Source organism: Bidens hawaiensis, unplaced genomic scaffold, assembly GCF_021521415.1.
Source record: "Bidens hawaiensis isolate Kalapana, Puna unplaced genomic scaffold, B.hawaiensis_p1.1 tig00002866_1, whole genome shotgun sequence".
In the NCBI taxonomy this organism is placed as follows: Eukaryota; Viridiplantae; Streptophyta; class Magnoliopsida; order Asterales; family Asteraceae; genus Bidens; species Bidens hawaiensis.
In genome coordinates, this window is record NW_027491154.1 from 2,293,820 (window position 1) to 2,365,908 (window position 72,089).

The 72,089-nt window shown below is 34.3% G+C and overlaps 3 protein-coding genes, 1 non-coding gene and 1 pseudogene across 4 annotated transcripts; 3 read left to right on the forward strand and 2 right to left on the reverse strand.

Moving 5' to 3' along the window:
- The first annotated feature begins 23,038 nt into the window (after nt 1-23,038).
- LOC143621476 (heavy metal-associated isoprenylated plant protein 47-like) lies at nt 23,039-23,894 on the forward strand. The gene is made up of 3 exons (XM_077092889.1): nt 23,039-23,356; nt 23,465-23,543; nt 23,650-23,894. The coding sequence occupies exons 1-3, from the start codon at nt 23,351-23,353 to the stop codon at nt 23,787-23,789; spliced, it is 225 nt and encodes a 74-aa protein (XP_076949004.1). The 5' UTR covers nt 23,039-23,350; the 3' UTR covers nt 23,790-23,894.
- A 6,596-nt stretch (nt 23,895-30,490) lies between these two features.
- Nucleotides 30,491-31,775, reverse strand: LOC143621477 (uncharacterized). Its single transcript, XM_077092890.1, has 2 exons — nt 31,503-31,775; nt 30,491-31,115 (listed from the first exon to the last, which is right to left on the reverse strand). Exons 1-2 carry the CDS (start codon nt 31,726-31,728, stop codon nt 30,529-30,531), a joined length of 813 nt encoding a protein of 270 aa, XP_076949005.1. The 5' UTR covers nt 31,729-31,775; the 3' UTR covers nt 30,491-30,528.
- Nucleotides 31,776-32,563: 788 nt separating this feature from the next.
- LOC143621536 (putative WRKY transcription factor 20) lies at nt 32,564-38,315 on the reverse strand. Its single transcript, XM_077092939.1, has 6 exons — nt 37,894-38,315; nt 36,709-36,903; nt 35,713-36,208; nt 35,166-35,295; nt 34,921-35,079; nt 32,564-33,466 (listed from the first exon to the last, which is right to left on the reverse strand). The coding sequence occupies exons 1-6, from the start codon at nt 38,104-38,106 to the stop codon at nt 33,067-33,069; spliced, it is 1,593 nt and encodes a 530-aa protein (XP_076949054.1). The 5' UTR covers nt 38,107-38,315; the 3' UTR covers nt 32,564-33,066.
- A 2,501-nt stretch (nt 38,316-40,816) lies between these two features.
- Nucleotides 40,817-41,012, forward strand: LOC143621555 (U2 spliceosomal RNA). Its single transcript, XR_013151552.1, has one exon. It is a non-coding gene; the product is annotated as a U2 spliceosomal RNA (small nuclear RNA).
- Nucleotides 41,013-44,471: 3,459 nt separating this feature from the next.
- Nucleotides 44,472-44,653, forward strand: LOC143621567 (U2 spliceosomal RNA; annotated as a pseudogene).
- The last annotated feature ends 27,436 nt before the right edge of the window (nt 44,654-72,089 follow it).

A 72,089-nucleotide genomic window follows, 5' to 3' on the forward strand; every position in this document is an offset into this window, starting at 1 on the left:
GGATGGTCTTGGTTCTAAGCGTGATTAAAAGTTCGAGGGGAAATAACGTCAGATAAACTCCACATTTTTTACCGACAGATAAGAAATTACCTACGTCAAGAAACTTATTATAAATCTATGTTTTATAATGTTACAATAATATCCATTTTCAGAACACGATTTTGAAATACCATAAGATTTTGGTAAAAAAAATGAATTTTCACATCCTCAATACTTGGTTAACTCATATATACATGCAGATGTTAGAGGGATATCATGACCATTAAGTTTTGCTTTTACATTTGATGTCGTCCAAAATGGTATTCTAAAATGCAAAGTAGACGACAACCCTTCATGCATAATACATAGTCAGTTGTGTATATGAACAACCAAAATGAATTACAACATTTTCGGGTTATTTCCAACTTTTTACGCTCTCTAAGGATTTTAGCAGCCACACGAAGGTTAGGTCCCGCGACACAACCTGGGTAACTTCCTGATCAAGACCAATCTGGCAATGTTTCCGCTTATATGTGAATATCGAGTATGGTAGGCAAGATTTATGTTTTATTCAATAAATTTACAGGGGTACTCAATATAATCATGCTCTACAAACCAGTTAATTCGTTTGCCCTTAAAATTTACAAACCAAACTTCCCTTCTACAACTACTGGCTTCAATGTAGACGGATTTACTAAACGCCTTACCAAGCATAATGAATTTGGCCATAACCATAATATTGGTCATTAAACAAGTGAAAAATGCTTTTCGATTATGACTTACTTCTATATATCACATTACTAAAACTATATAACAACGTTTCAGGAAAACAATGTCATAAGTCCGGGTCCATGGAACAGATGAAGAAACCAAGCCCTCCGAAAATGGTTAGTACAAAGTTCCACTAGCTAAATACCTTCATCTATTCACATATTTAACAAGGTACCAATGAAAATACAAAACCCACACGATAAAAGCACTATGAGAAAAGGAAAACTCATATACCCCAAGCAACACAAACACGGTTTTTGCTCCAACAAAGGATTCAACGAGAAAACGTCCGAAAGGACCAACTCCTTGTACACCCGCGGCATATTTCACTATTGAAATGATTTAACTAAAAATTATACATTTTTTTTATTAACAATACCCACACTCACCAGCAACACAACTAATTAAGAAGACAATAACATTGCATGTATTGATGCACCGCCCGCACCCGTAACCATTATACCGGCCTGCCCAACTAACGACAACGATTGGGATGATGCATGGTGGGCAACCAATCTAGACGCTGTCTTCTAGGCGTACAGTACGAGACCAACTGATCCTCTTTTAAGATACTTAGGGAATTCTTAATGTTTAGTATCTATTTTGGCTTTACAATTGTAATAGACGGTATTATAAGTGCTTATATTTTCTTAAGGGTCAACTGTTGAAGCGTTTTTATAGCTAATATGGAATGAAGAAAAGTCAACTATGTAATCACCTTTTACAACAATGGAATGTCTAATCACATAGCAAACAAAACCCGTTAATGCCCCTCACAATGATATCACCTGTCTTCTCATTACATTTACCCCTAAAATTGTAACGATTCCGGCAAATCCAGGTATACCCTAGCCGGAATATACTATTTACGTGTCATTTAAATATTGATTATATGAGTTATAGTACATATATACGAGTATATATGATTCATAGTACGAATCATACTCGATTATATAGCGAATCGTATTGGAATTACAATTAACCAATGAACGATTATTGAAAACCCGAATGAATCGGGAATTACATTATAGACGAAGTATATAATGTTTAGTGGTATTTATGAGGTATTAATGCTTCGGGATAAGTAAATTATAGCACAGAAAAAGGATTTCGATTTAATGGTACGTCGGTACGCTAAACGAAACCTTTATCACCAAACCAAGCAAGAGACGATCAATCAAGCCGAAAAAGATGCGTAATTATTAATAATATGATGTCTTAATGTCATGGGTTAAGTTTTTAAAGTTTTTAAATCAGTTTTATATAAATTTTATTTTAACCCGAAAAACGACCATTTTATGCTCGTTTTAAGCCGAATTACGAGTATTAAACGAGAAACGAACTGAACCAGATTATCCACAACGTTATCCGGATTACACAATCCAATTTTGTGGCTATCATTGAAGATGTGGGACCCACCCCCACACCACAAAGGGGCCGGCCACCCTCCTTTGATATTATCTATCATTTTCTTTTTTTTTCTTCATACAAACACACACAAACTCTCTCAAAACTCTCTCCATCTCTCAAGCTTTTCATCACCCATCACAAACCCTTGATCCTCCATCCATTTCCATCATTTCTAATCAAGAACAAAGGTATAAACATGTTATAATACATGATCTTTGGTGTTCATTACTTAGTTTGAGTTGTTTTTGCAAGAACAAAAAGGTTCCAAATGAAATATGGGTGAAAACCCGAGATGGAACCGGTTCTTGTGTGATCAAAGGATGTATACAAGTTATACAAAGGATCTTGATCCAAGTAATTAGTTAAAAGTGTTTAGAACGAATTTTTACGGTTGAAATCGTTGTTTTGATGTTTTAACCGACTCTAGGAAAGAAATGGCTTGATTGTTGGTATAGTTTGCTTGGTGTGGTGTTGATGTGCTTGTAAGTGTTGTATCTAGCGGCTAGCAAAGGCTAGAAACCGAGATCCTTGCGATCTAAAGCTAGAAAACACAAAATAGTTCGGTTTTCGTGTGTTTATGAAAAATGGACAGATTTCCGTGTGCTTAGAGTTGGGTCACGAAATTTCACAGAGATGATCTACACATGAAAATATGAGATCTGTGAATTTTTGGTAATTTTTGGATAAAAGATGAATATTTGGTGAATTTAATGCTCGGTTTTGGCCAAAAATAGTGAAAAATAGCAAAACATGATGAAAAATTCCGGAAAATTTAAGATAAGCTTTTTATAACATATAAAAGTCACCCACAAAATTTGAGCTCAGTTGGAAAAGTCTAAGTAGGCTTTTCGGTGATACGAGTTCTAGGGCTTTCTAGCTCGGTTTTGGGTGAAAATGGCTTGAAAAATAAGTTTTAAATTCTGGAAAAATTCCAGAAAGTTATGAGGATGATAAAGATCATCCCAGAAAAATTTGGGATTTTTCTAAAGTGTTTTGGTATTTTTGATATATTTAGTGTTTTAACAAGATTTAAAAATAGATAAATAAATGTAAATGTAGGAAAATAAATCTGGGAAAATTCCAGAAAGTTATGAGGATGATAAAGATCATCCCAGAAAAACTTGGGATTTTTCTAAAGTGTTTTGGTATTTTTGATATATTTAGTATTTTAATAAGATTTGAAAATAGATAAATATATGTAAATTTACGAAAATAAATCTGGAAAAATTCCAGAGAGTTATGAGAATGACAAGGAACATCCCAGAAAAATTTGGTATTTTTCTAAAGTGTTTTGGTATTTTTGATATATTTAGTATTTTAATAAGATTTGAAAATAGATAAATATATGTAAATTTACGAAAATAAATCTGGAAAAATTTTATAAAATGTTCTTTCTGTCAAAATAAGTTTTGAGCAAAATTTCAAGACCCGAGACTAAACGGGTAATTATTTGTGCTAAAATGAACATAAAAACAATTAGTTAAAGCTTAAAACGTGTAAACCGGCAAAGTTCGCATAAGCGAGCTGACTGGTACACGAAAAACTCTAAAAATAGACTATTTCATAAATCTAAGTAAATTAAGTAAAAATAAATCATCCGAAAATAATCCGGATGATTTGGGTAATTTTACCCGATTGTACCGTTTCCGGCACCGAAATACCGGAAACGGGCCCCACGGCCAAACGGGGTGTCAAACCGAGCTATAATTTCATCACCTTAACTAAATTGACTATCAAGCTCTAAGCAATGTCAATCTGAGTCCTTAGAAGTGTCACGGGGTTAACATTGTCCCCGAATCGAGTACAGTACTGGGTTAACAATGTTCCCAGATGTACCGATTGATATGTATTTAAGTTATGGGAATTATATAGTAACGACTAGATATTATATTACAGATCCAGGCACGTAGCTGTTCCTTATATTACTCACCAACTCACGACAAGGTGAGTTTTCACGAGCCCCTTTTAATGAATTGTTTTAATTATATTTTCCCGGGGCGGAAAACATGTCTTATTTAAAGTATTTAAGTACATACCGATCGTATGGAAATACTTGTACATTTATATATATATGGGCTGATGCATAGAATATATAAAAGGTTTATAATGTGTTATTGTTCTGGGGTAACATAGTTCCCAGGGGTTATTATTGTTCTGGGGTAACATAGTTCCCAGGGGTTATTGTTGTTCTGGGGTAACATAGTTCCCAGGGGTTATTATTGTTCTGGGGTAACATAGTTCCCAGGGGTTATTGTTGTTCTGGGGTAACATAGTTCCCAGGGGTTATTATTATTCTGGGGTAACATAGTTCCCAGGGGTTATTATTGTTCTGGGGTAACATAGTTCCCAGGGGTATTTATTGTTCTGGGGTAACATAGTTCCCAGGGGTTATTATTATTCTGGGGTAACATAGTTCCCAGGGGTTATTATTGTTCTGGGGTAACATAGTTCCCAGGGGTTATTATTGTTCTGGGGTAACATAGTTCCCAGGGGTATTTATTGTTCTGGGGTAACATAGTTCCCAGAAAGTTATTGGAAATGTTCTGGGGTAACAAAGTTCCCAGCATGATTATATTGTTAATAAATGATTATTAAAATGATTCGTCAGTGTTTATTTAAATTAGTGAAACTCACCAACTATTCGTAGTTGACCCGTTTTCTTTACATGTTTTCTAGGTATGCCCAAGTTGGATTGATTGATGTTTGCTTAACTATCTGTGCTACCTGTTGGAAGCTTGCTGCTCTTTGTTTTGTAATGAATTTATTAATGTCTTATCGGTAAAATATGTGTGTAACACCTAGACAGTAATGAAACTCGCAACAATGTAATATATTATAAATTAATGTAGTGGTATTTTCTTTATAAGCAATGCTGTTGATATCAGATGTGTCTGTTGCATCCCGTGTACGTTTCCGCTGCGGTTACGGGGTGTTACAGAACTTGGTATCAGAGCCATTGGTTATAAAGAATTAGGATGTCTTTAAAAGATACCTAAAATATAACCAGTAGCTCAAGTATTATAGGATCTGAATATCAACTAATAATATATTGTGACGAGATCGGGATGAACTTGGATGGACAAGTGGGTTATTATGGTCCGGAACATAATAACAGACTTGTCTGCACGAGTGAATTCAGGGGAAGTCACGGGGGACTTAAATAGGTAAAACTGGCAACATATGTGTAAATGTATAATAATATTATTATGTGGCTAAATTGTATAAGTAGTGCATGATTTATTTAATTATGAATTACACTATGGAAAAGACTATATGTTTGTTAACTTGTGTGCAGGTAATAATGGAAAGAAACCCTAGTGTGTCGACGGAAGAGGACCCGGAAGAGGTCAGTTCCGGGGCCTCTGGAAGCCCAAGTGAAGTACCCAGCTCCGAGCCTTCAGAGGCTAGTCTTAGTGCCTCTAGGCAGACCACCCCAGCTAGGAGTGCTAGTATACCCTCCCCTGTTAGGGTTACCAGGTCTCCTACCCCGCCCACACCACAGACTGGCCCGATTCCCCTTAGGCGCGGTCCTCGCCTCACGGCGCGGATCAGTGCCCCATATATTCCGCCCACTGTTACCCCACCCCGATCCACTTACCATGTGGGCGAGTCTTCCCGCCCTCAGCCCGAGCCTGCAACCCTACCTGTGTGGGGTCTCCCAAGGCAGGAACGGGACTTGACGGGGTGGCTACGTGTTCTCACCGAGCAGGTGAACGAGCACTCTGCTGCCCTGGTCGTGGGGGTTCAGCGGCGGGCGTACCTAGGGGACAACATACTGGACCACCAGTATGCTATCAACCAGTTAAAGAGGGAGTGCTCATACTCCCACTGGTTGATCGAGCGGATGGAAACCCGAATGCGGGTTATGGTGGCGGTGTTGGTGGCGCTGGTGGCGGTGATGGTGGGGTTGGTTTACCACCATGTGTAGATGTGTTGATAGTAGAATCTTGAACCGCTTTTTGATACTCCATGTGAGCAGTTAGTGGTGATGCTAACATGGAGTGAATCTTGTTTAGTATGATACAACCACTGGCCCATAGGGGGTCTCTTGTAGGGCACATCATTATCGATACTTTTGGGTATCATTCAAGCACTGACCCATTGCGGGTTATGTCGAGGATGATACCAACATAGGCCCTTTGTATTAAAACCTAGTTATGTAATGTTGACTGAAAGTATGTAAATTGGTGTTGTGTAATATGTATCAATGTTTACTAATGAATGAAATATGTATTGTGTTTTATATTTTGAGATGGTATTGATTATATGTATTTCTTTGATGATTGTGTAGAATGGCACCGAAACGATCAACGAAAGTATCGGAAGTAGATGTGAGCCGTTTGATTGCTCAACAGTTGGAGGCGGCGATACCGGATATAGTATCGCGCATCGCCGCCAGTATTAATAACTCGACCAATCCAACCCCTCCGAGCAATCAAACGCCCATAAATAATGATGGGGAACATAATGCTAATCCTCCACCTACCGATAACACTATGCCGAGTACTGACGCACCGCCTACGGTGGTCGCTACCGACAGTAATGGCCCTATCCCTACTGTAGAGACCAACCGCACTGGACCATCCAGGGGTTGTTCAATCAAGGATTTCATGTTATGCAAGCCTTTAGAATTTAACGGGTCGAAAGGACCGAATGGGTTAGTGAAATGGTTAGAGAAAATAGAATCAGTGGTAAATATCAGCAACTGTCCCGAGGATTGTGTCGTTAAGTACGCCACCTGTACGTTCACAGACCATGCCTTGACATGGTGGAACACCATAGTACAGACTCGAGGTCAGGCGGCGACAAACCGCATGACCTGGGCAGAGCTTAAGGATCTTGTTTTGAAACATTTCTGCCCAAAGAATGAATTGCAGAAACTAGAACATGAGTTGTGGAACCTAGAGATGCATGGGGCGGACCACTTGGGATATACCAACCGGTTTAATGAACTGTCACGATTAGTGCCGTGGTTGGTCACCCCAGAGTCAAAAAGGGTGGAACGTTATATTTGGGGACTTACTCCAGTAGTGAGGAGCATAGTTAACGCGGGAGGGCACCAGACGTATGAGGGTGCGGTGACACAGGCTGGTATTGTCACGTATGATTTCTTGAGGAGCGGATCGATAAAGGCGACGGGAGAGTCGGCTGGGGGAAAGCGAGGTACGTATGACAATAGGATCCGAGAGAAGCAGCAAAACAAACGAGCTAGGCCCGCTGCCCAGAGCTATGCCATGACTAGTTCGGGCGGAAGGCAAGAACCGCAGAGGGGAACGTTTCCTAAATGCGGGAAATGTGGTTACCACCATAGTGGCGTGTGCAAGGAGGTGGTGTGCCACCGGTGTGGCAGGGTTGGACACTACGCACCAAATTGTAAGACAAATCTGAACAACCTGAACCGTCAACCACAACCTATTCGGGCGCAACCATTTAGAACTCAACCAGCCCGACAGCAGAACCCGCAAGGAAACCAGATGGTGACCACTAGCCGTGCTTGCTACGAATGCGGCAGCACGGATCACTTCAAAAGGAACTGCCCGAAACTGAATCAGGGAGGAAACGGGAGACAACTCGCGGGTCAGCCATCGACTTCCAATCCGGCGCGAGGCCGAGCATTTGTGATGGGAGCGAACGAGGCGCGCCAGGACCCCAGCGTAGTGACAGGTACCTTCCTCGTCTCTGATCATTACGCTTCTGTATTATTTGATACAGGCGCCGATAGAAGTTTTGTCTCCGTTAGGTTCCTTTCGATAGCAAACCTTCCTATTGGTGAAACCATAGAACCCTACACCGTAGAGGTCGCTAACGGTAAAACCATGATAGTTAATCGGATTGTTCGGAATTGCCCTTTTATTCTGAGCGAACAATCCTTCCTGATTGACTTGCTACCGGTAGAATTGGGTAGTTTTGACGTGATAGTGGGAATGGATTGGTTGGCTCGTAATAGGGTAGAAATAAACTGTGAAAAGAAAACCGTCAAGATCCGAGTGTCGGATGACGAGGAGGTATTAGTGCAGGGAGAAAAATCCGGCACCATGATACCATTTATATCCCACCTCAAGGTGTTGAAATATATACGTCAGGGATGTGTGGCGTATCTAGCGAGCCTGACGGCCGCTGATTCGGAGGAAAAACGGGTGGACGATATTCCCGTGGTACGCGAATTTCCACAAGTTTTTCCAGAGGAACTTCCTGGATTACCGCCAACCCGACAGGTCGAATTCAGAATCGATCTGTTACCTCAAGCCGGCCCTGTTGCTAAGGCCCCTTACAGACTTGCACCGTCCGAAATGCAAGAACTATCCAACCAATTGCAGGAATTGTTGGATAAGGGGTTTATACGTCCCAGTTATTCCCCGTGGGGTGCACCTGTATTATTTGTGAAAAAGAAGGACGGAAGCCTTCGAATGTGCATTGACTACAGGGAATTGAACAAATTAACCATCAAAAATAGGTATCCTCTTCCCCGAATCGATGATTTGTTCGACCAACTACAAGGTGCGAGCTATTTCTCAAAAATTGATCTTAGATCGGGATACCACCAAGTTAGAATTCAAGAGGAGGATATCCCAAAAAACCGCGTTTCGGACTCGCTACGGCCACTACGAATTTTTAGTTATGCCTTTTGGGCTAACAAATGCGCCAGCGGTGTTCATGGATCTCATGAACCGAGTCTGTAAACCCTATCTCGACAAGTTCGTCATTGTATTTATTGACGATATTTTGATATACTCGAAGAGTGAAGAGGAGCACGAGCAACACTTAAAGTTAGTTTTAGAGCTCCTGGATCAGGAGAAGTTATATGCAAAATTCTCCAAGTGTAACTTCTGGTTACAAGAGGTGCAATTCCTCGGTCATGTTATAAACCACCAAGGAATACACGTTGATCCGAGTAAGGTTGAAGCTATTAAGAATTGGCAAGCGCCTAAATCTCCAAAGGAAATCCGCCAATTCTTAGGCTTAGCTGGGTACTATCGTCGATTTATTGAGAATTTTTCCAGCATTGCCCAACCTTTAACCCTGCTGACCCAAAAGGATCGAAGGTATGATTGGGGTGAAGAGCAGGAAGCGGCGTTTCAAACGCTAAAGCAAAGATTGTGCCAAGCGCCAATCTTAAGTCTCCCCGACGGAGACGATGGATTTGTTGTATATTGTGACGCATCCCGTAGAGGGTTAGGATGCGTGTTAATGCAAAATAAAAAGGTCATAGCCTATGCGTCTCGACAGTTAAAAGTTCATGAGAAAAACTACACTACTCATGACCTGGAACTGGGAGCAGTCATCTTTGCACTTAAAATCTGGAGACACTATCTCTACGGTACAAAGTGCACCATATTCACTGATCATAAAAGTTTGCAACACATATTCGATCAGAAAGAACTGAATATGAGGCAACGAAGATGGGTCGAGTTGCTGAGTGACTATGACTGTGACATACGATATCACCCCGGCAAGGCTAACGTTGTAGCCGATGCCTTGAGTAGAAAGGATCGAGTCAAGCCACTACGTGTGCGAGCGTTGGGGATGATAGTCCAGTCGAACCTTTCAGATTTAATTCGAGTCGCTCAACGCGAGGCGTTGAAAGAGGGCCAAGTGGATAAAGAAGGACTTTACGAGAATGAGAAGAATTTCGAACAGCGTGTGGACGAAATTCTTTATTTCAAAAATCGGATTTGGATCCCGACCCTCCATGACCTTCGTGATTTGATCATGGATGAAGCACATAAATCGAAATATTCCATACATCCGGGATCAGATAAAATGTACAAGGATGTGAAAGAATTTTACTGGTGGCCAGGTATGAAAAAGGATATAGCCACATACGTCGGCAAGTGTACGACGTGTGCGAGAGTTAAGGCGGAACACCAGAAACCCTCGGGAATGCTACATCAGCCGGAAATTCCCGAATGGAAGTGGGAGCAGATCACAATGGATTTTGTGACACATCTCCCCAAGACACCCCGAGGTCATGATGCGATTTGGGTAATCGTGGATCGATTAACCAAATCGGCACATTTTATTCCAATTAGGAATACTTTTAACACTGAGAGACTTGCGCAAATTTATATAAATGAAATAGTGTCTCGTCATGGCATCCCCATCTCGATCATCTCTGATAGGGATAGCCATTTCACCTCCAAACTTTGGCAAGCTGTCCAAGAAGCATTGGGAACACGTATTGACCTAAGCACAGCTTACCACCCTCAGACCGATGGTCAGTCTGAGAGGACCATTCAAACTTTGGAGGATTTGCTTCGTGCCTGCGTACTGGACTTTAAGGGAAATTGGGATCAACATCTCCCACTCGTTGAATTTTCCTATAATAACAGTTATCACAGCAGTATAAAGGCAGCACCTTATGAAGCATTGTATGGGCGGAAGTGCCGATCACCACTTTGCTGGTCTGAAGTGGGAGACCCGCAGATCATTAGATCGGATCTGGTCCAGGAGACGACCAGCAAGATTCTTGAGATTAAGACCAACCTGAAAGCCGCGCGGGACCGGCAGAAGAGTTATGCCGATACCCGTCGAAAACCGTTGTCATTTGAGAAGGGTGAAAAAGTATATTTGAAAGTATCACCCTGGAAAGGAGTGGTCAGGTTTGGAAAGGCGGGGAAGTTGGCCCCTAGATATATTGGACCATTCATTATTACTGCAAAGATCGGTCCGGTAGCTTACCGACTAGAACTGCCTGAGGAACTAAGTGCAGTTCATAACGTGTTTCATGTGTCGAATTTGAAAAGATGTCTGTCGGATGAGACATCGGTGTTACCCTTAGAGGGTGTGCAAATAAGTGATAGGCTCAACTTCGTAGAGGAGCCCATCGAAATAGTAGACGGTAAAATCAAGCAACTTAGACACAATAAGATCTCGTTGGTCAAAGTTAGATGGAATTCGCAACGAGGCCCAGAATTTACTTGGGAACGAAAGGACGAATTTCGGAAGAAATACCCCCACCTGTTTCCTCAAAAGGAAGTAGTTGTCGCGTAAAATTTCGAGGACGAAATTTTTATAACGGGGGGAGAATGTAACGATTCCGGCAAATCCAGGTATACCCTAGCCGGAATATACTATTTACGTGTCATTTAAATATTGATTATATGAGTTATAGTACATATATACGAGTATATATGATTCATAGTACGAATCATACTCGATTATATAGCGAATCGTATTGGAATTACAATTAACCAATGAACGATTATTGAAAACCCGAATGAATCGGGAATTACATTATAGACGAAGTATATAATGTTTAGTGGTATTTATGAGGTATTAATGCTTCGGGATAAGTAAATTATAGCACAGAAAAAGGATTTCGATTTAATGGTACGTCGGTACGCTAAACGAAACCTTTATCACCAAACCAAGCAAGAGACGATCAATCAAGCCGAAAAAGATGCGTAATTATTAATAATATGATGTCTTAATGTCATGGGTTAAGTTTTTAAAGTTTTTAAATCAGTTTTATATAAATTTTATTTTAACCCGAAAAACGACCATTTTATGCTCGTTTTAAGCCGAATTACGAGTATTAAACGAGAAACGAACTGAACCAGATTATCCACAACGTTATCCGGATTACACAATCCAATTTTGTGGCTATCATTGAAGATGTGGGACCCACCCCCACACCACAAAGGGGCCGGCCACCCTCCTTTGATATTATCTATCATTTTCTTTTTTTTTCTTCATACAAACACACACAAACTCTCTCAAAACTCTCTCCATCTCTCAAGCTTTTCATCACCCATCACAAACCCTTGATCCTCCATCCATTTCCATCATTTCTAATCAAGAACAAAGGTATAAACATGTTATAATACATGATCTTTGGTGTTCATTACTTAGTTTGAGTTGTTTTTGCAAGAACAAAAAGGTTCCAAATGAAATATGGGTGAAAACCCGAGATGGAACCGGTTCTTGTGTGATCAAAGGATGTATACAAGTTATACAAAGGATCTTGATCCAAGTAATTAGTTAAAAGTGTTTAGAACGAATTTTTACGGTTGAAATCGTTGTTTTGATGTTTTAACCGACTCTAGGAAAGAAATGGCTTGATTGTTGGTATAGTTTGCTTGGTGTGGTGTTGATGTGCTTGTAAGTGTTGTATCTAGCGGCTAGCAAAGGCTAGAAACCGAGATCCTTGCGATCTAAAGCTAGAAAACACAAAATAGTTCGGTTTTCGTGTGTTTATGAAAAATGGACAGATTTCCGTGTGCTTAGAGTTGGGTCACGAAATTTCACAGAGATGATCTACACATGAAAATATGAGATCTGTGAATTTTTGGTAATTTTTGGATAAAAGATGAATATTTGGTGAATTTAATGCTCGGTTTTGGCCAAAAATAGTGAAAAATAGCAAAACATGATGAAAAATTCCGGAAAATTTAAGATAAGCTTTTTATAACATATAAAAGTCACCCACAAAATTTGAGCTCAGTTGGAAAAGTCTAAGTAGGCTTTTCGGTGATACGAGTTCTAGGGCTTTCTAGCTCGGTTTTGGGTGAAAATGGCTTGAAAAATAAGTTTTAAATTCTGGAAAAATTCCAGAAAGTTATGAGGATGATAAAGATCATCCCAGAAAAATTTGGGATTTTTCTAAAGTGTTTTGGTATTTTTGATATATTTAGTGTTTTAACAAGATTTAAAAATAGATAAATAAATGTAAATGTAGGAAAATAAATCTGGGAAAATTCCAGAAAGTTATGAGGATGATAAAGATCATCCCAGAAAAACTTGGGATTTTTCTAAAGTGTTTTGGTATTTTTGATATATTTAGTATTTTAATAAGATTTGAAAATAGATAAATATATGTAAATTTACGAAAATAAATCTGGAAAAATTCCAGAGAGTTATGAGAATGACAAGGAACATCCCAGAAAAATTTGGTATTTTTCTAAAGTGTTTTGGTATTTTTGATATATTTAGTATTTTAATAAGATTTGAAAATAGATAAATATATGTAAATTTACGAAAATAAATCTGGAAAAATTTTATAAAATGTTCTTTCTGTCAAAATAAGTTTTGAGCAAAATTTCAAGACCCGAGACTAAACGGGTAATTATTTGTGCTAAAATGAACATAAAAACAATTAGTTAAAGCTTAAAACGTGTAAACCGGCAAAGTTCGCATAAGCGAGCTGACTGGTACACGAAAAACTCTAAAAATAGACTATTTCATAAATCTAAGTAAATTAAGTAAAAATAAATCATCCGAAAATAATCCGGATGATTTGGGTAATTTTACCCGATTGTACCGTTTCCGGCACCGAAATACCGGAAACGGGCCCCACGGCCAAACGGGGTGTCAAACCGAGCTATAATTTCATCACCTTAACTAAATTGACTATCAAGCTCTAAGCAATGTCAATCTGAGTCCTTAGAAGTGTCACGGGGTTAACATTGTCCCCGAATCGAGTACAGTACTGGGTTAACAATGTTCCCAGATGTACCGATTGATATGTATTTAAGTTATGGGAATTATATAGTAACGACTAGATATTATATTACAGATCCAGGCACGTAGCTGTTCCTTATATTACTCACCAACTCACGACAAGGTGAGTTTTCACGAGCCCCTTTTAATGAATTGTTTTAATTATATTTTCCCGGGGCGGAAAACATGTCTTATTTAAAGTATTTAAGTACATACCGATCGTATGGAAATACTTGTACATTTATATATATATGGGCTGATGCATAGAATATATAAAAGGTTTATAATGTGTTATTGTTCTGGGGTAACATAGTTCCCAGGGGTTATTATTGTTCTGGGGTAACATAGTTCCCAGGGGTTATTGTTGTTCTGGGGTAACATAGTTCCCAGGGGTTATTATTGTTCTGGGGTAACATAGTTCCCAGGGGTTATTGTTGTTCTGGGGTAACATAGTTCCCAGGGGTTATTATTATTCTGGGGTAACATAGTTCCCAGGGGTTATTATTGTTCTGGGGTAACATAGTTCCCAGGGGTATTTATTGTTCTGGGGTAACATAGTTCCCAGGGGTTATTATTATTCTGGGGTAACATAGTTCCCAGGGGTTATTATTGTTCTGGGGTAACATAGTTCCCAGGGGTTATTATTGTTCTGGGGTAACATAGTTCCCAGGGGTATTTATTGTTCTGGGGTAACATAGTTCCCAGAAAGTTATTGGAAATGTTCTGGGGTAACAAAGTTCCCAGCATGATTATATTGTTAATAAATGATTATTAAAATGATTCGTCAGTGTTTATTTAAATTAGTGAAACTCACCAACTATTCGTAGTTGACCCGTTTTCTTTACATGTTTTCTAGGTATGCCCAAGTTGGATTGATTGATGTTTGCTTAACTATCTGTGCTACCTGTTGGAAGCTTGCTGCTCTTTGTTTTGTAATGAATTTATTAATGTCTTATCGGTAAAATATGTGTGTAACACCTAGACAGTAATGAAACTCGCAACAATGTAATATATTATAAATTAATGTAGTGGTATTTTCTTTATAAGCAATGCTGTTGATATCAGATGTGTCTGTTGCATCCCGTGTACGTTTCCGCTGCGGTTACGGGGTGTTACAAAAATCCATATAAAATATTATTTTCGTTACTCTACTATAACATTCGATATTCAACAAAATGAACAATATGATGAAAAAAGGCAAATTTATTTTACCAACCTTTCATAAAGTTACGATTCAAACATATTGTCATAGAAGTTACACCAGATCACATCGGTGTAATGGATATAGATAACAACAATCAATTTGATGAAATGTGCAGAATTCATAAGTCGTTGTACAAATTATTCACCCTTTTAAAATAGGAATGTCGATCCATATACCAACCAATACCTATTCTAAACGGCCTTAACCACAATATCACCTATCTTCTCGTTACATTCATCCCTAATATCTGGTTACTCGCGCTCGCACCAACAATAACCAATTACACACCACACCAATCACTACAAACCAACATGATGGGATAATTTGCTAGAACCCGCAGCAACGCGCGGGTACTTTTGCTAGTAATTATAATATATGGCACATTTGCTGATTAGTCCCTCAAGTTTAGATAAGGATACAAAAAGGAGGTTAAAGTAAGGTCTAGGGTTAGAAATGTATAAAATTCAAAGTTATTATTATAATTAAACAAATATATTAAACAATAATTATAAAATAAAAATAATAGCTCGATAAATGTGGTATTTTATTGATAAAATTTTCCGAACATCGAAACAGGTCGGGTAATGGATACAAAATATTAAATGGAAAATCCGAATTGTTACAATAGCATTGAATATATATATATATATATATATATAGAGAAAAGAGTTCAAATAAAAAGAAGTAGTTTTCTAGAAATGGTAAGAACCAATAGAATTTTGACATCTGGCATTAAAACCTATGGTGAAAGAATAATTCTAGGAAACTATGACGGTTTTTAGTAATTTTAAATCTCAACCATTGATTGATATGCTCCTATGACTATGAGTTATTCTTAGTCTTCCTAGGAAACTACTTGTTTTTAGGATAATCCTTCCCTATATATATATATATATATATATATATATATATATATATATATATAGGGGATGGTTCATGCGAGAAGTGGTTTAAGAGTGAGAAATGCGAGAAGTGAATCTGAACCATTCATTAGATAAATCAATGGTTATGGTTACACGATGGCATTTATGTAAATACATTGAAATTATATCAGATGATTTATCCTTCAAAGGGCAGATTCGTCAGACTAGTTAGGATTACAAATAGTAACGTATGGTATCCCTACTTTCACTCCCAAACCATCATTGACATAAACTCCTATCACCCAATCTATGTTCCGGCTTCCAATTGATACACAAAATCGACTAGTTTAAAGTAGATTGATTGTGTTTGGCTGGGTATAAAAAACAATAGGTCCTCCTTGATGTTTATCGGTATGGTTAGAAGCATATTTGGGGTTTTTTTGTAAGGTCAAGCGACGGACCCTACACAAGAAATTGATGGTATGTAGTATGATTTGTGGAATTTTGTATATAAACCAAATTATGCATACACTTCGTCTTAATTTAGCTTCAGCTCATCGTATTGACCTAAACCTACTAATTAGGTTTAATTTTTTTGTGTTTGTTAAATTTGGAGCTATTATTGATAAAGCAGAAAGTGAAGACATCCCTGACATTATGTTCATGTGCTGAATGTTTTCGAGAATATTATATGTGTAGGATTATTATGATCTGTTCGTTTTATACTATATGAGGTGTTTGCCTATGTGTAGATGAATATTATAGTTAGTTTATTAGTAAGATGAGGAATAGTGCAGATTACTCTTGTATGTGTAGGTAGATTATCACACATGTAGGTAGATAATTCTATGTTTCATGTGTGCACTTACACATTATAAATAAACACGTACACAGATATTGTTACCCGGGCATTGTACATGATTAATTAGTTGATATATTATTAGTTTACCGTGTATATTTATTGGGCTTGTTGTGCATGTAGTTTATATATTGTGTAGGGGTGATTGTGCCTGTTCTGTATGTTGGTTGTTTACAGAATAGGTTACTGTGCTTGTTGTGTATGTGATTTATTTACTGTGTATGCCCTAATTAGTAAATTTGTAGTTTGTTTTCTGAGTAGGCATGTTGCCTGGCCAATGTGTTTACTATGTAGGTTCACGGTTTCTATTGTGTAGGTGGTTCACTTTGTTTACTGTGTATGTACTTTGTTTGTTGTGTAGTGGTGACCCATCTAATATCCTATCTCTTTAATATATTTTGATTTTGTTAGTGTAAAAAATAAAATCATTTATTAATAATATACCATATTAAATTGCTTTATGTATCAAAGTTACAATAATGCTATGTGTAGGTATGTTGGAGATGTTTTTACTGTGTAGGTTCACTATGTTTACTGTGTATGTACTTTGTTTGTCGTGTATGGTGACCCATCTAATATTCAGTCTCTTAAATATATTTTGGTTTCTTTAGTGTAAAAACTAAAATCATTTTATTAATACGATACGATATTAAATTACTTCGTGTATCAAAGTTAAAAAGTTACGATAATGCTAATACACGAATAATATATTACCAGGAACGTTCTTAGTTAATATATAGAGTAGGAACTAATTAACATCAACAAAAATTATATTAATCTTATTATGTCATGTGTTCTCTGTATATCATGATTGTTGTTAAAGGAGGATTTTTAGCCAAAATTGTAAGTTACAGGAGAGTATGTGAAGTGTGTTAGGGTGAACATGAAAATTGTGTAGTGTTTATTGTAGTCTGTGTGGGCTTTTGGTGGTTGATGTTAGATTGTTATATAGTTATGAAACATTTAATTTTGTGTGTGTTTTGTTTAATGTGTAGCCTGTTTATTTTATATGTTGTAGATAATGTATGGTGTGTAGGTTTTTTTTGTTGATGGTGTAAGGTTTAGTCTATATAATGAATTGATAAATATGTAGTGTAGGTTTTTTTTGGTGGTTGTGTATGTAGTATTTTTTTAATTTAATAAATATTTAATGAATTAAATATGAATAATAACTATATTATAACAACAATAATAAAACTATTTTGTAATTTTTTTGCGATTTTATTGAAGTACATGAATATATGTCCTATGTGAAATGTATTTTGTGTAGGTCTATGTATGTTCATGTGTAAATTCCCGTGAGATTATGTGTAGAACTATATAAGGCAAATATAAAAACATGCGGAATGAGATTTTGTGTAGGATTTACAGTGTAGGATTTGTGCCATAGATAAATGCCAATTACACAATAGTATTTGTGTATGTTTGTGTAGGATGTTTTGTTTTTATGTTGGAAATTTTTATATTTTGTTGATCAGGCTATATTACTTTGTTGGTATTGTTATGAAATATGTGTATTAACTTTATTTGTTTTATTTGGCCTAAAAATAGATGGAAAGACATATAGCGCTTGAAAATATTCCAAACAAAAGAGGGGAGACTTATACTTAAAAATAATATTAAACGCAAAGTACTATGGTTCATGTGAGCAGTCAACAAAGCAAAACCCAACATTGCTGAATTTAAGGATTAAATTTGGTACTCTGATTTCTCTTTCAGACATAAAAACGAAAAGGCCATATATATATAGTCCAAATGAATGTTTGGTTGACCCAGGAGTGTTAAAATACAATATACAAGTTGGTCAAGTGTTTATGGCCTGTTTATAGAATTTGGATAATTGTACTCTTGATTTAATTGAAAAGTTGTTTATTCTATGTCTAATAGCAAAATGCGTTTCTAGTTTTTGTGTATTATGTTAGCTATGTATATAAGGAAAATCAACAAAAAATATAATAAATTGATTCGTTTTTATAACATGAAAGTAGAAATCGAATTTGGTGAACATGAACTCATGTTCGTATACCACTTTCATCTAATTAAATAACGCTTGACTACTGAGGCAAATATTTGGATCTTGATTAGGGTGATGGGAGGCAAAAATAATTTCTCTTATTAGGTTTAACTTGTGTAAAAATACTATAAACAACTATTGTAGTAGCAATATTAAAATTATTTGATCAAACTAATAACTTCAAATTCAAAATATAATGTTCAACTTTGCAACAATATTTTAAATAAAGTAGATTGATTAATCAGGAAAAATGGAATTAAAGATTAAATAAATATTAATTAATATAAAAACAATAAATTATAACTTACGTCTAATTTAATTACTATTAGTTACCAAAAAAAGAGTAAATCTTATTTTACTAATATACCTTTTTATTTAAATAATCAAAAATTTAAAAGAAATAATGTGATTGGTTAGAATCTATTCTCACACTTCTCACACTAAAAATCACTTCTGAAATGAACCTAATCATATATATATATATATCAACTAAAAGAACTTTCTTTATAAGAACTTCACATTGTTCTGTGATGGGAGGATAATTAACACTCTTATCAATCTATCACTTTTTCAGTAACTCTCCAGCTTCAAAGGAATGAACTGCTATTTTTTGAGAAACTCTTTTTAAGCACCATGAATAATACTGTTTTCACATAGATTTAATCATATCAACATAGACAAAAGACTAACTATTAACTTACCTAAAAATTATATAAATAATAAGCTTGTTTAGACTTACGAGCCAGCTCCTCGATTAAAGAAGCTCGTGCCCGAGCTCGTCTAAGCTCGGCTCAATCGAGCTTTTTCACAAGCTGATCTTGAATAGCTCGCAAGAGACTCAACTCGTTTTTACCTCTACCAAATATCAACAATACAAAGTTATAATCTCCATATCAACCAAAACAACATATTTCTTTAGGGCCGGCTAGAGGGCAGGGCGAGGGGGGCGACGGCCCCAGGCCCAGTCCCTCCATGGGCTCGTGAATTTTTTTTTAAATATATTTTTTTACTTGGCCCTCTAAACTACTTTCTATATGGCTGTCAAAGTGAAGATCCAAGAGAAAGAATAAAAATTTTAAAGAAAACGAATTTTTCGGTGACCTTACCTGGTCCTCCGTAATGGAGTTTAAAAGATGACGTATTGCTAAGTGAAAGAGAAATGAAGAAGAAGATAGATAAAGTATTTTAAAATAAATATAGATATAGGCTAATAAAAGGCTAAAAGGTTAGTAAAAAATGAAAGTTAGAGATGATGCAGTCCTATTTTTGTACTTTGTAGTTATTCTGTTCAATTGGCTCTATTATTATTATTATTATTTAACTTTTTGAAATTTTCATTTTTTACTTTTTTTTTTCTAGACGGTTAATTCTTGTCTACATGTTTTACCTTGTATATAAGTTAGGCTAAAATCTACATCTTAAGCTTTCTTTTATTTGATTATCACTCTAAGATATTTTAAGACTATAGTTTAAAAGAAAAACTGATCACACTTTTAACATCTTATTTTAATTGCTTATAACTTTTTAGAATACATGTTTTTATTTTTATAGTTTTATCATCTCTTTTAAATACACAATATTTAAAAATGGGGGGAGAAACTTTTTTTTAGAGGCTTAGTTCCATTATCGCCCCAAGTCTTGGGTTTTTTAAGCATTTTTAGAGACGACCATATATTTCTTTATTATAAATTATTTACCATATGATAAAATTATTCAGTAACCGTAATTTAATTTTAGTTTGAGTTATATCGTACTTAATTTGTTTGTTACTTTATTAATATAATTCTTATAGTTTATATAGTTGGATGTTATAAATTTCCAATTCATTTTCGTTATGTCAAATGAAAAAATTTCAATTGAAAAAAGTATAACCAATCACTATAAATTCATCCAACTACTTTCATTGATTATTATACCCACTTTAATAATTTTATAAATTAAGCTAAAAACTTATTAAACCATTTAAACAAATAAATATTTAATCTATTTGTGTTCGTGTGTATTTTTTGATTAATAGAATATTCTGATATTTGTATTTGTTATAGGAAAATTGGTTTTAAATACTCCCAACTATCATGTGTTGACAAATAATGGGTCCAACTTTACATTTGGCCGGTGATGGTCCCAACTAAATAACTATTTGTTTTTAACAATCCGCGACTAACGGATTCATAACTCAGTTAGTATTATACTGAGTTGGCCATCCAGCTGTTAAAAACCATCTGACGTGGAACGATTACGTGGCTGTGATCTCTTTATAAACATCAGGTGACGTAGTTGACCAAAATCATAACCCTAAAATACCCAATTGAGCAAACTGAAGAACCCTAAAACACCAAATTGATGGAATTGAGCTCCCAATCGTCTTCTTCATCTCGTTGGAAGAAAAACCCTAAAGGTTCTGCGACTAACGGATGACTAAAATTCAGGTCAATTTTAGTTCTAGGTTTCCAATGGTGGGTTTTTTCATTAGAAGTCTAGAAACGGGCTCCAGTTCGAATCCATAATTCGTGTTAGTTGATTACAGATTGCAATTAAAATCTTAGGACTTTTATTTGGTTGATAAAAACGAGTTGAATGATATATTTATTACCTCGAATGGTGTTCGAATTGATATCCCGAAGAGCCTTGCCGGAATTCAAACAACCCACTAGAAAAACGATTTTTTTATTTTTTGGATTCAAACTACGCATTGGTGGTGGTGGTGATTCGTTTATTCGCCGGAAAAACGTGGGTGCGGGTAGGTATATGCAGTGGGAGGGAGGAACCGGAAAAACGTGATGCAGTGGTGATTTGTTTTCCGGTGATTGTTGCAGGTGATGGCGATGGTGGTGGCTGCTAGAGAATTAAACAGGGAGGAGGAAGACAAGTAGATAACACATGTATACATACACACACACACATATTTATATTTATATATATATATATATATTACTTATTATATATTATATTACTTTGATTGCCACATAAGCTGCCACATATGCAATATTCGACAACTAGGCGTGCCAACTCAGCAACTGACTAACGGAGTTAGTCATCCGTTAGTCGCGGACCGTTAAAAACAAATAGGTCTTTTGTTGAGACCGCCACCCGCCAAGTGTAAAGTTGGACCCGTTACTTACCAACACATGATAGTTGGAAGTATTTAAAACCAATTTTCCTTTGTTATATTATAATGAACATGTTCTAATATATATATATATATATATATATATATATATATATATATATACTGTAGAGAATAATATATCGCTATTATATTTTTATGATTGATATGTAATGATGGTGATATAGTTTTATTATATACTTGTAATTTAATTTAGTATTTTATTATGTGACCCAGTGTGACCTAACCCCGACCGCATATTTGTTTACCATTTAGCGATAAACAACCGGCTCTTACAAAATTCCGCCCCCATCAAAAACATTTATGGGTCTGCCACTTGCAGAGATGACGAACGGTGATGGCGGAGATGAAGAACGGCGATGGCGGAGATGACTTCCGATGATGGAGGAGATGACGAATGGCAATTTCAGAGATGACGAATAGTGACGGCAGTGATGGCGAACGATGATGGCGGAGACGGCGAAACTTCGTTTAATTTGGGGATTTCGCAAGAGTACAGTGAGGGTGAAATAAAAAAAAGAAAAAAATGTAATTAATAAATGTATTTTTTTTTATTTTTCACTTTTTGATAACCATGATATTATAAAAAACACAAATTTTATATTTATAATAATAAATATAATTGATAAATAACTTTTTTGGAAGTGAGCAACAATTTTCAGCAAAATATCATATTGTCGCTATTTTGTTGTAATATTGTAACAAAACTAGGGCTATTTTATTTTTGGCAAATTAATTGTTGAAATTATTTATATTAAGAAATTTGTGGGAAGTTTTTGTAGGAATATAACTTGTTTTCTAGTAAAGCACTATAAATTTTTATACGACTTTATAAACAAGGCAAGGTAATATTTATAAAACAAATTTCCTTAACGCTGTGTTCCCGAGTTCATTTATGAAAAAAAAAAGCAAGGAAAAGAAAGTTTTATCTTCTTATCTTTTCTTTTGGTATTACTTCTTTCTCTTCAACTTATTTTCCTTCCAAATCTTTCCAATTTAGAAAGACACAAATTCTTTTATTTTACTCATCATTTTCTCTCCTCTCCCCTCCTTTTCTTTCTTTTAATGAAACTCGGGAACACCTCTTTTAAATTTTCCTTCCTTTTCTTTTCTTAAATGAAACTCGGAACACAACATATTTTTTTCATTCCTCCTTTTCCTTCCCTTTTCTCAGTTATAAATGAAACTCGGGAACACAGTGTAAGTGACCACCTGAATCAGAATAACCAAGGATGATCAACATTATGTTTATTATTGATGCGTAATACAAATAAGGCATGCCTACTGTTTTTTCATTTGTTTTTATTTACTATCAAAATAATATTGTCTCAAAAGGTCTTCCTCGTTAATATGTAAAGAAAATGTGATAAAAATATGACAATGTGAACAAAAAACCTTTTTTGAGCCAAAGTAGTACGTTAACCCCACAACCATGTGAAGACTTTTATTAAGAGCCTTCGGACGGTTTAAATGATATGATATTTCTTCGAAAAGATTGAATAATCCGTGTAAATTGGTTTGTCAATGGTCATGGTGGCCCTCCAAGAAATTAAGTTTACGTACAATTATTTTATTGCCTCTAGAAACAAACACCTTATGACTTAAGTAAACCATTCTATACGTAAATACATATATATTGTCTATTTCACGATTATAGACCAAACCCATTACCCATATATTCAAAATGAAGGTATATGCATATTTCCTTCTTTTACAAGATTCAAAAAACTATGTAAACAGTTGTGGATATTGACGTGTTTACTTTTTACTTTAACTGACTAGTTACATGATGTTGCAGAAAAAGATTGTTATAAACATACAAACCAAGTGCGAGAAATGTCGAACGGAAGCAATGAAGGCCGTTGTTGATGTATCAGGTACGTACTTAATGAAATAACCTTGTGTCCATGTTCTTATAATTTATAACTGAGTGTATGTATGTGTGTTATCGTTTATAATTAATTAGATTGAAACTTTTTGTAGGTGTGAATTCGGTGGAGGTGAAAGGGGGAGACAAGAACCAGTTGGTGGTGATCGGGGAAGGGGTAGATGCAGCCGCATTGACGAAGTCGGTGAGGAAGAAGATCAAGAATGCATCACTAGAAATGGTTCAGGAGTTGTAAGCAGCTCTAGTACGTTACTATTATCTAGATTTACATTTTGCTATATTATTTACAAAATTTACAATCTTTGTTAAACGAAGGTAATTTAGTTTTTGTACACGTTAATTAAAAGAATCTAATATGCATAAAAACTTTTATTAGTAAATATTAGCTATTTCTTATTAATTGTTTTTTGCTATGATAGTCAAGGAAAACTTGTAATAAATTATTGGCAAATTTCATGGACATGTTGAATATAAACTTTTGGGCTCATTACTTATAAAATATAGTGCATATTTCTCACGTAAAGCGTCTCGATTCTTCGACGAAACTATATTTAGCGGATGAAAATTTTATAAAATATCTACTAAATATGTACAATACAGTTTTAATATAAGTTACAAATATATAAGTTGTAGACTTCTTGCAGTTTAGTTACGATTTAAAGCCACCTTTTCAAAAGGAAGAAAATTACTTTGAAGATTTTGACATTTGGCAATACAAATGATGGTGAAAGAACAATTCTAGGAAATTATGTCGGTTATAAAGATTAAAGAGTAATTCTAGGAAACTATGTCGGTTATTGATTATTTTAAATCTCAACCATTGATTAACATGATCTAATGGCTATGATGTATTCCTAGTCTTCCTAGAAAACTACATATTTTTAGAATAACTCTCCCCTATATATATCTATAATATATATAAACGAAGACATAAAAATCCCACGTGTCTCGATGTGGCCACTCTCCCTTTTTTTGGAGTCACCAGATTTGCTTGATTTTTAAATGGAGGCTTCTCATGCATATGACCTGAATTCATGGGTATGGGTCGTACAAAACCCAGATATTCCTTAAACGGGTTCTAACATCTCATTAAATTAAAAATTATTCTCACCAAATTATTTATATAAAAATCCTATAAAATAGGATATAATAAAAAATAAACCAATTTGAAAAAAGATAAACGGGTATTGGGTCTCATCAAACCATAAGTATATTATTAACTTTCATAAATATTATTTATAATTAAAAACCAATTTCATAGTAAAAAAAATAAACGGGTCTTGGGTCACATCAAAACCATATAGCTTTTAAACCGGGTTATAAAATATCATTTATTTGTGAAACAATTTATCATCAAACCATAAGTATATTATTAACTTTCATACAATAAAAAATATAAATAAAAAAAATAAATATTAAAACAAACAATATAAAACAACCCCCGTAATACGGGGGATAAAAACTAATATAATATATAAACGAAAACATAAAAATCCTACCTGTTACGATGTGGCCGCTCCCCATTTTTTTGGAGTCATCAGATTTGCTTGATTTTTAAATAGAGGCTTCTCATGCATTTGACCCGAATTCATGGGTATGGGTCTTACAAAACCCAGATATTCCTTAAACGGGTTCTAACATCTCATTAAATTAAAAATTATTCTCACCAAATAATTGATGTGAAAATCCTATAAAATAGGATATACTAAGAATTATTATATGATTTACTTTTAAATATTATTTATAACTAAGAAACAATTTTATAGTAAAAAAATAAGCGAGTCTTGGGTCTTACCAAACCCAGATAACTTTTAAACTGGGTTATAACATCTTAGTTATTTGTGAAACCTTTTTATCATCAAACTCTAAGTATACTATAAATTTCATTACAATAAATAAAATTAAACCCAAAAAGTAAATAAATATTAAAAGTAAGTAATGTAAAACAGCATGATTTACTTTTAAATATTATTTATAACTAAGAAACAATTTTATAGTAAAAAAATAAGCGAGTCTTGGGTCTTACCAAACCCAGATAACTTTTAAACCGGGTTATAACATCTTAGTTATTTGTGAAACCTTTTTATCATCAAACTCTAAGTATATTATAAATTTCATTACAATAAATAAAATTAAACCCAAAAAGTAAATAAATATTAAAAGTAAGTAATGTAAAACAGCTCCCGTAATACGGGGGATAAAAACTAGTGTGTGTGTGTGTATATATATATATATATATATATGGTTGGTATTATTTAAGAACTCTAAAAAAGTTAAGAACTCTTAGGAACACTTAACAAACAAACATTTTTTTTAATTTTTTTATATATTAATATTATTTAAAAGTAGTTTTATCATATTTCATATAAAAGCTTTGATTACATATATTAATCACAAGTTTACATATATGTAAAATTTATGTACTAACATATTTACATAGGTGTAAAATAAAACATAGATATGTATAAAACCTAATTTTCAAAATTGTAATCGTAGATATAGATTTAAAAAAATGATAAAACTACTCTCAAAGAACATTAACATACAAAAAAATTTATAGAAAACGTTAGTTCTCAAGGGTTCCTTCAAGTTCTTAAACAATTTAGCAGTTCTATAATGATACTCATCCTATATATATATATATATATATATATATATATATATATATATATATATAATGTTATTCATTTTGAACATTTTTATTTAATCAATCACTTGAATAATAACTTGAAGAACTAATATAATCGAAAATATTAAAATATTGTAACATCCTACTTTTGATAATAATATATAAAAGAATTTCGTCTACTTAATAGTGCGTTATTATTTAGTTAAGTTAAATAAAAATAATATAGTGTGAGCTTGGACAATAAACGATGAATAAAGGTTGGTGATAAGCCTTAGGTCCATGGGTTTAGGGGTATATAAACACCCTTAAACCTCCATAAAACCCTAAAACCCTCATTTCACCAAATTAGCCTCCCTATACATTCAAAAACACACACAAACAACAAGATATCCGTCTAAGATAACGTATTGGTCCAGATCCAAATCAAACTTAAACCTTAAAAGGTACGTTTTAGATGTAAATGTTAAGTTTTAAGTATTGGTTTGCTTTAAGATTTGATATTTAGGCAAATTAAGCCTTGTTCTGTAAGAAAAAAGTAAACTTGAACGTAAACAAGATGTTTGGAATGAAACGAGACAAACGAGTGACGTTTGAACCGTGTTAGAATGAGAAAAATGAAGTTGTTATGGTCCGGAACTCGTTTTATCAGTAAAACGGGCATAACGTGATGTGAGGATATGAGTAGGAATAGAGATACACGAAAAACCATGTTTGAATCGAGTTATGAAGAAACTCGATTTGTTTGGAAAATGAATCGAATCGAACTAGAAACGATTTGAATCAAACTGGAAGAACGAATCGAATCAAACTAGAAATGAATCAAATCAAATTAAAACACGATTCAGTTGGTTTGAAAACTTGATTCGAATGGTTTGAAATCTCGATTCGAATGGTTTGAAAACTCTATTTGAATAGTTTGAAAAATCGATTCGAATGGTTTGAAAACTTGATTTGATTGGTTTAAACTTCAGTTTTCTGATAAAGTTTTTAGTTAAGACTTATTGATGAAAAAATAATAATTCAAGCTGACCTGGCAACTCGACCCCAGCCAGGGGCTTTGCCCATTGGACTCTGCTAGGGGTTGCTGCCCCTAGACCTCGCTGCCCCTGGACCCTCGTTAGCTAGGGATTACACTAACCTAAAAGTATGATATAGTTAGAGGTAGTTAATTGATACTTATAATTATTACATAGTTAGCCGTGCACAACTAAGGAGTAGTATTACAGTTAGCTCTGAGAGGCACATGACACAGGTGAGTTTCTAGCCCCATTTCCTTGTTATGTTTTCGGGAATGTGTGCATACTCGATTTGATTAGTTAATACACTTACTTTAAGTGGTAAGTGTATGTTATGTGAATATTTGATAAATGATATAACAAAGGTTAAGAGCATGTTTGAATGTTGATATTTATATATATGATGAAATGTATGTATGATTGTATGGAAAGAAGGGCACCGGACCCTAATAATATACGGGGATGGAGGGCACCGAACACTAATAATATCCGAGGATGGAGGGCATCGAACCAATAATATTCGATGTATGTAGGGCGAAATGTTCTTTAAAACATAGAGATAGTTATGTATGCACTATGTATGTTAACAAAAGAAAGTACGAAAGTTGAAAGAATAAATGAATGAATGTATGGAAGAAAGATAAACATGTAAAGTAGGTAATACGTATCTCTGGTTACGTATGACTAGTATGTGAATGTAATGTATGTTGTCTGATTAACTATAACTCACTAATCGTAGCTGACTTTTAATATGCACGCAGGTAAATAGGCTAAGACATCTAGCTTGAATGAAGAAGACACATGACATTGAACTGAAGAGACTGGCATCTTGGGAAGAATGTTATGATTTTTTAAAATGACTTTTTAGATTATGTTTTAAGACAAGAGTTTGGTTGTTACGAATATTTGAATGATTATGTAATATCTTGTTGAAGTTTAATGTTTCAACGAAAGTTTTAATTCACTCTGATATTTAGAACTGTGTTTTTGAGTAAATATAACGCTAAAGTATGACACCGGAACCAGGGCCTTACAAAACATTTTACATTGGAATCTTTATATCGATATTTTCTATATACTATAGAAGAAAAGGTATAGAAAACAACTAAAACACTACTATATTGGATTCTTTATAATAGAAAACTAAAGTATACCCTACTATATACTCTAGTGGTGTTTTAGAAAACAACTAAAACACTACTACGTTGTAATCTTCGGGCTTTCGCGGCTTGCTTTTGGTCTCGGTTTTCTTTTATATAATTGAACCTTAAAAAAACACTAAAGTATACCCTCTATATTTAGAGACTCATATTCAACACTCTATGATTTGTTGTGACGGTACAAAAAAGAAGAAAATGAATAAAAATAGGTGTTCGCAAGTAAGATAAAGATAGAGATAGAGGGTTGGATGTAGGCTGTTTTTGAAAAGTAACAAAATCCAGAGGAAAATGTAATTTTAATTAAATTATAGAGATATGGATGAAGGAATTTAAAATATTCTTTTATAAAATACTAGCTTTAGAAACCCGTGTATTACACGGGATAAATTAATGTATAAATTTCAGTGAATAATTTAATACAAATAGAAAATGATAATTAAGTCTCTTTATATTATGTAAAAAAATTATTACAAATATAGTCATTTTATATCTTCAATATATTTGAATTTTAAATCGAGAATGAGGTGTTCTACCATCGGTATACAATAATGAAGCAATGCCACTGAAAGCAACATTTAAAACAATGAGACCTTTCGATGTGACAAAATGTAGCTAATGTCTTTCACAAAAATGTTTTACATTTCATACTCGACCATAGACAAAAAAAACACCAGATTTTCTTTTTTGAATAGCTTTCATGTTGCACTTATAAACACACTGTTGTTCAACTATCACAGTAGTCTTATAATAAATATAAAAAAATGGAAAATTTTTCTATGATTTTTAAGACTGAATATATTTGTAAAAAAATTTTAAAAAAATTTATTATAGTTTTCTACAATATGAAGATGTCTCAAAAATTGAATGTTAGTGTACTTTTTAAACATACACTATTTTATATATACATTTCAATTTTAAAGAAAATATATTTGTGACACGTACTTATTATATTAAGTATGTTTAGAATATAATTTATGCATTAATAATTCAATCAATAGAGATTGGCCAACTAATACCGTATGCTGAATTTATAAATATTATATTTAGAACCAAGACTTTTTTTTTCTTTTCCGTCAACAGAAGTGAAGTGATTTTGGCGGGAATTTGATAGTGAAAATTAACTTCAGAATGTCATGTGTACAACATTATTTTATTTTATTAGTATACGTAGATGTAGATTTTTAAGTTAAAAAACGAAAAAAAAAAGGAAATTTCGAATAGTTTAAAATTGGGCCGGACCCAATGGATGAATTTACGTGGGCCGAGTCTAAAGGTTGAAAAGGCGAGTGGATCTGTCCTCTGTTGCTTCACTTGCTTTGGAATAAAAATTTTAACAAATAATTTTATTTTTTCAAAAGGTTGAATATGACATTTGTTATGTTTCTGCTTTAACAAAAAAAAATTATCTGTTAAGCGGTAATCTAAATGTTTAAGAGATCATATAGTAATAGGTAGAGAAATTGTTAGTCTGACAAAATAATCTCTTCTATTTTATAAAGAAACAATACAATAACAAAAACATATTTCACTAACATACATATGAATTCCAATATATACAACAAGATGTAAAGACCACAATCATATCCATTAAATCCCACGCATAGTGAAGCCATCGGTAGGTATGGGAAGAGTGTGATGTTGGCCAAATAGACCAACAAACAAGACTGAAATATTTAACAATGTTGCAAGAATTGAATGAAATATTTATACTCAGGATTTTTGCTAAATTATAACATAGTTCCTTAAAACACATTTAAAGATATTTGTCTTGTCTTCCAATGTACAACAACCAGAGAGTAGTTATCGTGTCATAGATGAGTTCATTGCTCCGAAATAGCATATAGGTTTTTTGCTTTCTCTTATGTGAAATAGAACAAGATAGTTGTAGGCGTTGTATACGGTAACTTGGTAACAATAGAGTTCGGACTTTTGTTATGTGAAAAACTTTCACCCAATTTATTTTTTCATGTTCTATTTCGAACAACCCGTTTCAAACGTCAATATCTCATTCATTAACTCGAAGTTTAAACGTATATGTTATCTTCATTCATTAACTTCATTTGGATGTCATTTTGAAACTTTCATCAAGAAGAAAGTAGATCATAAGTTAATAATTAAATCTCATATATAAAAAATTTCCACACTTTTTTGCAAGATTTAGAACAATTGTCAACGAAAGTACCTACACTTCAAAATTATAACAAAGCAAGGCAGTATAGCACTTGGGTCTTTTACAAACAAGTAGTGTGGCCTTACTCCTTCAATAGAATCATACTCATCTTCATCGGTATCATTCATAATTCGTCCTGAAATAACTCGACAAACCACGATAGCCATCTCCCCTTTCATCATCTCCGCATTTGCATTAACAATTATAACATCTTGACTTTTTGTAGTTAACCAAATTCCTGTTTTCTTCCTTGGATCATAAGAACCCGCGTTAATTATGCTGCAAATGTTGTCTTTACATAGCTTAGATATCCCAAATCTCTTGGAATGCGCGAGTTTTGTTCCATAAAACATTAACTTCTCGTTACCGTCCACTATGTTTCTTGGATGCTTGTTCTGATGATCACAAGCTTTGTTCTTGACCTCCTCTCTGAATTTTTCGAATCTTTCAAGTGTTTCTTTTGAATTATTCAGCTTGAGCACTTGTTTTATTTTTATTGAATATTTTTTCATGTCAGTTGTAGTTGATCTGAATATCATCTCGATCACATTTCTTGATGGGTCCCCAATCGCTAGTATTGTTTTACCTATAAATAGGCCGGTTTGGGTTATAACTTAATAGGTAGACTTATTATATTCAAATAGAAATAAAAAAAATAAAGGTTAAACAGGCCGCATAGGTCAAGACTCAAGAGTGTGGATGCCCATATGGACGGGTATCGCGTTTATTTGGTTAACCGATTGGTTATTTAGTTAAAAGCTGTCAAAATAGTATTTAAACACATACAACTACCTACGTCGTTTCAGTAAAATATTATTGGTAATTATCAAGTTACAATAAGTGAGGCTTACGGGTGAATTAACTATTTAAAAATCTTGATAGATTGTTTTTTAAAAAATTATTAACATTGAGGAAACTATCAAGTAAAAGTGTGCTAGAAATTAAAATCATCCACTCTTAGAAGATAACATACCAGGAAAGCAGTTTCTTGTGTGGTGATGAGAGAATTCTTCATTATCTTGTGCATTTCTTCTTTGAGTATGGGTTCCATGTGTGACACGTCTTTCATTTCCTCGAGTCACATCCGTCCGCTTGCCTTGACAATTCACATTCCCTCTCCAAAAAGCACAAAATGCATGCATTACTCCACCTTCCTGTGATTCGACTGGAGTTAGTGCACTAGTCGAATTGAATGGCATTGTAGCAAGACGACTGGACAAGTTGGCCAACAAAGCGCATCTTTGGTGTGGTTTTTAGTTGGGTTTGGGTGGAGATCGATGGACCATGACTTAACGTGGCGCATTGCATACAGAAGAGACGAAAGGCAGAATGATTGCGAAGGTTTTGTATGTATTTAGAGCATTAAATGGCATTGAAGGTGATTGTGAGCTCATACATAGTGCCATGAGTTGTTCCCTTTGGAAATACCGAATTGTCCAATAGAAGACTCTAAATTAGAATGCTTTATTTGTTTTTTACTTTTCAATCTTTAAAAATATTTTTCTAACCATCACTTTTTTACTTATAAATGTTACATGGGATAAAGTCACATTTTTTTTAATTCATAACACGTTAATAAAACTCATGTATCGAAACTAAAAGCAGCTCATTCATTTTCATACCAAGAAAGATTTTTTTTATCTACACCTATCTTCAAATAGAAAAAATTATCATAATCTATATACAACAATATTAAATAATAAAATGTGTTGATGGTTATGGGGGTCCTTTGCCAATTTGGATGGATATAAGCATTAATTTCAACATGGTAGCACTCAAGTACCATCAAATTCACTTTTTAACTTTACTACATAATAAACGACAAAATCACAGAATAATCAATCTGTACATATACCATATATGTCACATAGTGTTTCTTGACTTTCTTCCATAGTCCACTTCATCTTATCATGTGTCAATACAGTTATACTGAAATATATACTCAATCCGCGTTTACTTGGTTTTTATACACAAAATGTTATCAAATATCTACATTTTTTCGCATATCAATTATACCTTTTATTTAAAAAAGTTGCCCCAGTTTATATACTCCGTGATGTTTACTAGATAAAAGGTTTTATATCATATACCCTCATATAAAAATGAGTTCCCTGTGGATGAAAGAAAACAAAATTAATATTATGATAACATCCTTAAGAAAATTTATGGTTGCAACTGCAACTGTAAAACAAGAACAAAGACTCCCTACAACCAACACAAAATACATGCATACATACTTTATTTAATACAAATATTATTCACTTCCCAACACAAAGACTAACAAAACCTTTAAAACACCCCCCATTCAACCAACTATACCCACCCTATTACATTCAAATCTAAATTACAACATCTCACTTCTTTTCTCCCAAACACCTACTCTGCAGCTAACATTAAGGCAAAAGACGTACAAAAGAAATACGAACTAGTGTTGATCCTTTTTGACCAACATGTGACAAATTCGTAATTCATGCACCTTTTAACCCGTTGCCACATGGCAAAAGCAGCAGCCTTGTTTTATTTCGTTTCTAACAATTCTACGGCCCCATAACCATTCTTCCAAGATTTTGCGGATACGGATTGGAGGATTGGGTAAGGGTAGTATGGTCATTGTTGCAGCCTTCAGCTTCATTCTCTCTAGACCCGTATACATTATTCCAATGAACAACTTTTCTGAAATTTGAATTTGAGACGTGTACTTGTGGTTGTTCAGGGAGTCTGTTACCGACTACAAGATCAAGACAAAGGGCGTTGTTTTCCTCTAATCTAGACTGTTGATATCCCGGCCCAGTAAGATAATGGTTATTATTTTTCACAGCGGGTACATCATGATTGTGCTTTCCTTCATATGCGGTTATGACGGCTTTAGGATCATGTGATGCTCGCTCTACATGTTTTCTTACTGTGCATCCAACACTTGTGCACTTGTAATAACTCCTGCATAATATCTCAAGATAAGTTACTTAAAGAGTAGCTTTAAAACAAATTGGGCTCCTAAATAAACCAAAACTAGCTTTCTACCCTTTCAATATTTCTGGTTGTTTAAAGTAATAAAAAGTTTCTGACAACTTTTTTAATCATAAATCATTATTTTATCTAGTATATGATAACTATTATTTTGATCAAGGACTTCTTTTCCATTGAGATATCATAAACATGCAACATGTTCAAAAGGAATGTACAAGACATTCAAATTTTTTTATTCTATGCCTTTTATCTTTTTATACATAATAAATAACGGGTCGCCCCACATTTTACAATTCTGTGAGCCCAAGATTCTTTTTCCTGTTTCTCTTATGTCACCCCTTCGTTTTCTTTTTCTTAATTTAAAAAAATAATTAAAAAAGGCAATAGTAAAAAAATCATATTTTATCCCAAAATATCGTTTTATCATTCTTAAATCTTCATTACTAACTATTATGTATTTCCTTTATTCGATATGTGTAACTTTCTAACCTAGTTTAGTAATATAAATGAAGTTAACTTTATTAGGAAAAGAAGGGAAATCTACCTATACTAATAAACAAAAATAATAATGATGATGTGTCCTAACCACATTCAATCTTAACTTTATTTTTTCTCATATTTTCTAATCTCCACTCTCCTTAATCCATGCTATCCATGGGTTATGGGTTTTATTGGTATGACCCATTAATTAGTTGTAACCAATATGAGAAAAAGTTATTTAATGTAATTTAATTACAATAATTAAACCCTAAACCGGTTACATCTAATTTTACTATTAGATATAAAAAATTTGACCACGATTTTTTAAAAAATATATAAACTATTGAATATCTATAATAAGTTTAAAATCAAACAGTGAATTATTAAATTAGTTAGATAATGATTTACGAATCATTTTCGTATAATAATTAGTGACCTATGTTTATAATAGATATTTGATTATGTGTGTACTTCAATTTTTGTTGAATAAATACAATAGTTATAATCTTACAATTTATAAAACTATTTAACTTACATTCGTATTGATCATATAAAACATGTTTAATATCTTTAGGTACCAATAATTATTTTTTTGTCATCTTAAAACATTATTTTACTCTTAAGAAAATGTAAAGTTTAAATATGTAGCATTTGAAGTGTCTGTGATAATATTAAAATTGATTTATAAATTCAAAAGTAAATCCCTAAATTACGTATGAATAAATACCTAAATTTCGGTCATTTGACAAATCCCATGTAATACACGGGTTCAAAAGCTAGTCCTCATATATACAAAAGGTAAAAATCAAATTTAGAATCATGTTCTTATGAGATTGCTAAATTTTAGACCTTCTATATTAGATTTAAATAGATGCTTAATAAATTAAAGTCTAAAACACCTACTAAATGAAATAAATGTATTTGAATGTGAAATGAATACGTACCTAGGATTAGGATTCCCCCGCACAACTTTCTGGCCATATTTACGCCAGCGGTATCCATCATCCAAGATATCAACCTCACTAGTGGTTTGGACTACTACACGTGGCTCACGGATAGGCTTAACCACTGGAATTATATCAAGGGTACCAAACTCTGCTCGCCTGATCACACAATTTAAAGTTACTCAATATTAGCATTTAGTGCAACCAAAAATTTTAAAATATAAAAGTATTATCCAACTTATCACCTCTTTTTTGAATATGGGTCGTCATCGTCTTCATCAACCTCATCTATACTGTCTTGATTTTCTTGTCTAGGAGATTGCAGTGGGGTTCCACTCCCATCTAAGTTAGGATTCTGGCCATTATTTGCAGAACCTATAATAATGATAGTAAACGAAATAAATTAAGATTAGAAACACATAATTAATTCCTGACCAATACAAATCTACAATCATGGAAGTGACAGAGGGTCATTGACTCATTGTGTCATGGGTCAGAAATTCAACGGATCAACTTTGATACAATTTAAAAGAGGCCGGGCCGATTGAGTTAACCCAAAACACTTGGTATAAAGCAATATTATACAAGAGTAATCTAAACCTAGAATAAAACATTTAGAACATTGTATGCAATAGAAAAAGAAATTTGAGTGACTTTCAACCCGTTCGCCCCATTTGACCCATCCCCTTTCAGCTAGTTTTTATTTGGCCCACTCAAACCCCCAATTCATATTAAAAAACAACTCAAATTGATCCTTTCATAAGTAAATGGGTCAAAACCACTCAAAATTACCTGCTTGATAAGTTTGATATTGAAGTTTATCAGGTTTTTCCTCCTGTACAGACATAAGAGCGCCAGCACTAAATCGACGGCTAGGTTGAGGTTTCGGATGATCATGAGTGCCTTTATACACAATTTCTGTTATTTGGCCAGTAGTATAAGAGCGTTCAAAAATCTTTTTCACCTCACAGTTGGGATGTGTACACTTATAATAGCTTCTTGGATGTTCACTTCCTTTCACAACTTTCTGCCCATATTTTCGCCAATTATATCCATCATCTGATGACCTGTCAACTTGGATAGTGGGCCCATGATCTTTAGGCTTCCCCAGTCCATTTGTTTCCTCCTGAGGCATGTAAGTATGATATTGCTCTTTTGGTGATTGCATCTCCCAGCTAGTTGTAGATGAAGATGCATACGATCTTGGCTCGCTTTGATTTTGATTATGATTTTGGTTATGATATTGCCCACTTGGTTCACCTCGCTGAAAGTTGGAACCTGCAGAAACCTTTCATACAACCAGAATTATAAATCTATTTCGTACAGTCAAGTTTTTAAACGCGAAAGGATAAAACTTTGCATGATCAAGGACAAAGAAATGAACGAAAAAGAAGGATAACAGTTGGGCACTCATTCTATTGTCAAAGTAGTACCTCCATTCTATTGCATTTCTTAACTCAAACAGACATATTGGAAAGGATAAATGACTCTTTATCAGTCGACTGGACTGTCAAATGGTGGTATGTAGTTTACAAAATCCATTAAAGATAGATGGTAGAATAAACAAAGACTTCACCAGTATATAATGAAAAGAGATAAATGGCAAAAATAAAACACAAGACACAAAAACATATACTCAGATGATTTACCAGAAAGCTAATTGATCAGACCAAATGACAACCAAGATATTCATAATTCATAAACAAAGATCAACTTCCAAAACAGCACAAAAACATGCTATCTCAAGTTTCTTTAACCCAAACAGGAAAAACATGATCAGGGCCATACCTGAAATCCTGCAGCAGAAAACTGTTGAGCTGCTGTAGTATTGGTATGCGGTCTAAACTCAAAGAATCCAGAGTTACTATCATCCAAAGTTTTTCTGGTAGAAGAATTTCCCTCTAAAGGGAAAGCAGCGGTGGCAATTGACCTTTGCATCAGTGGAGACTTAAAGAAAGAACCCGTGGTTGGAGAAGGCTCAGCCTATAAATTAAAAAAAGGGAACTTTATAGACTCGTCATCAATATGCCTCATAATTGTTTATTAAATTATGATTGACCCCTTACTCGGTTGCAATCTATTCACACTAGCTGAAAACAAGATTCGTATAGTACACAACTCATTAAAGTCTAGATTCCATGACTCTAGAATTTACCTTAAACGGGCAAGTCAACGAGGAAGCGTTGCAAAGTGCACCAATGAAAATGGAATATTCATATATTCGGTTGAACGAACACGATAACGGAGTGTGAAAAGTATCTAGAAACACAGCTAGCTAATCCACATTCATATTAAAAACAATGGGCAATGCGGAGCCGCATTTGCATAAAGATTAAAGAAGAAACTGATGGGAAACAACATGATTATAAGCATCAGAATACAACGGTCCCAAATGCGCACATAAGGCATATTATTGTAATACATTCCTCTAATGATCACTTCCAAATGATTCATATATAATCAATAAACAAAACACACATTTCGGCATTTCGCATCTAAATAAGAATCTCAAACAAATCACACTTTACAAAAAGCTCATTTCAATAGACACTGAGTCTCATTTCAATAAACATCATCTCACATCAATAAAATCAACCAAAATTCTCCACTGCTTCATTGCTGACGTGGCACTCATTACACAAACATTCCATCAAACAGATTCAACAATTACTCAAACAAACTACAGTTTCCAAATCCATACATTCAGTGCAACTGCTTGCTGACGTGGCAATCATAACAGACAGATTCAGCAATTACTGAAACAAATCACAATTACCAAATCGATGCATTCAGTTCAATTGCTGACGTGGCAATCATAACAAACAGATTCAGAAATTACTGAAACAAATCACAATTACCAAATCGATACATTCTGTTTAATTGCTGACGTGGCAATCATACCTAGGGTTAAATACTTTAAAAAACTCAATTACTTAAATTAACCGGTGAAATTAAACGAATTAATAATTATACCTTAACGTTAGTCAACAGGACCGGCGATTCGATGAACGAGCTAGGGCTCAGACCGAGAGGTACGGTGACGTAAGCGGAGCGTGAGATAGGGAGTTTAGCCGGTGACATGAGCTTGTATTTGGCGCCGGCGGTGGTGGATCTGATTCCGGCGGAATCTTGGTGGCCGGAGGTGACGGCATTGGTGGTGGTGGTGGTGGAGTGAAGGTCATCCATGGAGGAAAAAGAAAATTATTATTATTTATTCTTATTATTGTGATCCAGTTTTGTTTGTAACGGGTTATTGTGGTGAAGAGAGAGAAAGTAACGGGGGTAGTTTCGTCATTGACAGGTAAGAGTGTTGACTTACGGTAACTTGTTTTGTCTCGTTTGGTCAGGCAAATGGACGTGATTGTTTATGTGTTTGGAATATTGAAATGACCAAATGGTCCTTCGTCTTTTTGAAAGTTTTGTTTTCACTATCAAAGTTTAGAATTGACGAAATGGTCTAGAGTGAGTGGTTTGTGGGTATCTCTGTAAGTAAAGTTGAGCCATATCGGACTATTGGCCTGACACTACTCTCATCGGGGGAGTTTTGGTCAGTCGGTTGGGCAAGATTCCTTAAATAGAAAGAGTTTTTATCGGTCGGTTGGGTAAGATTCCTTAAATAGAAAATGAAAATGAATTTAATTAGACCAACCAAGTCGATACACCGACTATGAGTCAGTCGTGAAAAAGTATAATGCCTCTCAATTTGTTTAAGTTAATTAATTATTTTGTCACTTGCCAATTTCTAAGTAATTAGTTATTATGATTTTTCTATATAAAGCATATCAAGTAAAAAATACATGATTTGACTCGGAAAGAAAAAAACGTACCTAAATTCGTACATATATTTTTGTCTACAAAATTTGAAGTGTATAATATTAACATTTTTATATCTAGCTCCGGCTATATATATTTCTGATCTCTTTCGATTTTGATTATGGGTCCAATTCTATATTTCAATCTCAAAAAATCAACAGAGTATTGAATGTTCAAAACTATGAAATAACATAATTATTTATAGTTTTTGATATATATTTATTCAAAAAGTTTGGTTTGGTTGAGTTTTGAATGAGAGTAAAAGTTTGAATTTGATTGGGTTGTGTAGGTGGAAAAAAGAAAAACTAGTTTTTTTTAATAAAAGTTGGATGGGGTTGGGTTAGATTGTAAAGGTGGACCTGGTGGTCACCTTTTCTTCTATTTTTTCTTGTGAAGCCACGAGGAAGCAGACTAAGTTGCGCATTTGAAGTTCTCGTTTGAAGTTCTTGTAAGAATGTCAAAGAACGTGGCATTGTTTTTCCCTTGTAACTATGATTAGCCTATTGAGTATTGACACAATTTATTCCTTAATTTTCTCAAAACATTGGTACACTTCCCACTTCACACATATATTTCTACAATATCAAGTGTCTCGTTTAGACATTTACAATTTTAAGAAAGACATGAGTGCAGAAAGTCAAAAATTGTAGTGTAGCATAGTGATATTGAGTGTTGGTTTAGTTCTGGGTGCCCAGGGTTTGAATCTTGACATCACTTCTTTCGTTCAATATTTTTAATTTTATTTTTTAATTTAATGCTCCAAAAGTTGCCTTAATTATTTAATACACATTTGCACCTTTTCAAAATCTAAGCTATATCCATTAGTCACTTCAAAACAGTTTCGCAAAGTGCGTCATTTCCATTCTACGTTTAACCAAAGGGCATTTGGCCCCATGGTCTTTTGGGGTGTGAAAAGAGTATATGGGGTGCGTTCATTGGGTAAGTCGTTCAGTTTCATCGGTTCCCCAACAAACCAACTTCACAACTTTTGTCTTTTATGCTTTACTTATTAAACTTTCAATTTTTATCATAAGCCTTTAAACTTACTTTTGTCTTTTATACTTTGGCCACCAAACTTATAAAACGCAGCTGCGCAAATTTGCCTTTTTATACTTTGACCGCCAATTTTACAACTTTTGTCAAATATTTTTTTACGGTACCGTAACGAACCGAACCGATACCAACTAAGTTCATGTGGTGCCCCAGCGTAACGCGTCGGTTTATAGTAGCTATAAAGAGAGTGTTTGTATCCTTTTAGGTTTTCAACGAGGTAATCGGCGAAGACCTTAGGATTCCTTTGCAAATCAAGTTCGAACTGCCGTAACGCGCAGTCTCTACTTGTATGTATCTAATTGTATGCACCAACCCATTACCTATTGGTCTAGTGGTATGGTGTCCCCTTAAAAATGTTTGAGGTAAATGTTGAATTTTGTTGTTCAAAACAAAAGTTTTTTTACCAATGGACCGACTTGCTTTCTCGCAATATCGGTCCCTGCAGAACATGCACTCTTCGCCTATAAATGATCAATCTCACACAGACGTGGACGAAACAGAAACCGCGCCTCTGACGCCATACCTTCATTGTCACTCTTAAATTAATCATTCATTTGATTAGTTGATTACTTACATATTTTGTAACATAAATTTTATCTGTCTTCAGTTTTATTGATTACTTATATTAAAATTATGATAACCTTTTCTGGTATCTTAATTGGGTAAATTGTCAGTCTTTAGTCATTTGCAACTAAATGCTGCAAATAATAACTCATTAGAATAATATGTGCTGGAACTTTGGAAAAGGGCACTGCAGAGTTTCCTTAACTGGTGTGTTATAAATTTTTCTTGTCAACTAACAATATTTAATCCAAATTGAAGCCAATTTATAAAAACAAAATGGTAATGTCAATTAGTGCACTTTTTGATGATCTGAAAAAGCTAGTATTATAAGGATATAGGCATTAAGGGAAAACACAAAAGTAATAAAAAATAAAAAAAAGGTCTCTCACATCCCACATCGGCTGAGTTAAGAATACAAAGATGAAAGAACCGGCTATATACTAAGCGGCCCAAGAGGATACTAAGCATGCCTTTCTCGGCCTTTTGGCTAAGATCAAGTGTAGTATTTGTTCTTATCAGTTTAATATCTGATATATGAGTCATTGGCTTACTTGATATTAATCTTATTTATTATAGGGGAAGACGCGTCAAAGTAGCTTGCTGCTTGGGTCTTCAAGCGTTGCCTTGGTCTTACACTACCACCAAGGCCAGGCGCACACCTCCAAAACATAGTTAATTTTATCAACCTTATATTTTTTGTTTTTTTTAAAATGGTATTCTTTACATGTTCTAATTGTTAAAATATTAGTTTACACATGTAGCAATTATGTGACTGAACATGTTTTTCATGACACAGGACACATTTATTCCTAGAATACAAAGACTATGAATCATGATTTATAGATGTTCAGCTTTATCTAGTTATTTCTTGGTTTGCCTGCCTTATGAGACTGCTTACGACATCATGCTAATTCTTCCATTAGTTCTGAGTAACATAAATTATTTTTTTCATTCAAGGACCTAATTATTTAATGTGGTCTAAAATATACACAAATTGCATTATATATTTCCTACACTTTTGAGTTGTTTTGAGTTGGTTGTTATTGAATATATTTCTATCTGGCTCATATTTGAATTTTAAGGGTTTCAAGTGACGACGAGCTAAAATGACATATTTTATCATACTTAAGACCAACAAGTGAAGAGGCTAACTTATTTTATACATTACAAGACATTATATATTATAACTTATATACTAAATATTAATAGTATTAATATTAACATTTTAAATGATCTAATTGATACATTATCTGAATTGAAAAGATTCCTACTCTAAGTTGAAAGTCAACTTAACTTTTAAAGACTAAAACGTTTAATTATTATTGTTTGGCAGTGAGATTTTATTATTCATTAGCTTTGTGAGAATGGGCCGTGATTGAAAACGACGTATATGTACAAGACTAAGAGAGCCCACAACTAAAGTGAGTTAACCAACCTGTATAAAATATAAAAACATAGTTAACCCTTTGGAAGGGGGCTCGGCTTGGAAGAGCAGGTCACGAACTCAGAGGGGCCCGCCCCTAGCTGCATCGGAATTAATTGAAAAGTCAACCAAGCTTGCACACACCTCAAAAGGTTTATTAGAAAGAAAGAAAAGATGCAGGCAACCAGGCAGGTGAATTAATTAAGCAGGCAGGCATACAACTCAATAATTTAAGCTCACAGGCTAGTAGCTCAACTATTATTATTATTTACGATGAACTGCAATAATTATTATATCTTTGTTTCGTCGAATATTATTATGGTTGGCTAAACTTTTATACTGCCTGGGTTTGGATGAATACTTTTTAGACTCGTTTTACTTTTGGTTTTGGATTATTATTGATTGGTTCATGTTTTGGTAAAGTTTTTATTTTATTTGGATGTGATGCATATGCGCATTTGGTATTAATTTATTATCAGTTTTTGTTCCATATGCGTCTTTGTGAATGTCTTTCATGTATGGATGCATATTAGGTTGTTTACTGTGTGTTTACAACTAGTTTATGGTTTATAGTTAACGTATACCATAGGAACGGTAATTGAGAGTTTAGAGATACATTATATTCTGCCACTTGAGAGACCGGGAGGTAATTAAGTGTCGTCTGTTTTGTTTTTTTGCGGGTTTGGGTAGTGATTGCACGGGAGTGAGTTACCTTAGATTCCATTATATTCTCACAGATCCAAATTATAACTGAATTCAATAAAAATACTCCTTTACGCCTTAGGGTGTTTTGTGATTAGAGAGACCGAGAGGTAATTTAATCTTTGGGTACCTTAGCATAGTTAGGTAAGGTGAGACTGGGAGGTGATCCGAACCATTAAACCGTTGAGCTTACATGATATTTGGGGTTCTTAGGTATTGTTGGTGAGACCGGGAGGTGATCTAGCTTACTATAGTTATTCCTTAAATTTCATATTTTTAGAATACGGTACCAATTATAAATCCAATTCCGAGAGTTTACAAGTTGACTAGTAGGATTCCTTGCATAGGTAGTTGTTCCCCCTATTTGAGTTCTAGTCCGATTTTTCTGTGTCAGTTTTTGTTTATGTATTATTTAATTTATAGTTAACAAATAAAAAAACACAAAAAGCAATTAAATATATTTAATTAAGTTATTAGTCAGAGTCTAGTTTAGGTGTCGCTAGTGTCCTGTGGGTTCGACATCCGGACTTTGTTAGGCTTTACTACAGTTGATAGGTACACTTGCCTGTCTAGTGGTCTAGCATTAGGATAATCTAGATTTATAAATTTAAAACTAGAGTGTCTAGGTTAGGTTAAGTTTTTAATAGATCGTTTTGCACATCATTATTCTGGCCAAAGCATATATGTAAAGCAGAGTGTTCCTACTTGTTTGTAACTTTTTCTTTATCACAAACTTGCCCACGAGTTCAATAACAGCCTACAGAACCATACATATTACAGAATTAAAATAACTATTAGGTTTCTGTATATTCCATTATAATGATCTTGAAATTCATTTACTAATATACGCTTGATCACCATGATGACAAATGTATAAGTGATAGAAATTTCTGTGCTATGGGTGTAGACTGTAGCAAGCTTATGACTGCTGAACAATCCAATCTTATGCTATGTTTATTAGAAACAGTCCACTCTTATGCTAAGCTTACGACTGCTGAACAAGCATCTATGCGTTGAATAACTTATAGCTTTTCATGTCCAATGGTATGAGCAAAAGTTTAGAAAAATAATGTAATGTGTTCTGGCTTTTTTAGCAGTATATTTTCATTTTTCTCTTAATTTCATCACACGGACTTTTATATGTTTCAGAATAAAGAAACTTCTTTACAAGTTAGCAAATGTTTTTTTCTTTTTAATCAAGTTTTCACTCCCTTGTTTTATCATTGGTTTGACACATTTGTTTATTGCAGTGATATTTTAGTTAATTTTCATTATCAAAACATGGATAAATAATCCCCAATTAAGTTTTACAATTTTTCTAATGATTTATCGTTATTTCTGTAGGTAATTTGTATCATTGATGTGAATAGAAGCATATACAAAGTTCAGGAGACAGTTGTGATATATGCATGCCTTTATCCATCTTACCTCTTTATTTGTATGCTTCGCTCTTTTGATAAACCTTACCATCATAAATAATGCAGTTGGATGAGCCGAGACAGATATACGACCTTGTAAGTAACTTTTTGCATCTGTTGGGCTAATAGGATTACGTTTCCGCTTAACATGTTTAGAGGTGTATTGCTTTCATGAGTTGTTTATGTAAATCGAATAGGTCTGTTATAGTGCTATGTTTTTTTAACCTGTTTGATATTCTATAGCACCTAAAGAGAAGAAACTAATCAGAAAAAACATGCCTAGAGGAAGACACTAAGAATCCCATGTTTATTATAACCCTTTGAATTCTTTTGACTACACAGCTAATGAATATAAATAGTAAGAAGCATGATTGGAATATACTCACTATTCACTAATTTAGGCTATCAGTTCAACTTAAACATGGCTGGCTAGTATTAACAGGATTTAGAGATCCTCAGAGATGAAAAACCAAATGGAATAAAAAAATCTTCACAGTCCCACATTAATCAGTTGACTAAAGAACACAAAGACGAAAGGGACTGCGTAGATAAATAGAGGACCAAAAAAAAAAGAAAGCATGCCTTTCTCGGCCTTTTGGCTAAGATCAAGTGTAGTATCTATTATCAATATGTGAACCATTGGCTCACTTGATACTAATCTTATTTTTTGATGGGGAAAGATCTATCACAATAGCTTGCTATTGAGGTCTTCGAGTGTTGCTTTGGTGTTGCACTATTGCCTTGGCTTGGCGCACCCCTCTAATCCATAGTTAAATTTCTATATCTCTGTTTCTGAAACTCAATTTTTTATTCTATTGAAATTGAGGACTTGAGGCTGCTAATATTTGTTTTTTGCAACATAATATGGTTGATACATTGATTCCTGAACTTGGTATATGGACTTTCCGTCATTGTTTTAACGTTTCTTGGTTTACATGGCTTTTGATATCACTCAAAATTCATAATGCTAATTCTTTTACTGGTTCTCTAAATTAGATTTTACAGGAAATGATCATAGGACCAAGTTATTCTGGCAAGAACATATAGGTAAAACAGGCTGTTCCAAACTAGTAAGTTTCTGTATTGACCTTATTTCATTATAAACTTGTCCATCGAGTCCAACAGAAGACTACTAAACCACACGTGCGTGTGTGTGACGGAAGTTAAAAAAAAACAGCTTCAATTTGTTATCAAACTTTATTGTTTTTCATGCACCAATGACAGGCTATGGTCATTTACAACATTGATAGCACTTATAGTTTTTCTTGCCCACATTGGAAGTTTTGTACCCACAAGTGGGTTTGATGTTAGGTAGACCTTTTTCTTTTATAATGATTTTAAATCCATTACTCATATGTAGTTGATCACCATATGATAGTATTTACTGTGCTATGGAACAATACACTTTTATGCTAAAGTATATTTTTGTAATTTTTTTAAATATATGTTTGTCATTCTATATGATGAATAATATCACAATCGGATTAGAAAGAAATGATCACTTTTCAATAACGATCAGAAATCACCCTTGTGACACCAAAAACTTGTGTGTTTGGCAATTATATGATCAAATCCTTTGTGATGTGCTCCCACTTTGACATTTTTGACAATTGAAGAAATATATAGCAGATGTGCATTGGATAATTTACCTTTTTTTTGTACTGGTATACTTTTCTGTTAACTATAGTTCATTTGGAAGCAAAGGAACGAGAGGGTGTTTAACGCTTGGACATTGTCCATTCACTCCATGGTTGAAGAAATTAAAACCGTGAAATTGGGTGGTTTATACTTAGGTCAAAGCACAATGAAAGTGTTTGGTCTATTTGGGCTAACTCCCCATTGCTTTGTACTAAGGATTGAGAGGCTTTTCGGGCGGCTTTAGTTGCTTTTCTTTGTATTCCTTGGTTCTTTTCTGTTTTTTTATCTTTCCCAGCTTCCCGCTGGTTCTTATTTATATTATTTGTTCTTGCTGTGCACAAAAAATGTGGAAGTGATTGTTGGGAATTTCGGTTTCACGAGTTACTTGGATTGCAAGGTTAAGTAACGAGCTTGATTTTGTAGTGGATAGTTATAAGTTATTAAATGTGTTTATGATTTAATTATTAGGGATAATTATCATGTTCTAGATTAATTAATAATTATAATTATCTAGCCTCCTATAAGAGTTAGGTTAGAATGCTTAAGGGATAATTATTATATAGACGATCTTAGTCGTAGTCTAACATGATAGGTTAGATTATAAATACCGCATTTTGGGTATTTGAGCTTGTAATTGAGTTTATGAAGTATAAAGTTGTTTGGGTGTTTAGCCATTAACGTGTTGAGTTCGTTTTCTGTTTGAAATCTCCGGTATCAATTCTTTAGTAAAAGAAGATATGGATTTACTAAGCAAATAGAATTTTTATTAACTATGTCCTTACTTCTGTTTACTACTAATACATTGTTAGCCTGTGAACTGCTCACATAATTCACAACTAATTGCGGTTAGATCTATAGATTGTTTTTGTGGATATATGCATGTCTTTCCATCCATTTTACCTCCTTATTTGAATACCCCCATTTTTTTGAAAAACATTTCCTTCATAACTAATTGTGGTTAGATGAACCGAGCCAGATACACGATCTTGTAAGTAACTTTGTGCATCTATTGGGCTAACAGGACTATATCACCGCTTAACATTACGTATTTTTTACTATATTTGATATTCTCTAGTACCTAAAGCATAAGGAAAGAGAAACAGAAACAGAAAAAAAAAACACCTAGAGAAAGACAATTAATATTTATGTTATTAGAACCCTTGGGTTTTTTTGACTTTATCTTTTCTATTTACGTTTCTTTCATGCTTGGGTCTTCACGCGTCGCCTTAGTCTTATACTACCACCAAGGCATGGCGCACCTCTCCACATCACAGTTATAATATTTGTACTTTGTAAAGATTACACAAGTTTTAAGAGTTTAGGGAACAAGGTTCCTGGCTTGTGTAAAGATTATATAAGTTTTAAGAGTTTAGGTAACAAGGTTCATGGCTGGAGTTCAAAAAAGAAAACGTTGTAGAACTCTTTGATAGCCTGACACGTAAAGTTTATAGAACGGGTCAAGACTGTAGTCACCAGAACCCAATTTCCAGCCACCAAAACCACAGCCATTGTTTTCATCTCACTGTTGCAACAATCAGAGACAACCAACACTCACCAAACTGAATATTGGAGTTTTGATATGTACATCTCCAATCTATGGAATAGTCGCCGGAGAAGAACCCTAGGCTCGCCAGAATTTCGACGCATGGCGGAATGGTTCGAAACACCATATCTACAAAGACGAACTTCTAGCACGATTATTACCAACTTTATTTCCATGATTTACAATCTTTATTTTCTAAACTTTAACGGGTCTTCAAGAAATTAATGTCTCGGTTCGGGTAATTGTAACATCCTCAAAATTTCGATATAAATTTGACAACTTAGTAAAGTTGAAGGATCAAAAATATCTCAATATAAGTAATGGGAAGATTAGATAAGGAAATAAAAGGATTCCATAAGTAAGTTCATCTCATACTAATAAAATTGAAAAAGAGAATCCATCCCACATGGAAAAATGAAATAAAGATGAAGCATTTCACATGAGTATAAAAAGAGAATTTCCTCCTACATGAAAAGCAAGAAAAAATAGGAAGCACTTTATAAGAAGTTGAGTTTCCATAGTAACATTCTTTTACCTAGTGGTCCTAGCGGAGGGTGCGAAGCACTCGACTCGTGTTCACACGCTCGGGCGATGGGCGCAATGTGACATTTTGAGATCCGTCTTAATATTTTTGGACAATGTGAGTTAGATCCAGACGTGACAAGCTACCAAAGGCAAGGGACCAAGAATGGAAATTGTATCATCGCGATACGCGATGAGTCCAAGAATAGGGCCATCGCGATACACGATGGTCGGTTATGATTTAGCAACACGTGTCACACCGAGAGGACACGAGACACACGCTAGGGCTAAGTCAGTATCACACATGTCATTTTCTAACATCGTGATACGCAACGGCCCAGGAGAAAGGGTCTATCACATACCGTGATAGGACCAATTTAGCTATAAAAAGGGAGGGGTCACGTCATTCACTCTTCACACAAACACACTCACTTTCACACACACTACCTCGATTTGCGTGCCGTTTCTCGTAATGCGTGCCAAGCTACGAGGTTTCGACGGGTTAAGTTCCAGTTCACGATATATAGTAGAAGTTCTGCTCGTATAAGATTAGGCATTTAAACTCCGAACACCCGCGTAAGGTAGGGGTTTCACTTAAGTTATTATTTCATTATTATACTATATGACTTAGACCATAGTCGGGGTATAATCTAAACCTTGATCACATGTATGTTTATATAAGCTTTATACATGCAAAGGCTATAACTAAAATAATGTTTCTTTACAATTAAGAAACACATATTTTTATTTTAGTTAAAATAAGCTTTATACTATTAAGAATACAATTGTCACGAATTTTTATTTCAGTTACGAATAACTAAATTTACAAGTTTTAAAACATAGTAAACGCGATAAACATTTTTTTAGAATAATGATATTTAATTTTGAATTATTTAATTGTGAGGAAAATTTGAGAAGACTTGGTATATATGGAAATAATAGTGATGGACCGATAAGAAAATGTCATTTGTCCAAAAATCTTAATGTTTTAATAGTACAGGTAGATGTCTATTCCCAATGTAACTGATTCCATTCCATGTCGTCCAGCTGATCAGAAGTTCATGCCAGTTTCATGTGCTAGCACATGAGGACCCATCTAATCACATGGAGATGTTAGTTCAGACTTGCAATACTTTCAACATCGGAAATCTTAGCAATGAGTCCATTTACCTCCATTTGTTCCTATTCTCTCACTGATAAATCCTTCAAGTGGCTAAAAATCTCTGCCGACCGGTTCCATCACCACTGAGCAATTTCAACCAAAATTTGCTAACGAAAAAAAAAATGGTAGCAATTTTAGTGACCGATTTAGCAAATTTGCTACCAAAAAGAGTAATTACTTGACATGGTAGCAAAGCGGTCAGAGTTTTTTCAACCGTTTATTTTTGGTGGCAAGGCGATTCGAGTTTTTGCAACCAGTGGCTGGGCCGTCGGAGTTTTTGTAACCGTTTATTTTTGGTGGCTAGGTGGTCGGAATTTTAGCAACCGCTTATTTTAAATAGTCGAAATTTTTGCAACCGTTAATTTTAAACAATCGGAATTTTTGCAACCGATAAACGTTTTTTTTTTCAAAAAAACGTTATACAGTGGCAATATGGATAATAGACTTGTATCTACAAATTAACCCCTATTTGTTCTCCATTGTTTTAATCACAATAGGCGTAGGTACTAATCAAACTGATTTCACAAACACATGATCCCTCACCATCAATCCGTCGCTCGATTCAGCATTAGGCTATCCTTTATGGTGAGGGGCTTCGAAGCCCCTCCCCAGTGACACGTCAGTGCCACGTGGGCACTGGGGCTTCAAAGCCCCACCCCAAAGATGCCCGTCTATGGTGAGGGGGCTTCGAAGTGCCTTAATTTTTTTATTTTCTTTTCTAAATTTTCCAGCTCATCTGCACGAGCCTGCAAATCCATCAATTTCCCGGTAAAACCAAAACCCTAAATCAGTATAATTACTCACAATTACAATATTTACAAGATCAAGATCGAGTCAAACAAACCAACCTATTTCTAGCTCTCGATCGAGCAGCCGATTCGCGGTTCTTCAACTTTCGTTGTACTCTGGCGGACACGCGGTGATTGGAGAGAAAGTACACGGTAGTGGAATAGGATTAAGATTAGGGTTAGGGTTTGGATTAGGTCTAAGCCTCTTGTTGTTGTATGGATCTTCGATGGGAGTGGTGAGTAGGGTGAGCATGGTGGTTGGTGACTGATGAAGAAGGGGAGGGGCCCACTTATTTTCTTCTTCTGCACCGGCCGTTCCAACCATAGGCACCACCGCGCCCCACCACCAAGGGCGCCCCTTGGTGGTGTTCAGCGCCCAACGGCGCCCGCCTTCACCCCGTTAGGCGCCCCATAGCGAGGGGTCTTAGAGCTCCTTCATCTACGTCTGTAACTTTTATTCATCTGTACTCTTATTCCTTCTTACTTTTAATCATCGTTGTTCTATAAACCCTAATTTTGTTAGTTATTCAATCCGTTACTTTATTGTTAAGAAACTGAAGCTTCGTGTGAGTAATTTCATGTCTAGAACGTTTGTGGATTCAATTGATCATGAAGTGTTTGCTGATTCTGTAACCCCTAATATCGTTATTCATTCGATTCAGTACTTTAAAATGATGAAATTGAAGCTTCGTGTGTGTAATTTGTGGCTAGAACCTTAATTTCGTTTAGTTTTTGGATTATGTAAACCCTAATTTTGTTAAACTTTGTGCTTTAATTCGATGAAATTGAAGCTTCATGTGAGTAATTCGTGTCTAGTACATTTGTCGATTATTTTTATGAAGATTTTGATACGGTCTTGGTTCAATTTCTATGATTTCGTTTTAATCTGTGATCTCACTAACAATTTAATTTTTAGACTTTTGTTAGGGTTAGCTTAATAGGTCACATATCTTAGTTATTAGTTTCGTTTGGTTCTAGTACCTGATCACCGTGATGATTTAAATCCAGATTGATTAATTAGCTTCATAAGTTTTATTTTATGATTTTGTCATGTTTTCTGTATTTTAAAATTTGGTTATATATCGTAGTTTATATGATTCTCTGTTATCTGTGTTATATGATGTGTTGCCTATTGTGATTCGATGTGTTTAATATCTGATTTACTAGTTTTTTTTTGTTGAAATTAGGTCATATGTCTTATATGATTCTGCCTTCAGATTTAGCCTGTTCGTTTTTACTAGTGTCCTTAGTCTATACGTTTTCTTTGTAGATCCTGTTCGTACATCAAGTGACAAACCATACGGCGTACATGCCCTAAAAGTTCATGTTACTAATGTTCTAGCATTGGATATTTGACAACCAAACATTGAGGTATGAATTTATCTTTTAAAAATTCTATTTATATTTTACAGTACAATCTTTTAGATTAAAGTTTACAGATATAGATATCATCCCTAATTATAATATAACCGTATTACGGGGCTGTTTTACATTACTCGTTTTTAATATTTATATACTTTTTGGGTTTAATTTTATTTATTGTAATGAAATTTATAATATACTTAGAGTTTGGTGATAAAAAGATTTCATAAATAACTAAGTTGTTATAACCCGGTTTAAAAGTTATCTGGGTTTGGTAAGACTCAAGACCCGTTTATTTTTTTTACTATAAAATTGTTTCTTAATTATAAATAATATTATTTTTCTAAAAAATTATTTTATAAGATTTTCATATCAATAATTTGGTGAGAATAATTTTTAATTTAATGAGATGTTATAACCCGTTTAAGGAATATCTGGGTTTGGTAACCCATACTCGTGAATTCGGGTCAAATGCATGAGAAGCCTCCATTTAAAAATCAAGCAAATCTGTAGACTCCAAAAAAGGGGGAGCGACCACATCGCAACACATATGATTTTTATGTTTTCGTTTATATATATATTATAGGTATATCAACAATATTAAATCTAGTGTTGATTCTGATCATTAGACGTAAACTATTTACCAATTTATAGTCTAAAAAGTAGCATCGTATAAAAAAGAGCATGCCTATAAAGTGATTATTTCATCTACAATCGTTTTTACAAGCTAACAACATAAACACGTTTAGGCTACAAATAGGATAACAACAAAATAAACCAGCAATTCAAAACACTCTGGTCATTTCTGAGTGTTATAGTAATGATTATATAGGTATATTAAATTTCACATATCACTAGTAAGTAGTGATTGAAGCCTAAATCTGGTAATTAGGCCTGTGTTGTTTATTAAATCTAGGCTAAAATGGTGTAATCGTTTTATTGAATATATTAACGAACGTAAAAGACTTTACATGAATGAACATTCACGAACATATATGAATGAATGAACGCGACATGTATCTGCGAAGGTTAAAGGGTTGCAGACTCTAATGATATTTGAGAAGGTTAAAGAGTCGCTGACCCTAATAATATCTGCGAATGTTAAAGGTTGTAGACTCTTCTAAATTCTGTGAAGGTTAAAGGGTTGCAAACCCTAATAATATATATGAAGCTTATAGGACATAATGCTCTTTAAAACGTATGGATAGTTATGTATATAATGAAAATGAAAGTAAGAAATAATGAATGTATGCATGTATGTATGAAAGAAAGGTAAATAGGTTAAATAAGTAATATGTATCTTAGGATGGGATACGCGTATATGTAAGTATGTGAATGTAATGTATGTTGCATGATTAACTAGAACGTACTCAGCGTAGCTGATATTTAGTATGCACGCAGGTAATAGATTAAAAGAGTTGGCTTGAGGATGACACATGGTATGGACTGAGCGGCTGGCATCTAGAGAATAAAGATATGATGTTTTATTTGTGATGTTTTAAGTAAAACAATTTGGATGTTGTAAACAAGAATGTTATGATTTTGTAATATATGGTTGAAGTTTTATATTTCGCGAAAGTTTTAATTCACTTTGATATATATTTGGAACTGTGTTTATGAGTAAATCCAACGATAAAGTAGGGCATCGAGACCGGGGCATTATATTGCGGGATGTGATGGGAATTAGGTTGGTAGTTGTTTGACTCATTATGATAACGCAAGTTGCTAACCTTTACCCGCCTACATTTTTTGGGCTAAAGCCCCTTCCAGGCTCTTCAGTTAAGTTTTGGGGCGCAAAAGTCTATTGTGAGAATAAAAAATATAAAGAGATTTCACATTTAACAAACTATGACCAAAATCTTTGACGCAATATTTGCATATGTAAAGTTTATGTAAACTTTAAAAAGGCATAATATGATAATAGTAATGTAAGGACATGGCCCTAACAAATCTAGATCTTCATCAATACGGTTAGAAGCATTTGACAAATACCACATCCTCTGCCCGGTGATGTTGGAAAGTCATTATTTCTTTCCTAAAAGATCTTCATTAACATGGAGCAATAATGCCATTAAACTTCAAGTGCTTAAGGACATGAAATTTAGAAATGTGCGCTTATAATAGTTCACCTCTACACATTAATATACAATAAAATAAAATGATAATCTAACACTTTGTCATATCTTTTAATTTCTTTACTAAAGCCTGAGCTTTTTTCAAGCCCATGCCTAGCAAAGATTTCAAATACTCACAGACACTGATTAAGAAGGCTCATTTCAAGAGTAATTTATTTTGGTAAAACATGTAAAATTAAGTTTTTTTTATTATTATTTTGAAGTTTTGAGTACTGAAATTCAACACATTTCCCATATTTGTCCATCTAGTAGATGATCTGCGTGAAAACATGAGACCTGTGAAATTAGGCCATTTCTTAAATAATCGTGTAGGATTTTTAGGGGTGACGACTGACGATTGCAACCTAGTTACCTATAAAAAACAAGATTATGTTTTATCTCTAATAGATAAAATTTCAAATATTAGCTCAAATGAAAAATGGGTTAAATGGTAAAAGTTGTGGTATGGTGTATTTATGCATAAACTCATAAGTAACTTTATTCAACAATCAAATCTTTATTGATATGCCATAAAAGAGCATATATATAATTTATCTGTGAACATAGGTCTTCTAATCATAACTTTTAAACAATCAAATAAAGTATCAGAAATTTGCTAAAATAATAAGTACAGTCTAAAACTAAATTAATATGGATTACCTAAAATGTAAACTCAGCTAATCTTTGCCTTGGTTCGTCTCGGCTTTAACACGAACCATAGATCAAACATGACAACCAATAATGCAAAAATTTTGGTCAAGTTAAACTCAACCTTGAATTTTCGTTGCTTGGTATAGTGGATCTGGTGCATGCCGGTTACTGTAGTGTTCACATACTCCACAAACCTACAACATATGAATTATCAACATATGAGCAAACATATATTGTTAATGTGAAATGACTAACCCTTCGAAAGCATCTCAAGACGGGTTAAAAGTCTCAATGAATCCACAAAACGTAGTTCACCAGCAACCAGTGAGATATGAAGAGTAATATATAGAAATTATTTTATTAATTAATTATCACAAATTGAAAGAGCAATTTTTTAATATTAGAAGATAAAAAGAACCAGCTTGGCTTGCCCCAATGGCCAGGAACATGATGGATGACCCGAATGTCCCGGGTTCGAATCCTGATTCTGACTGATTTTACCAGAGCATTAATACTTGTCGTGCCTTCGGGCGGGGTGAGCCAACTGGGTTTTTACCGGGAACGCCAAGCCAAACTCAGATGCCAGCGTAGATCCCGATCATGTCAACATAGTTGGCCTGAGTGGGGTGGCAGGGCGCGAAATGTTCGCGTAGTGAGATAGCTTAACTGTGAAAGTCACCGTTAGAAAAAAAAAGATACAAAGACTTTTAGTCTCTCTTTTAATGGCTGCTTTGAGTTAGTACCTATACCATCTTTAGACTACCCGATTTTCCCCAAATATTGTTCTAAAGCTAATATGAGCCTTATCTATATATAAAACAATACGCCAATTTATACTTTTATCATACATTTACTAATAGAAAAAATAACCAAATGTATACCTTTTTAAGTCCTTTATGCTCCATTCCATAAACTCTGATTGTTCTCACCTAAGAGAAATAAAATAAACCATATTAAACCAACAATTACTGAAATAGAAGATACTAAGTCAACTTGATAATAAAACATGATTAAATAACAAGTTAACAACCACAATAAACACTTAAACAATCGATGTTGCTTACCTTGAGCCATTCGTCTTTCAAGCATTGAGCCACTTGTTTGAACCACGTATCATGAAGATATGAACGGTCAAATTCCAAGTTCAACCAAAAGTCGGGTTGCTGCTCTTCTTGAGGATAGAGCCAGTGTTATCTAGTGGTCAATGTGTATGTGATATTCATGAAGAAAAAACCATTGATCAATAATATTTGAAAAAAATGTCATTCTCTCGATGTGAAACTGACTTGACGAAACATTTATACAAATCAAGATTAAGTTTGTTTAAAGGGCTTTGTGTTATATAGTGTTTTGAAATTTGCAATTTTCTTGCAGCTGATGCTATTGTTTCCTTTGAATTTTATCAATAATCTTTCTTTCAAGAATTCAGTAACAAAATATATTGTATATCACCATTAATTGCAAATTAATAGTTAAGCTAACCCTAATCTCATCAGTTAGTTCCAGTTTCACCTTCAACACATCAAGTCACTCTAAATTAGAAATTCATCACTGCTAATCCAAATTAAGTCGCTCTAAAAAAATAAAAAATAAACATTATAACTAATTGTTGAAATTACAAACTATGAAATCAGGTATACAGTTGATACGAATTGGTAATTTGAAACGTGAATTTCAGTCAAAATTGATTACCTTGATAATGGCGGTTGAAGATGAACGCGATTGGAGGTCAAAGGAACGAAAAATGGGAGGTTAAATAGGGCTTGCGACCTAAGAGGTGTAGGGATTGAAACGGAAGGTAGGGTTATAAAGCGACGCTGGTGGTTCGCGTTCATCTTGATGCGTCTGAAGAACGCAATTGATTGCTTAGACTGTTATTACGTTACGTGACCAAATTGAAATTAATAGTAGCTGATGTACATAGAAATATACATCTTTTCGACATCAAATAATCTCTAAAAATGGCAATTTCTATCAAATAACATAGCATAAAAGACTACTTATCATAATAAAACATAATTTCATATGAAACCAAGCCCCAAACAAAGAAACGAGCAAAAAGACGAAGAAAAACATAAGAAAACACAAGAAAAACAAAGAAACACACCCCCATGCTTCTGAACGCAAGAAAAGACAAAATCTGGAAGCAAAAGCACGGGACCATGCCTACCAATCACGGGGCCGTGTACGAGAACACAGAAAAGACAAAGAAGAATTAGCACACGTCACTAAAAACCACGGGGCCGTGCCCATCAACCACGGGGTCGTGGCCACATTTCAGAAAAGACAAAATAAATCTGGCACATGTCATAAAAATACACGGGGGCGTGCCCACCAACCACGGGGCCTTGCCTCACACTCCAGATTGCCTATAAATAGAGGCTCTTGTACCATTTGAAGAGTGTGCCTTGAAAAGAGTTCTATCCGGTTTTCACTTATAAAAACACACACTAACACTCTCATTGAAGATCTAGTGAAGAGTTTGAAGGCTTGGAGGTCATCACCATCAACCATCATCATCAACCATCATTACCATCATTAAGAAGGAAGATTCATCTACAATTGGTTAGATTATTCCAAGTTTAATCATGTATTTGTTATCATCATTCATCTTAATGTTTATCATCATGCTCATTATGAGCTAAACTCCTTTTACCATCTAAAATCTATGAAGAAGCTTTGTTTTACTTGATAATTAATCAAGACATGTGATGTAGTCTAGTAAATTACATGGTTATATTACAATTATCTTTTGATGAGAAATGTTTTACCATCTTAAAACTCTAATTCAAAGTTGGTGGTTGTCAATTCTATTGGCAATCATTCATGATCGATTCATGTTCTTGAAAGATAGAAATACTTTGATACATTATCGAAACATGGATCCTTATATTGTACTTAGAAATGATGAGATATAAGTTATGATGTATTTCTCTAAACCTTGGTAATCCGAAAATGGCTCTGCTTAGGATATCAAATTAGTTAAAGAAATCATATGTTAACGGAATGTGTAATTATAACCTACATAAATCAACCAAGGGGAGGTTGTGTGATGAACTATAACCACCCGAAGTTGTTAGAATTGGTATTTGAGAAATCGAAGTCAATCCTAATCTTTCTACTTTACGAAACTACTTGCCAACTTAAATTGACATAATTGAGATGGTATGACATTAGGAAAGAGTGGACTTTAAAATGCGCATGCTATCTCCTTAGTGCCAAAGATGCTCACTTAAGGTTTAAGGAGCTATCTATCATATATTACTATGGCAAGTTTATCATATGTCTAAATATTAATTATCAATGTTAAAATGGAGTGGATTCTTGATCTTAGATGGTAACCTTCGCATAATTGAACAACTCGTTCAGAATCTCTTGTCTTGGTCACCTATATATTATATATTAGTATTTACATTTTATAAAAAGTTCAAAATTAACCCCAAAATGATTAAAACCTCTGATTAAAGCAAAACAACGATTTATTATTAGAAACCTTTGTGTCCACGGATCGATACTTGGTTCTTACCAACACTATTCTACATATATGATAGGTACACTTGCCTATTTTGTGTGTGTTTAATCTTTGTAGAAATCACTTTTATAAATTTAAAACACGATCTTGTGCAAAAGCTACTCATTCCAACCTCTTATATTTTCGAAGACACGCACACCACATTAGTCGCCAGAATAAGATCGGTAACATGCATTAGGTCTTCGCCAAAGCATTAATATGCATTTAATTTAACGGTGTTTTAAGGAGAGAGAATTGGGAAGTTGAAAGGTTGCATATTTGTATTATAATGTACTCCCTCCGTCTCATTATAAGTGTCTAAGTTTGAATAACACAAAGTTTAAGGTGAATTAAATGATTACTTTTTTTTTCTTATCAAATGAAAGTAATGTCATTGAAATGTGGGTCCATAAATATTGTTTATTAATGTTAATTGTATGTGTTTAAAGGTAAACTTGGAAATTGTCTAATAAATTTTGAAAGTGGACACTTGTAATGAGACAAATAAAAAAAAAGAAATGTGGACACTTATAATTGGACGGATGGAGTAATATATAATTCAAACACAATTTTAATACATTGTAGTTATTAACCCGTTATGATATAGTTTATTAACTTGATTTAATTTATTTTTATGAAAAACTATTTAAATTATCATTGAATATTTGTATTAATTATATATAATACTAGGGTATAGCCCGAGTGACACGCGGGTGGAATAATGTCACACCCCAACCTACGGCGGAAATGCCGGGGCGAACTGATTGCTCACAGCTTTTCAAAGGTTACTATCATACAACGTTATTTGGATGACAATATCTATTTAATTCAATTTAATAATTCACATAACTCAAGTACAAAATACAACTTATTAAACAAACAACAATTACAAATTAAATTCTTGATTGTATCATTCCTAACTTAAATTCTTCACTAAATCTTCACCAACCTGCATTAACTTTCTACGATAACCTGCATATGCGTATAAGATAGAATTTTGTCAACAACACATGTCAAGTGAGCAACACACCAGTTTAGTTGTACATATTGCATATATAACAAAATACGTAGCTCCAACAAGTCATATGAGAATAACAAAATAACCAAATGAGCAAGTATAACTGAGATGTCGAGAAGCACAAAGGCTATAACGACTGGCGTATGATCATACTATTATGAGATTATGTTGGACCTCTCCGAATGCGGTTCACGTAAAGCATGTAAGCACATAAACAAGTAGGGTATAAGTTTTTAACACATAAGACAATAGTTGCAGTTTTGTGTATAAGTATATGTGAAAAGTATATTTACGCATATGTCCCCAAAACAGTATGAAAACGAGTAAAATAGGGGAATGTGGTACTCACCTCAAAGACGAAAAAAAGTAACAAGGGTATACTAGGAATGATGATTGCGGGAATCACGTGCGAATGTTAAAGCCTAATGGGGAAACAAAGAGAAAACAGATACGCTAAGTACAAGATTTACTACGACGACTAGATAAACAATATTAAGTTAATATTATAATAATATAATATCATATATAATAATTAATTTGTTTAATAAAATATATATCTTGGAAAATATTACTTTCGAAACTATAACTATAACTATATATATATTACTAGATAAATATTAGGTTTTTAAGTTAATATTTATATACATGAATTTTTATTTATGTATATACACGAAAGTAAACATGAGTTAAACGAGTATTAAAAAGTCGGTTTTTATTAGAATGGTTTTAATCAATCATTAGTATTATTAATATAGTTATAAATTAATTAAAAAGAATGATAATAATACTTTTTCCAAAAATAACGGGTGCAGGGGGTCGAATCCGCGACCTCCGCCCCATAACAAACTTGAATTAACCAGCTAAGCTTCATCAGCGGCGTGCATCATAAACTCGTTTCTTTTAAATATATACACAAGCTATTCAACTCAGATTCAATACATAAACCCTAGAAATTTATCTGATTAAACCCGTTACAATTGATCAAAATGGATTTAGGGTCTTTGATCTACATTTGAACGCGATCATAACCATATAAATAATTACCTCAGATGATGATGTTAAGAGGGTTAATTTGCGCGAACAAGTGCCGGTCAAAAACGAACAAGAACGTGCATCAACAGGGAATTACAGTTCAATTAATATCGGGGTTAAGGTTGGCGACGCGTAGAGGATTGAGGCTGCAAGATTAATTGGATAACAAACATTGTTTATATGTACAACGAGTTAGGGTTAGGTTCGGCTACGAGGAGAAACGAACAACCAAACAAACATCTATGATAATATAATTAGTTAGAGGGGTATTGACGGCGATGGGTAAAGGGTTGTGCAGATGCAAGCAATTGAAATATAATACACTGATATGCATATACTCGATCTAGGCTAAGGCGGTGTAGTATTTTAATCAATACGGATCAAACGGTGCCAAGGTTTCCTAATTCACAAGGTCAGCAGAGTCGATTAAGGCATTGCAACGACTTTCCTAGATCAATTTTAGTATTAGAACGAGATTTGTGGTCCAAGAGGCTTAAACGGTGATACGGGTTATGAAAACGGTTCAGATAAAAGGGGTTTGGGTTAAAGGGTTAGGATACAATAATATATTAACTATACAAAGCTTGCATTTTAGTCCATGAATTATTGAGGTGGGAACATAATAGGGTTGTAGTTTAGTTTTGGGTAAAAATTGCCAAAATGTGAAAGTTATAAATATATAATGTATAAATAAATAATTAATAATAGAATAATAACCAAATAACTCAATAAACGTGATATTTTATTTAGATAACCCGAACATTGAAATGGGTCGGGTTTTATATAAATATTAGAGTTTTCGAAAAGTCCGAGTTGTTACAGTCTCCCATTGTAAGGCCCCGTTATCTGTAGCCCTACTTTGGTGTTGGATTTACTCATAAACACAGTTCTAAATATCAGAGATAAAAAAACTTTCGCGGAATAACATAAAACATCAATAGTCATTACACACATTCATAACTTGTCTTTAAAACAGAACTTAAACATGTATTTTAGTTCAAAACATAACAAATTGATCTTCAGATGCCAGCTTCTTTATTCTACCGCCATGTGTCCCCGTTCAATCCAGCTGCCTCATTCTACTCACCTGCGTGCATACTAAAAGTTAGCTACGCTGAGTGAGTTCTAGTTAATCACATAACATACAATACGTACACTTACCTTCCATTATGCATCCGAAGACACATAATCATTACGTTACTATTTTACTTTCATTACATAACTTCATACATACATACATATATACTTTATTACTTTCATACTATATATTTACTGTCCATTCTATCTCAGATATTATTAGGGTCTGATCCCTTCCTTTTCTATCTCAGATATTATTAGGGTCTGATCCCTCTTTACTTCTCTATCTCAATTATTATTAGGGTCTGATCCCTTTCTTCTCTATCTCAGATATTATTAGGGTCTGATCCCTTACTTCTTCATCTTCGTACATTCTGTCTTTACGTACTCGTAACATACATAACATTCTTTACTCTTTCATACACATTCATACATACATCTATCATACACACCCATTTATCATATACATACCTCCCTTGTCAATACGTGCAATATCCGAAGATCGTTCACGTATCGACAAGCTTTCGATCACAGATATACATAATTAGCATATAGATCATACATGGCATACACTTACCATTTAAGGTAAGTGTATTAACTATCACATCGAGTATGCACACAGCCCCGAAAACATAAAAAGGAAATGGGGCTAGAAACTCACCTGTACGCGGTTGCGTTCACCGTTAATGGTTATTCCCTTCTTGAGCTGTGCACGGCTAACTGTATAATATTTACATGTATCAGTTAATTATTACTACTCATATCGAATTTCTATCTTTATATAACCCACAATAAACAGGGGACCGGGGGCAGCGCCCCTGGCAGCGGGGTTCTAGGGGCGGCAGCCCCTAGCGGGGTCCAAGGGGCAGAGCCCCTGGCTGGGGTTAAGTTGCCAGGTCAGATTGGAAAATTTTTATTTTCATTAGTTGTCTTAACACATTTTCCCTTAGGATTTTAAATTCTTTTTCTAATTCGCTACTCATTTTTTATAATGAATTAAGCTCAATTCGTTCTCTAATTCGTTATTATTCCTGCTCTGATTAGCTGGTTCGTTAGATTAATTCGCTGCCTTAGTTCGTTATTTTTCATCAGCTGATTCGTTATAATATCATAACGAATTGACGCGTAGCGAATCCTCCTAATTCGTCATCTTATCATAACGAATTGGCATATAACGAACGACCTGAATTGTTATCTTATTTAGCGAATGGATAGCTAATGACTTAAGGGTTCATTCGTTATCCAGGCATGCAAATGTGTCCCATTTGTCATGGCTGCTTAACGAATCAACAGGGATTCGTCTGTTCTTATCCAAACCTTGACTAAAGAGGTCAAGGTCAAAATTGATAAGAACATCCACAGTCAAACTTATCTGGATTTGCAATTAGCACCTCAAATCTCAACGGAATAACACAAGTTTGGTATCCCTGAACTCGTAATCACCTCGCCTACAAACCCTAAACATCAAATCATCTGAATATCACGTTATAAAGGGGTGCGATTTGGGCATATATAAACGGGTTTCTTTAGGTTAACAATTAAACCATCAAATGTTAATCAATTCCCATAAGATTTGTTGTTTTGGATTCGTTTATAACAAACTAACACAGATCTATGATTTCCCAAATCAAACCAAACCTATATGAACGATTTCTAAATATAAACGTACCTTAAACGAGTCGTTCTACGAACACGAGCTGGTATTTGATGTTGTTTTGGTCCGTCACGACGTTCCAGCACCAACAAGCTCGGGTTTTCGCCTTCGGACTTGTTTCTGGTTTGTGTGTGTTTTCTAAGGTGTAGGCTATGGTGTAGAGATGGATAAAAATGGAAGGGTTTAGGGTTTAAGGGGTATTTATACTCCCATAAGCCCATGGACCTAAGGCCCATTCCATTTTTTATTTCATCATCTAAAGTCCAAACCCACCTTCTATTAGTTTATTTATTTAAACCGATAAACGACACACTATAAAATAAACAAAATTTATTTTATTAATATAACCGAAAGTAGGATGTTACACCCCTACTTTAGGGAATTTTATCCCGAACTTAAAGGATATTATAACAAAACCATTACAGTTTGAGGAAAATAAAACTTTAAAATTAAAAAAAACCTTATCATAGCACAGAATTTTGAATAGTTAAAATAACGCTTCAAATGCAAATACGATAAAGGGCACTTATATATAGGATTTACCAGCGGCGTATCCAGCATGTCCTTATAAGTTTTACATTCGTACCATTACCTCAACTACTTTCGATTCTATATTACGGCACACAATTTTACGTTTCATGATTTCCATGTGAGGACTTCGATAATTATGTTCCGGACCATAATTATTGTTATCGTCGGATGGTCCACATGATTCGTCCCATCATGTGGATTTACAAAACGTTTGATTACAAACATGACTTTGAGGAAACAAAAGTTTTAAGGAGTATTAATTTAGAACACTAGAAAGTCACCAATGTATAAAATTATTTCAAAAGTTGTAGTGAATTTTAATAAAGCAAAGAAATTTTAAGACAGCTTTTAAACGTATATATATAAGTATTTAAAGTTTAAGAATGGTAGCTTATAAATAGTTAAGGTTAATGAAGGTAAAGAAATAAGATAGAAGTAGGCTTCAATAAACAATCTATTTAATCAAAGGAAATTTTATTTATTATAGGAGATAAACAGTCCAAATACGAAATTAAGGCCATAAAAAGGCGTTACAATACGTAAAGAAAAAGACAAAATAAATTAAGATAGGTAAAGGGAACGACAAAGGTCTTCAATATCGTTGAGTAGCTTAATTGGCGTGACTTGAGGCACCATGATGAGTTGCAGGAGTAGGAGCAGTTGAGGTAGATTGATTCGGGATTGCTTGGAAAACTGGAGCTTGGACGGTTTGCAAGAGAGCTGTGTAGTGGAAATATGTTTGGTAAACTTGAGCTTGCGGTTGTGGGGTCTGATAGTGTTGGGTTAAGTAAAGGTGACCTTGATTGATGGGAGGAGCTTGAGGTACATGAGGTTGATGAGTTTGAGCTTGGTAAACATGGGTCAAGTAGTATGGTGTAATTGTGGATTGGGCTTGATGAGCTTGGGTGAGTTGAGGGCATGCATTACGGAGGTGATTTAGGTTCTTACAATGGTAGCAAGCACGGTTATTAGGAGCGTCAAATTGAGCATGAGGGGTTGGTTGTTGCGGAACAACTTGTGCAATAGGGGGGACACAACATGTGTTAGCAAAATGGCCATAACGGTTACATTGGATGCAGCGACGACATAGGGATTTAACCGAGTGATGATGATTACAAATGGAGCATGACGGAAAAAGGGCCGAGGTAAGGTTTCTTGTTTGAGGAGACTTGCGAGTGGGTAGGGTTTGTTGTAGCAAGGTTCTTACGTTTCTTGTTGTGAGGATGAGTGGAGGTAAATGGTTTGTAGTCACCAGTGGAGAAATTTGTGGGAAAATTTGAATCGGATGCATTGATGTCCAGAATTCGGGTCACTATCCGAGGGATCGTAGCAGCTATCTCTTTGGCGATACAGGTAGCCATACAGTGGTTGTGAGAATCAAACGATTGACGTCGAGGATGGTGGTGGTTTCTTGAATGAGACATTTTATGAGGACCAAAAATAAAGATTTATAAGATGAGGGATAAACTGGGGAATCATAAGAATATTAAAATGTTTAATTATGTGAAAATAATACTATTTTCTTAATAAGTGAGGAATTGCGTCTTGAGGATTAAAAGTAAAAGTTTATAAAATGAGTGGGGGTAAATTGCGTAAAATATTGCTAAAAAAATGAATTGATTTTATTATTTTATTATTTTTTTTAAGTTGTTTTAAATAAAATATTAAAATTTTCAAACATCCTTTGAAAGTATAGTGCTGCAACCAGTTGTCATTGAAAAGATAAATTGTGTTGGGTGAACATATTTATAAATTATTAGAATTGTGTAATAGTTGGATCTAGTGAGCGTACTGTCTGACCTAGTCCACTCAAGGCAAGCAATTTTTTTTGAAAAGCGCTAGAAATCGTGGTCCACAATACTACAAATCTGTTCTACACTAGATAGATTGCTATGATTTTTTTTTACAATTCTCTTTTTTAAAGCAGATAGTTCACAGTACTCATTATAGCGGAGGGGAACAACAAACAAACAAAAAGAAAAAAACTTCTTACTATGGAAAAACTCTTTCAAAAGGTTGAATCTAAGGTGTCTAACTTCTTACAAAAGGTTGAATCTAAGGTGAGAATGACTTGCTTTCGCGCATTCTTTCCGGTTCTTTTATTCGTCGCTCTGATGATGTTGTTCTATCTTCTCTATCATGTGCTAGGGGGAATCTCTTTTTTTTATTTTCTACTTTCAAAAGTAGCGGGGGCGAAGGCCCTCTCTTTTGCTTTTTTGCAAGATGGGCTGCTCCTCCCCTCTGGCCTTCGTGATTGGCTGTGCTTTTCAAGCACTCTTCACTACGGAAGCAAGCCCCTCTCCGGCGCATTGGATGCTTCCCGGACCTTCTCACCAGCCTCACGTGGCAGAAGAGGATTACCTGCGGGACCATCCTGTAGCGCACCGAAGCTCCCCGCCTGTAGGTCTTGAGCTGATCAACCCGGTTATAGAATACGGGCAAAGGTACGACGAACTTGAGGATCGCCTCAAGCGGCACTTCATTGGGGGGAGTGAAACGAGCAATAGAATGGCCTTCGATGATATGGTGGAAAAACAACATATCATCGAAAAAAGCGTGGAGGAAGAGCTGCTTATAGGTGATTTTCGTAGAGATCGCATTTTCGAAAAGCGGTATGAGATACAAATTCAAACATGTGGGCGCAAAAGGCTATCCTGCTCTATTTGCCGGCAAGCTCGTTCTGATCTTGGACGCTGGCCTAATGAATTGAATATGAATAAAAGTCATTCTTTTAGTAAGCGTGTATAAGCAGCTGTTTAGTGTATAAGCAATTCTTTAGTGGTCGCACCGGTACGAATCGTTGATACATCTGTTATGTTACGATCCGCAGACGGGGCTAAGCTTTAGCCCGAATTAGTTTTGTTCAAGATTGTATGCTTTCACTAAGACCTGTTTGCAAGGGAGTTCTATCAAATCTAAAATGAGGGTTGTTTTATCTTCTCTGGTTGCTGGGAGATTTGGCTTAATTGGGTAAATCCAAAAATCGAGTAAAGATTTATTATAATGTACGATTGAGAAAGGTAAAGTATGTTTAGATAAAAGTGACAAAAACATCTTCTTTAATAAACTTAGTTATGAATAACTTGATTAATTAAATCTGTAAAAATTTGAATAATTGAAGTTGATTGAACTGAAATATTCTGATTAGGTCGCAAAGTAGGGTTTAATAGAGTAAGTTTGGAAATTTGAGCTTGATGAATACGATTGAGTCGGGAACACACATGGCGTAGGTGATTAGGATTTTCATAGTCGTGGCAAGTATTAACAAGATAATCAAATGATTACTTTAGGTATAAAACGATATGAGGATTGAATTGAACAGTGATAGTAAGTGAAGAATACAAGTGAATTTTGACGTAAAGTTTCTGGTTTGAAACGCTAATATTTTGTTGAGATTGACTGTTAACTTGATTGACATCATATAGTTGATGTTTAGACTTGCGGATGTTGTTGTTGTTGTTATGAGATTGAGTAGTGGTAAATGAATTGAATTTGTTGGCGAAGAAGTTAATGAACAATATTGAATTGATTGTATTTATGTTTTAGAAATTGAGTTTATATTTTAGAGATTGCAGGAGTTATCTCCTTGACTAACATGTAACCATGAGGCGGCTATAGAAAATAAATGATTGGTGTTGTTTCATGTTAAGAAAACATTCTATGATTAATAAAAATGTGATTTGATGAGAAGATTGGATAGTTGTGTAGATTTCATATGAGTTATTGTGTAAAACGAAACTTAAATATATTATGCTGATGTTTATTCATAACTTAAGGATAAGTTAGAATCCAAACTGAAAATCAATGGGTTAATTTGATGAGTTAATGAGTTTTATCAAAGTTTGACATGTTTTTACAAACTAACATTTTGCGTGTATGAGTAGATCGAATCAATAGATCTTGATTAAAAAAAATAATTTAGTAAATAAGGAATTGAATAGTTTAATAATAGAATAATTGAATAGTTAAATCAACTCAAAAATTGGTTAGTATAAAATCAAACAAATAAAACAATTAACGAATGTTCTTCGAGGTGGTGGGTTTCCCATGAGCTTTCCATGGCATTTTGTTTCCCCAACTTATTAGCATACCAAAACCAAAACAAATGTGTTAGTCGGCCTCCCATGAGCATTACATGGCAATTTGAATGACCCAACTTAACTAACGAATCAACGAATCAATTGAGTTTGTCGGCCCATGAGCGTTACATGGCGATTTGACCAACCAAACTAAATAACGAATAAACGAACTCAAGCACAAATAGTTGAAACATCTTGTGTATCACCACGGATGATAGTGTTCCAACAAAATATCGCAAATATAATAAATTGTGCAAATGTACAATTGGCGTGTCCATGGCGTCCCATGGGTTTTACACCCGACTTGACATTTTAAAAACAATAAAACACAATAAAGGGTGTAACCGTTTACCCGGTTACATTAAACGCTTAAAGTGTCGGTCGCATGAAAATTTCCACTATGGCGGGGAATCTTGTCACACTCCCTAGTTTTAAGTGAAAACGAGCAAAAACAAAGCTAGGAAATTCATAAGGAAATTTCCGACAATAAAAAGCAATCCAATAACATTTAATATAAATATTATAAAATTGAGGCATAGTCTCGAAGTTATAAAAATATTTTGAGAATGAGACATAGTCTCAGAGTAATAAAACATTTTGAGAGTGAAGCATAGCTTCGGAATTGTGTGTGTGTGTGTGCGCATAAAAAATAAAATAAAAAATTAATTAAACAGTGAAATAAGTACTAATCTAGCAACGCAAATACGTAACCTGTAAACAATCAAATATAACACATCAGGTAAAAAAATAAGCACGTATGAGGCTCCTAATCATGTTACTAAGGCACCACTAACTACCTATCTTAAACCTTCAGTTCTGATACCAATCTGTCACACACCAACCTACGGCGGAAATGCCGGGGTGAACTGATTGCTCACAGCTTTTCAAAGGTTACTATCATACAACGTTATTTAGATGACAATATCTATTTAATTCAATTTAATAATTCAAATAACTCAAGTACAAAATACAACTTATTAAACAAACAACAATTACAAATTAAATTCTTGATTGTATCATTCCTAACTTAAATTCTTCACTAAGTCTTCACCAACCTGCATTAACTTTCTACGATAACCTGCATATGCGTATAAGATAGAATTTTGTCAACAACACATGTCAAGTGAGCAACACACCAGTTTAGTTGTACATATTGTATATATAACAAAATACGTAGCTGCAACAAGTCATATGAGAATAACAAAATAACCAAATGAGCAAGTATAACTGAGATGTCGAGAAGCACAAAGGCTATAACGACTGGCGTATGATCATACTATTATGAGATTATGTTGGACCTCTCCGAATGCGGTTCACGTAAAGCATGTAAGCACATAAACAAGTAGGGTATAAGTTTTTAACACATAAGACAATAGTTGCAGTTTTGTGTATAAGTATATGTGAAAAGTATATATACGCATATGTCCCCAAAACAGTATGAAAACGAGTAAAATAGGGGAATGTGGTACTCACCTCAAAGACGAAAAAAAGTAACAAGGGAATACTAGGAATGATGATTGCGGGAATCACGCGCGAATGTTAAAGCCTAATGGGAAACAAAGAGAAAACGGATACGCTAAGTACAAGATTTACTATGACGACTAGATAAACAATATTAAGTTAATATTATAATAATATAATATCATATATAAGATAAAATAATTAATTTGTTTAATAAAATATATATCTTGGAAAATATTACTTTCGAAACTATATATATATATATATATATTACTAGATAAATATTAGGTTTTTAAGTTAATATTTATATACATGAATGTTTATTTATGTATATACACGAAAGTAAACATGAGTTAAACGAGTATTAAAAAGTCAGTTTTTATTAGAATGGTTTTAATCAATCATTTGTATTATTAATATAGTTATAAATTAATTAAAAAGAATGATAATAATACTTTTTCCAAAAATAACGGGTGCAAGGGGTCGAACCAGCGACCTCCGCCCCATAACAAACTTGAATTAACCAGCTGAGCTTCATCAGCAGCGTGCATCATAAACTCGTTTCTTTTAAATATATACACAAGCTGTTCAACTCAGATTCAATACATAAACCCTAGAAATTTATCTGATTAAACCTGTTACAATTGATCAAAATGGATTTAGGGCTTTTGATATACATTTGAACGCGATCATAACCATATAAATAATTACCTCAGATGATGATGTTAAGAGGGTTAATTTGCGTGAACAAGTGCCGGCCAAAAACGAACAAGAACGTGCATCAACAGGGGATTACAGTTCAATTAATATTGGGGTTAAGGTTGGTGACGGGTAGAGGATTGAGACTGCAAGATTAATTGGATTACAAACATCGTTTATATGTACAACGAGTTAGGGTTAGGGCTACGAGGAGAAACGAACAACCAAACAAACAGCTATGATAATATAATTAGTTAGAGGGGTATTGAAGGCGATGGGTAAAGGGTTGTGCAGATGCAAGCAATTGAAATATAATACACTGATATGCATATACTCGATCTAGGTTAGGGAGGTGTAGTATTTTTGTCAATACGGATCAAACGGTATTAAGGTTTCCTAATTCACAAGGTCAGCAGAGTCGATTAAGGCATTGCAACGACTTTCCTAGATCAATTTTAGTATTAGAACGAGATTTGTGGTCCAAGAGGCTTAAACGGTGATACGGGTTACGAAAACGGTTCAGATAAAAGGGGTTTGGGTTAAAGGGTTAGGATACAATATTATATTAACTATACAAAGCTTGCATTTTAGTCCCTGAATTATTGAGGTGGGAACATAATAGGGTTGTAGTTTAGTTTTGGGTAAAAATTGCCAAAATGTGAAAGTTATAAATATATAATGTATAAATAATTAATTAATAATAGAATAATAACCAAATAGCTCAAGAAACGTGATATTTTATTTAGATAACCCGAACATTGAAATGGGTCGGGTTTTATATAAATATTAGAGTTTTCGAAAAGTCCGAGTTGTTACAAATAACATGTCACTAAATATAATCAACTTAAACATTAATTTAAACAAACATATATTTCTTTAACTATTATGTAAGGCCCCGTTACCGGTGCCTCACTTTGGACGTTGGATTTACTCATAAATATAGTTCTAAATATCAGAGTTAATTAAAACATTCGCAGAAGTTCAAAACATTCAAACCATTATATTACATAACCATCCTTTCTTGTCTTAACGGGCATTCATATTATTTAAACATTAAACATTGTCTTTAAAATAACATAACATTTCTTGAGATGCCAGCTTCTTCAGGTCCATGTCATGTGCTTCCTCTTATGCAAACTGCCTCAACCTACTCACCTGCGTGCATACTAAAAGTCATCTACGCTGAGTGAGTTCTAGTTAATCATACAACACACAATCTGTCCTCATACTTGCACACGTGCCCGAAGGGGTGTACATTAATCATACATATTCTACATACATAACTATCCTTCCTATTTAAAGAGCCTTCCGCCCTATAACCTCACAGATATTATAAGGGTCTGGTCCCTAACATCACAGATATTAAAAAGCGTCTGGTCGCCAACATCACAGATATTATTAGGGTCTGGTCCCTACCATCACAGATATTATTAGGGTCTGCTCCCTTTGTTTCATGCAACTGTACCATACTTGTTCTTACATACTTCTCTTGACAATACGTGCAATCTCCAAAGAGCGTTCACGTACCATCAACATGTCATGCATACATTATTCTTACATCATATATATTCATACATACATCTTATCTTACATCATACCTATCAATCACATCTGTAGCTACCACCTGAGGGTACATGCAATATCCGAAGATCGTTCACGCGCCGTCAAGCAATCATCATACATAAATCATACAAGGCATACACTTACCACTTAAGGTAAGTGTATTAACTATCACATCGAGTATGCACACAGCCCCGAAAACATAACAAGGAAAGTGGGGCAGAAACTCACCTGAATTCTATTCCTTTCTCCGTTTATCGTAATTCCTTTCTTTAACTGTGCTCTGCTAACTGTATAGGAGTTACAAGTATCAATACTCGTTTAATCTAGTCTTGTGGACTCGTGTTAGCTTACTTTTACCTAGATTTTAAGCGGACCTAAACATTAAGCGAACTTAGCTTTAGGCGAACTTAACTTGGCGAAGTTAAACATTAAGCGAACTTAGCCTTAGGCGAATTTAACTTGGCGAAGTTAAACATTAAGCGAACTTAGCTTTAGGCGAAATTAACTTGGCGAAGTTAAACATTAAGCGAACTTAGCCTACAGCGAAGTTGCCTGCTGGCAAACTTGCTTTCAGCGAAGTTATCATGCAGCAGCCACGAGCTTGGTTTTTATACCTCTAACCAATCATGTAAACCTTGGCATGATATCAACCATTCCCGTAAACGTTCTCATGTTCATTTTTGGATAAAACTTGGCCCGGAAAAGCATTAAGTTTGGACCTTTAAGCTTAAAACGTTTAATACTAAGTCTAGGGTTTATTTTAAACGAGTCATAAGCAGCCGCGAGTTCGTTAAGTTCGTTTCTGTAACACCCCGGCTAAAGCGGAATACGCCCGAGTGTGACGTACAGATTGCCCAAAACACATGTGACACTATTAAGTGACAATATTATCATTAATTAATTTAAACATCAAGTACACAAGTTTGTAACAAGAAATACAAGGAAAATACAAGAACACTTAACAACTTGTCCATTTATTAATATAACCTAAGTTCTAGTGTCTTCTCCGTTTCATCCTCTAATAATTGTACATGTAACATATATATAAAATAAAGTCAACTAAATGAATAGTTGGTGAGTTTTCACAAGTTTTGATATATGTACATAAAAATCTACAATTCCATGAATAGGTGCAATGAGCAAGTAAGGTCCTTTCCAACTGGGATTGTGCACCAGCGTACTCAGATAAGCGCAAGTAAGGTCCTTTCCAGTTGGGATTGTGCACCAACATACTCGGATAATGAGGCCCTTTTCCACTTATAACAACAAATGTATTGAGCGCAAAGGGGGGTGTATGATCATACTATATTGAAGTAATCCATGTGCAAGTAATTTTGAGCAAGTAACAAGTAAACACACAAGTCCACGTAGCGAATTGTAGTTTGTAAATAATGAATAAACGAAATTGTAATTTGGATAGGATATATATGCTACCCCCAAAAGTAGTAAAAGAGTAAAAGGGGGTGTGAGAAACTCACCTTGAAGTTGAAGACAAACTTGAAATATAAGCGAAAGTGCGTAAATGAAACAGAAGCAATTGAACGTCACGAACTATAATTTAAAAGTACATAATCAATATTAACTAACGACTTAAAAAGTAAATAGACCGGGTTATCGGGAAATAGAAGTGTTGAGTGTATATTTATTATGGAGTGGGGTATTATATTATTTATTGAAATGCTTCAACGAATTTTAAATGAATTATTAATTATAAGTATTTTGTTACACACTTTTAAGCATGTTAATATTTAAGTTAACGGGTTTCTAGCGTTACCGATGTATTTTATTTTA

What these genes read in the sequence shown, in the direction of transcription:
- LOC143621536 (XM_077092939.1), bottom strand. Translation starts at nt 38,106, where the DNA reads ATGGATGACCTTCACTCCACCACCACCACCACCAATGCCGTCACCTCC. An exon ending in TTTCTGCTGCAGGATTTCAG is followed by an intron (nt 36,209 to 36,708) that starts GTATGGCCCTGA and finishes GTTGTATGAAAG; the next exon opens with GTTTCTGCAGGTTCCAACTT. An exon ending in CGGGGGAATCCTAATCCTAG is followed by an intron (nt 33,467 to 34,920) that starts GTACGTATTCAT and finishes GATATTATGCAG; the next exon opens with GAGTTATTACAAGTGCACAA.
- LOC143621477 (XM_077092890.1), bottom strand. Translation starts at nt 31,728, where the DNA reads ATGCCATTCAATTCGACTAGTGCACTAACTCCAGTCGAATCACAGGAA. An exon ending in CACAAGAAACTGCTTTCCTG is followed by an intron (nt 31,116 to 31,502) that starts GTATGTTATCTT and finishes GCCTATTTATAG; the next exon opens with GTAAAACAATACTAGCGATT.
- LOC143621476 (XM_077092889.1), top strand. An exon ending in GGCCGTTGTTGATGTATCAG is followed by an intron (nt 23,544 to 23,649) that starts GTACGTACTTAA and finishes AACTTTTTGTAG; the next exon opens with GTGTGAATTCGGTGGAGGTG.